This window comes from Oryx dammah, unplaced genomic scaffold (assembly GCF_014754425.2).
Source record: "Oryx dammah isolate SB20612 unplaced genomic scaffold, SCBI_Odam_1.1 HiC_scaffold_17, whole genome shotgun sequence".
NCBI lineage: Eukaryota > Metazoa > Chordata > Mammalia > Artiodactyla > Bovidae > Oryx > Oryx dammah.
This window is the reverse complement of record NW_024070201.1, coordinates 78,795,264-78,854,915: the sequence shown is the minus strand read 5'-3', so window position 1 is coordinate 78,854,915 and position 59,652 is coordinate 78,795,264. Positions and strand designations below refer to the sequence as shown.

The window sequence follows — 59,652 nt, the reverse complement described above, 5'->3', positions numbered from 1 at the left end:
GGGGGGGTTTATGATGATAAAGCTCCTTCGGGATTCTCTGTCTTCAGGCAGATAAGGGAAGCTCAAAAGGAATCTCTTCCAGCATTTGGTATTTTCAAATGCCTTTAGCTCAAACTAAGCAAAACGCCAAAGCCCCCTGTTTGTGCGGACCTGCTCTGCTACTCACCAGCTTATAGCCTTGATTCTAAGCCTGTGGAAAATAGAGGTTTTTGGGTTCCACCAAACAGGAGCTTTTGAAGATGAGTTCTGAGAATCTGTATGTTGACCATGTTCTGAGACCCATACTACCTACGCTTCACAGAGCTTACTCTTTATTGTAACCCACCACTCCATCCTCTCATTAGCATAACTTACTGTTCCAGGAGGTTCTTCCCTAGACAAGAGGCCTAGTTATTCATCACTGAAATCTTCCAAAATATTCCTCAGCTCCTCAAGGATAGCATCACCAGTTTGTGCCCTAAGGTTATGTAATTTCTCTGCCTTCCCTTGCTTCTGCTGCCAGCCTTCGACTGCTGCTTTCTGATCTCTGCTCAATCTGAATCAAGACCACCCCTACCTCCATCCCAGGACTTCCCCAGTGCTCCAGTGGCTAAGACTCTGTGCTCCCAATGCAGAGATCCCGGGTTCCATGCCTGGTCAGGGGACTAGACCCCTCAATCACAGCTAAGAGTTGGCATGCTGCAACTAGCTGGCTAGGTCACATAAGGCCAGGAGTAGACAAATGAATAAATTTTTAAAAGGACCTTCCCCACTCCCCCAGTGAGGGACACGCCTTAAACCAAACTTTCCATTTTCAGTCAATTCTAACCTTGTCCTTCCTCCTCTGAGCAGCTGCCAAATCTCTGTGGAGATGGAGTTCTCCTTGTCCCATCAGGGGGTTGATTTGATAATATTTGGGGAGCTGGCATTCCCTGGTCTCCAGGAGATTCCAGGGCGCAGTTTGATCAGAGAACTACTGGACAAAATCGCGTCCAAACTGCTGAGCCTAAGGTACAAGGTCTCCTGGAGTTTGACTGTTGCCTCACTTATTACACAAACCCACTGCCCACTGACTCTTTTACGAAGCTGTACACCGTCCCTCATTCTTTTGTGTCTTTAGATATTCTGTGTTTTTCTCCATGCTTTTCTCTCTGCTCATCCTTCTATGTCTCAGTGTCTTTTCCACAACTGTTCTTGAAACCAGTCTCCAATGGTCCTTAATTAACCATCTCTCCCAGGATTCGTGCGCCCTGTGAGGCCCCAACCCACAGTGAACCCGGACTGCCACTGTGACTTGCTGTAACTGGTTCAGCGTGGTAGGCATTCAGCTGGGCCATCACTGAGCCTAAATGTAAGACCTAGAAACAAGGAGGCGTGCCGTCCCCAGAGCCCTGAGCCATCTAGCGAGTCTTCTGTGGAGGCCGTGCCGAGCGGGCCAGACCGGGAAACTGTTTGGACAGCTGCAGGGTTGCTCTGCCAGCATCCCGGCTTCGCTCAGCCTTTGCGTCATCTCCGTGCAGACCACGTAGGTGAGCTTCCAGCCAACATCCCCTGGATAGAAAGACTGTCCAGGGACTTCCCTGGGGGCCCAGTGGCTAAGACTCAGGGGGTCGGAGTTGGATCCTGGGTCAGGGAACAAGACCTCGAATGCCTCAGCTAGGACCTGTACAACCAAATTAATTACTTAATTTGTTTTAAAAGCATTCAGCTCAACCCAGAATAGTTAATCATACAGAATTGCTCTCTTACGCCAGCAGTTGTGGGGGTCGTTTGTCACACAGCGGCAGACCACCAAATACACGTTTTTTAGACTTAGCTTGAGAGCCACTCCTTGGTGGAGCTTTTTTGCTCTATCTCACTCCACTGCCTTCCCCTGGCCAGGGTGGAAAGTAGAATCGCCTAGTTCCCTGCTGGGGTGGGAAAAAACACATGCAGCTTCCAGAATGGAAATTTCCAGCTTTTTCTGGCCTCCTCCTGAAGCGCCTTCCATAAATTCAACCTGTTTCATGGCCATTGGGCCTTTTTAGGTGAGACAGCAGTTTAGGAAAAACTCTGCCAAGGATCAGAAAAATTTATGATATACACTACTGCCAGGAGATCATGTCTTGCCTTACAGAAATTAAATCACTTTTCTTTTATTACTTTCAACTGTTTGATTTTACTGTGATTAATATGTCTCCTGGAATATTTAAGAATACAACATGCGCGTGCATGCCAAGTGCTTCAGTCGTGTCCGACTCTGTGACCCCGTGGACTGCAGCCCGCCAGGCTCCTCCGTCCAGGGGATTCTCCAGGCAGGAGCACTGGAGTGGGTAGCCATTCTCTTCTCCAGGGGCTCTTCCCGATGTGTTGTCAGTCTACTTCACTGGTAGGTGGGTTCTTTACCACTAGCGGCATCTGGGAAGCCCGAGAGCTTTTCTGTTAAAATCTTTTTGTCTTTCATTCTTTTGAGCACACAGTGTGCTGTGTGAGGTCTTAGTTCCCAGATCAGGGGTTGAAGTATGGCCCCTGCAGTAGAATCGTGGAAAGGCCAAGTGTTAGTCGCTCAGTCTTTGTGACCCCATGGATTGTATGGATTGCAACCCCCCAGGCTCCTCTGCCCCTGGGTTTCTCCAGGCGAGGATACTGAAATGGGTCGCCATTTCCTTCTGCAGGAGATTTTCCTGACCCAGGGACTGGACTCGGGGTCTCCTGCATCGCAGGCAGATTCTTTACCCTGTGACCCACCAGGGAAGTCAAGATTTGTGGAGTCTTAACCATTGGACTGACAGGGAAGTCCTATCCTGAGAGCTTTAAAAAAATCTAAAAATTTTTATTATTGAAATCTTTTTGTATTGAAGTATATTTGATTTACAATGTGTTAGTTACAGTTGTATAGCAAAGTGATTCAGATTTATATATATGTATATACACACACGCACATATATATAATGTCCATTATATATACTAATTCGTAGAGGAGACGGCAGGCCTTCCCTCATAGCTCAGTTGGTAAAGAATCTGCGTACCACAATGAGGTACCATTTCATGCCAGTCAGAATGGCTGCGATCCAAAAGTCTGCAAGCAATAAATGCTGGAAAGAGTGTGGAGAAAAGGGAACCCTCTTACGCTGTTGGTGGGAATGCAAACTAGTACAGCCACTATGGAGAACAGTGTGGAGATTCCTTAAAAAATGACGTAGAACTGCATTATGACCCAGCAATCCCCCTGCTGGGCATACACACTGAGGAAACCAGAATTGAAAGAGACACCTGTACCCCAGTGTTCATCGCAGCACTGTTTATAATAGTCAGGACATGGAAGCAACCTAGATGTCGATCAGCAGATGAATGGATAAGAAAGCTGTGGTACATATACACAATGGAGTATTACTCAGCCGTTAAACAGAATACATTCGAATCAGTTCTAATGAGGTGGATGAAACTGGAGCCGATTACACAGAGTGAAGCAAGCCAGAAATAAAAACCAATACAGTATACTAACGCATATATATGGAATTTAGAAAGACGGTAACAATAACCCTGTATGTGAGACAGCAAAAGAGACACAGATGTACAGAACAGAATTTTGGACTCTGTGGGAGAGGGAGAGGGTGGGATGATTTGGGAGAATGGTATTGAAACATGTATAATATCATATAAGAAATGAATCGCCAGTCTAGGTTCATGCAGGATACAGGATGCTTGGGGCTGGCGCACTGGGATGACCCAGAGGGATGGTACGGGGAGGGAGGAGGGAGGGGGGTTCAGGACGGGGAACACGTGTATACCTGTGGTGGATTCATGTTGATGTATGGCAAAACCAATACAATATTGTAAAGTAATTAGCCTCCAATTAAAATAAATAAATTTAAATTTAAAAAAAAGAAAGAAAGAACCTGCCTGCGATGCAGGAGACCCAGGTTCAACCCCTGGGTTGGGAAGATTCCCTGAAGAAGGAAATGGCAACCCACTCCAGTATTCTTGCCTGGAGACTCCCATGGACAGAGGAGCCTGGCGGGCTACAGTCCACGGGGTTGCAAGTCAGACACAACTTAGCGACTAAAGAGAGAGGAAAGAGAGATACATAGATATGTCTATACTTTTTAGATTCTTTCCCACTATAAACTTATTGATGGACTCTGCAACCCCATGGACTATAGCACGTCAGGCTCCTCTCCAGGCAAGAAGGCTGGAGTGGGTTGCCATTCCCTTCTCCAGGGCATCTTCCCGACCCAGGGATGGAACCCGCTTCCCCCACATGGCAGGCGGATGCTTTACAATCTGAGCCAAGAGGGAAGCCCCGTAGTTCCCTGTGCTTTACAGAGGTTCCTTGTGGTTTATCTGTTTCATATGTTTGGCCACCTGACACGAAGAGCCAACTCTTGCAGAGACCCTGATGCCAGGAAAGATTGAGGGCAAGAAGGGAAAGGGGCCACAGAGGCTGAGATGGTTGGATGGCATCATCAATTCAGTGGACTTGAGTCTGAGCAAACTCAGGGAGATAGTGAAGGACAGGGAAGTCTGGCGTGCTGCCGTCCATCAGCTTCCAAAGAGCTGGACACAACTTCACCGCTGACCAACAATGAGTGAGAAGAACAAAGTGTGCCTACATATTCATGCCTCTCTCATCCCCATATTAGCGACTCCTAATTTATTCCCCTCTCTTTCCCCTGGAATCTAGCTTTTTATGTTTCAAATCACTCAAGTTACAGTTATCTGATAGAGGCTGGGATAACTTTTGACACGATGTGAACATATGACCACAGGGACAAGTGTAAGGGGGAAAAGTGGAGGATGGCTTTCAGCCCTTTTGGTTTGTGCTGCAGGTTTTTGATGAGATATATTTGCTTTACAACGTTGTGCTGGTTTCTGCTGTACAGCAATACGAATCGGCAGTGAATATACACCCATGCTTCCCTCTCGAGGCCCCCGCCCAGGCCATCACGGAGCACCGAGCAGAGCGCCCTGTGCTGTGCAGCAGCTCCCGGCTAGCTGCCTATCTCGCCCATGATAGTGAACACACGTCAGAGCTACTCTCTCGATTCCCCCAGTTCTCCTTCTCTGAAAGCAAAATGAAAGGGAAATCTCTCAGTCCTGTTTGACTCTTTCTGACCCAGGCCAGAATACTGGAGAGGGTAGCCTTTCCCTTCTCCAGGGGATCTTCCCAACCCAGGGATCGAACCCGGCCGGGTCTACTGTATTGCAGGCGGATTCTTTACCAGTTGACCCCCAGGAGAAGCCCAAAACAATTGTCAAAACCCGGGACAGAACCAGGGACCTTTAGATCTTCAGTCTAACTCTCTCCTAACTGAGCTATTTCAGCTATGTTTTCTCCTTCCCGGCCTGTATTTAAAAGCCCTGACAACGAGGGTAAATGGATCTGCTCAGTTCAGTTCAGGCTCTCATCCATGTTCGACTCTTTTTGACCCCATGGACTGCAGCCAGGCCCCCCTGTCCATCACCAACTCCCGGAGTTTACTCAAATTCATGTCCATCGAGTCAGTGATGCCATCCAACCATCTCACCTTCTGTTGTCCCCTTCTCCTCCTGCCTTCAATGTTTCCCAGCATCAGGGTCTTTTCCAATGAGTTGGTTCTTAGCATCAGGTAGCCAAAGTATTGGTGTTTCAGCGTCAGCATCATTCCTTCCAATGAATAATCAGGACTGATCTCCTTTAGGATGGACTGGTTGGATTTCCTTGCAGTCCAAGGGACTCTCAAGAGTCTTCTCCAACACCACAGTTCAAAAACATCAATTCTTCAGTGCTCAGCCTTCTTCACAGTCCAACTCTCACATCCATACATGATCACTGGAAAAACCATAGCCTTGACTAGACGGATCCTTGTTGACAAAGTAATGTCTCTGCTTTTTAATATGCTGTCTAGGTTGGTCATAACTTTTCTTCCAAGGAGTAAGCGTCTTTTAATTTCAGGGCTGCAGTCACCATCTGCAGAAATTTTGGAGCCCCCCAAAATAGTCTGTCACTGTTTCCACTGTTTATCCATCTATTTCCCATGAAGTGATGGGATTGGATGCCATAATCTTAGTTTTCTGAATGTTGAGTTTCCATGAACAGTATGAGATGGCTCCCCCTGGTGGTATTTTATTCTGAAAGTGGGTAATACCCAGTAGAAGGCAGTGCAGACAGCAGCTGGCAGGCTGTTTTGTGAGCCAGAAAGTCTTTATCCTTTTCCCTCAATTACGGTGAAAAACACGTAGCAGATTTACCGTCTTACCCTTTTCTGATCATGTTGTTTAATAGTGTTAAATATATTCAGTGTTGGGGAACCAGTGTCCAGAACTTTTTCCTCTTGCAAAACTGCAGCTCCACACTCATGTAACACCTTCCACCCCCACTCTGCCTGCTTCAGTCCCTGGGACAGCTCTTTACTTTCCGTCTCTAAGAATTTGATTATACGAGATACTTCCAGAACTATGTTGAATAGTAGCGGTGAAAGTGGGCACCCTTGTCTTATTCCTGACTTTAGGGGAAATGCTTTCAATTTTTCACCATTGAGGATAATGTTTGCTGTGGGTTTGTCATATATAGCTTTTATTATGTTGAGGTATGTTCCTTCTATTCCTGCTTTCTGGAGAGTTTTTATCATAAATGGATGTTGAATTTTGTCAAAGGCCTTCTCTGCATCTATTGAGATAATCATATGGCTTTTAGTTTTCAATTTGTTAATGTGGTGAATTACATTGTTTGATTTGCAGATATTGAAGAATCCTTGCATCCCTGGGATGAAGCCCACTTGGTCATGGTGTATGATCTTTTTAATGTGTTGTTGGATTCTGATTGCTAGAATTTTGTTAAGGATTTTTGCATCTATGTTCATCAGTGATATCGGCCTGTAGTTTTCTTTTTTTGTGGCATCTTTGTCAGGTTTTGGTATTAGGGTGATGGTGGCCTCATAGAATGAGTTTGAAAGTTTACCTTCTCTGCAATTTTCTGGAAGAGTTTGAGTAAGATACGTGTTAGCTCTTCTCTAAATTTTTGGTAGAATTCAACTGTGAAGCCATCTGGACCTGGGCTTTTGTTTGCTCAAAGATTTCTGATTACAGTTTCAATTTCCATGCTTGTGATGGGTCTGTTAAAATTTTCTATTTCTTCCTGGTTCAGTTTTGGAAAGTTGTACTTTTCTAAGAATTTGTCCATTTCTTCCACGTTGTCCATTTTATTGTCTCTTATGATCCTTTGTATTTCTGTGTTGTCTGTTGTGACATATTCATTCTTAAGGGGCTGCTAAGAAGGATGACCCTTGACGAAGTGGGGAAGCTGGAAAACACGGAAGAAGAAAATATAGGAAAGCAATCGCTGTGGCTTGAGTTAGGCAAAGATTTTTAAATATGGTGGCAAGAGGACCATTCATAAAAGTACAAATTAATAAGTTGAACTTTGAAGGAAACCACAAAATTATTTTGAGCTAAAGGTCAGTAAGAAGCAGCAAACACAGAAGCTCCTGCTTTTCTGCCTAAGGGCAGGATTTAAGTTCTACTTTTTCTAAGTCAGACTCTGATCAGCCCAGAGGGCACCAGAGGAATCTGCAGGTAAACTTTACTCCATTAGTTTCCCTTTCAACACACATATATTTACCTTCCCATAGGATGCTCACCTCAGAAGCCTAAGCTTTTGTTCATCCAGTCATTTGTCTACAGATGTATTATTCTTGCTGAAGATGCTACAGAAATTGGAATTTTAATTACTTTTGGTCCAGTTTTCTCCTGAGTAAAGTGCGGTGCATGCTGTAATAAACTACTTAAAAAAAGAAAAAAAAAAAGAGCTTCAGCTGAAAATCTAAGGGGGGCAGAAGTAATGTTTTGCCTTCCCTACAACTTCATCAAAGTTTAAAAACTGGGCTGAGGGGAGATGGACCCACAGCTCTGAAACATAAAACTCATATGAATCTGGGGTCAGCAGACATGGCCCACGGTCTGGGACCTGTTTTCTGTCAATAAAATCTTATCAGAATGTGGCCACACTCATTTGTTTATGTGTCACCGGTAACTGTCGATTTTATAAAGCTGTGGACCCTAACATGTCACCACCTTACAGCTTAAAATTCCCAGTGCTTTCTCTTTGCAGTATTGATACCCTTTAGCCAAAGAGCACTCCGCAATGGCAGAGTTGAACAGTTGCAACAGAAACCTGGTAACACAAAAGTCTAAAATACTTAATCTATAGTCTTTAGGAAATAGTTTGTTGACCCTTCGTATAAAGCACGGAATGTCCAACGGACACCCAGAGCTATTGACCCGATCAGCACTAGAGTGACTGAGGACGGAGGCTGTCAAACACACCATCCTTGTCATGGTCCCCCACTTCCGCCCAGCCCAGAGTGCCTCTCTCCTAGAATCCAGACCCCCTCCGAGTTACCCCAGGGTGTCCGACAACCAGTATCATTTCCGTGGAAACGTTAGGGAAGCATCGATGTGAACAGTGATCACCCTGGCGCATACCAGCTTCCCTTCTCTTCATCTCTGTCTCCAGCTGTGTCCCTCCTCTTGTCCTGGTAACCTTGGCTGAGCATCTACATTATTCCAGGGAAGACACAGCCTGGGCCTTCAAGGAGCCCACCTTCCAGCAGAGCAGAGACATAGACATGGATACCACTGAGCAATGTGCTGAGTCATGCAACAGCTACGGAAAGAGAAAGTGCGGCTGGAGCCTCACAGAGTGACAGAGAGAACCTCTGATGGCTTGTACACAGCGCTGTGTTTTAAGTGGGTGACCAACAAGGGCCTACTGTGCAGCCCAGGGAACTCTGCTCAGTGTGATGTGTCAGCCTGGATGGGAGGGGAATTGGGGAAATAGATGCATGTAGGCATGTGGCTGAGTCCCTCCACTCTTCACCTAAAATTGTCGTGGTGTTGCTAATCAGCTATATCCCCATACCAATTTTTTTTAATTTAATAAAAAAGTATGGCTTTTACTGAAGGCAGGAGGAGAAGGGGAGGACAGAGGATGAGATGGTTGGATGGCATCACCGACGTGATGGACGTGAGTCTGAGTGAACTCCGGGAGTTGGTGATGGACAGGGAGGCCTGGCGTGCTGCGATTCACGGGGTCGCAGAGTCGGACACGACCGAGTGGGTGCACTGAACTGATGGCTTTTGTATTCAAATAGTTCAGTTTGCATCGCCGCTCGGCCAGTTTCCAGCTGCCCCTCGGGTGAGTCGCTTGGCTTTTCTGAACTTCAGTTCTCTCCTCTGTGCAGTAGAAACGACAGCGGCCTCCAGAGTGGTGGGTTTCGAGGGGGTGAGACGAGTCGCTTTGTGCAGAGCGCCCAGTTCAGCGTCAGCGCTCGCTGCTCTCGGCAGGGTGCTCACGGCAGTCGGTAACCGCTGCCGTGGTGACAGTCGGCGATGTGCCCGGGAGGGCGGCGGCGGAGGGGAGAGGAGGGGACTTGGCGCACACACAGAGAGGTTTCCACAAAGAACGCGGTCTGGGACCTGGGTCCTGGAGTGAGACCAGCAGGCAGCCGTGTGGAAAGGGAGGTGAGGGTACAGGTAGGATAAAAGGAATACACTGGAACCCTTCTTGCATGAGGCAGATTTGTCGACGATGGGAAATGCACAACAGGGCGATTTTCTGATGCACCTGAGTCGACTCCAGCAGTTGTGACCATCAGAATGAGAGGGGGGTCTGCGCTCAGACGTGGACAAGGCGACCCTTTCAGGTGCCCTTAGGACGAAGGCAGAAGGACGAACTTGACCCCTGGGGGGTTTAGTTTTCCTCTCCTTCCTTCTCGTCCAGGTCTCTCTTATGGTGACTTTGAAAAGGGTCGCTGATCTAAACCGAGACCCTCATGGTTGAGCCCCAACTTTCCCTTCAGCTTCCTTCCCCCCCCCAGCCCTCGCACCCTGCTTCTGTGCTCCACACTCGACGTGTTTAAAAACCAGGCTTCCTATCTCCTACGTTATCCTTGGTAGCTCAGCCGGTAAAGAATCCGCCCACAATGCAGGAGACCCCGGTTCGATTCCCTGCTTGGGAAGATCCCCTGGAGAAGGGATAGGCTCCCCACTCCATTATTCTTGGGCTTCCCTGGTGGCTCAGCTGGTAAAGAATCCGCCTGCAATGTGGGAGACCTGGGTTCAGTCCCTGGGTTGGGCAGATCCCCTGGAGAAGGGAAAGGCTCCCCACTCCACTGTTCTGGCCTGGAGAGTCCCATGGGCTGCACAGTCCACGGGGTCGCAGAGAGTTCGACACGGCTGAGCGACTTCCCCTTCACTTCCCTTCACGTTCCACGCAGCGTCTGCAGGCACGGATGCTCCGCGTCTCCTGTGTGTTCCTTCTCCTCCTGGTGCTTTGCGGTCTCTCTCTCTTTCTGGGGCTCACTAGCCTTATCACCATCTTCCCGCCCCAAGCCCTCTGAGCTGGTCTTCAGAGACATTCTCTGCGCTCCCTCCCCACTGTCACTTTTAATTCAGGTTTTCCATCATCTGGATTTTTCTGCTTGTTTCTGGTCTTGCCCCCATAGACCCATCTGCGCCTAGTGGTTTGATTGCTTATTTTAAAAATGCAGACCCTAACATGTCACTTTACAGCTGAAAACTTTTCCAATGCTTTCTCTTTGCAGGGTTGCTATTCTTTAGCCAAAGACCACCAGAACGACACCTGGAGTAACCAAAGCTGGGTTTATTGGCTTGTTGCAACAGGCACCTCAAAATGGATGTGTTGGGCGGTGGTGGCTTGAAGCCATAGACCTTGGCCTTGGATTGGTTAGTTTGGGGAAGGATTCGATCAGGGGTTGTGTTCTGGAATCAGAGTCTGTTAGAAAGCAGGGCCGGTTCTGTGACTGATGTCTTGGTCATTTTTATCTGGAAGGAGCCACCCTTGGCTAGCCACATGGAAGTGCTCATCACACACCGACTTCTGTCAGAGTTGGCTGTGGTCAGCAGTGCAGAGAAAGCTCAGCTCCCCGTCCTCACAGAGTCTTATTGTTAGGGATGGAGGAAGAAAGCAGCCCTGGTGTCCAGGGATGTCCAGAATCGACACGATGATCCCCCAGCACCGTGATACTCTTACAGGTCGGTCTGAGGCTCACAGCTAGTGACCCTGCACGTTTCAACAATCGCACAGAGATGAAACCACAGGCAGAGTTATCCTGAGCCCGTGATACACGCCGCAGAGCGAGGTCACTGCGTGGATTTTTCTAATCACACACAGAAGTAAGATTGCTGTGCCATCGACAAAATAACCAGTTCTGGACTTGCCTCACTTTCTTTCCTTCTAAAATATATTTATTTATTTATTTGGCTGCACCTTCTCGCTCACATAGACAGACTTTATTTTTTCCTTAAAACTCTCTTGAAGTTTGGCATTGCAGACACATTTTTCCCTGAGAAGCTAAACAATTACCTTTTTCTCTGGTGGCGTGTGAGGCCTCCCGCCTTCGCTGTGGCGCGAGGACTCCTTAGTTGCGGTGGGTGGGAGCTAGCGCCCTGACCAGACAGGGAGCCCGGGCCCCCTGCGCCGGGAGCTGGGTGGCTTTGCCCCGGACCACCAGGGAAGCCCCAGCTCGCCCCTACCTTGTGAGAGCATCCAGACCAGAGCAAACCTCTGATTCCTTCACCCTCCCCCGAACCCCCCAGCCAAAGCCTGCGTGCTATGCCAGGCTCTCTCCAGCAGTGTCTTGAGGACAGGACGCTCCTTCCTCCTCGGCACCGGCAGGTAACGCTCCCTTTGACGTCGGTGCTTTCCCCGAAGGTCTCCTGGCGGCCGGCTCGGGTCAGTATTCGGGTCTCGGGGGACATAACCAGCTGAGAGAGGCCTTGATGGCTTCCCTCTCAGTAATCCCGCATCACAGCTTCAAGCTTCTATATACATTTCATCACTCCCTTGATCATATTATCACTCTTTAGAGGCCGTCTTTTAACATTTCACCTTTGCCTTTGGCTGTGCTGGACGTTGGTGCATGAGGGCGCTCTCTGCTGACAGTGCGGGCTTCTCACTGTGCTTGCTTCTCTGCTGCAGACTGCAGGCTCAGAGTCAGGCTCAGGAGTTGTGCCCCTGGGCTTATTGACCCTGGGCCTGTGGGATCGTCCCAGACTGGGTAGGGAACCTGTGTTCCCTGAACTGGTGGGCAGATGCGTAACCACTGGACCCACCAGGGAAGCCCCTCAGTCGTATCACTCTGTGCTGCCTGCCTCGTCCCACCAGAGCACCGGGTCTAAGGGAGCAGGGAAGCCTCTAACATTTGCACAAAGAGCCAGACGTACCTTACTGGGAGCAGAGGAGCATCTTTTTAACCAGTTTGTCTCCGGCAGCTCCCACCTCTGATTGCTGTCTGAGTCTGTTTTCTAAAACAAAGGGCAGATACCAGCACTACTCATCTTCACAAACGTTTCCTAGAGTCCTTCTTCAAGGCATCATCCACTTGCTCCTCTTGCCGAACCTCCCACTGGGGCTCTTGGAGAACCCCAAGCTGCAGGCATGGAGAACATTCTGGAACACGCCACATGCCTTCTGGCGGCCAGACCTTGACCAGGGCTGCTGCTTCTATCCGAGATGTTCTTGCCTATACCCTACCCTGCCCGCCCCCCTTCCCTCCGCCCCCGGCTTATATTTTCTCCTGAGGGCAAAATCCTGGTCATTTTTCAAAGCTTGGCTCGCAAAGAGCCTCTTTGAAGCGGCTCTGCACGCTCCCCTCCTCGCGGCCCCTCCAGGCCTCGGTTAGACTCTGGAAGGACTGAGTCTGCAGCCCACTTTCTGTTGTCGTTTCTCAGGAGGACGTGTGTGTTTCCGGGGCAGCGGACCGTCAATGCTTCATGCCTCTGTTTCTCCAGCTGTAACACCGGAACCTCAGCACCTACCTCACCGGGTTCTTGGGAGGTGCCTGCCACTCTGGGTGTGCAAGAGTGAACACATGCAGAGCGACCGCCCAGAGGCTCCCTAAGATGAGGCCGGTCTGATGGAGCAGCTGGGGAGCCCAGTGCAGAGTGCCGGGACCAAACCCGTTCTCCTAGTGCGCAGCTGGGGCAGCGGGTGCGCCTCTGGCTCCCTTGGGCAGTGCATCTTTTGTTTGCTTTTTACTCACTTCTTCTTGGCTGCCCTGGGTCGCCACTGCCGCGTGAGGGTCTCTCCCTAGTTGCCGGCAAGCAGGAGCTACTCTCCATTGCGGTGCAGGCTTCTCATCGCGGTGGGCGGCTCCTCCAGTCGTGGGGCACCAGCTCTAGGGTGCCAGGCCCTCAGGAGGTGTGGGGCATACACTCACTTGATCTGCGGCGTGCGGGATCTCTCTGGACCAGGCATTGGTCCACCCGTGTCCCTGGCATTGCAAGGCAAAGCTATTCTTCACCCCTGGACCACCAGGGAAGTCCTCCTGCACGGTGTTTAATGATGAGATGAAGCTAAATGAAGTGTGAGTTCCCTCCCGTGTGAGGAGGAGGGTGCTGCTCCGTGGCAGGATGACTCCAGGTCTAAATGCGAGCTTTAACGCGTCCTGGGGGTGTCTTGGATCTTCCCTCTAGCTCAAGTGGTAAAGCGTCTGCCTGCAATGCAGGAGACCTGGGTTCGATCCCTGGGTCAGGAAGATCCTCTGGAGGAGAGCATGGCTACCCACTCCAGTATCCTTGCCTGGAGAATCCCATGGACAGAGGAGCCTGGTGGGCTACAGTCCATGCGGTCAGAGCCAGACACGACTGAGTGACTAACACTGTTCCTGGAGGGTGCCTTGGTTTGCATGCTTCCTTGGCTCTTTACCACGCATCTCCAGAACGTGTCTGATGCTTGTAGAAACTGTCTTTTGGATGCAATGGACAGCCTGGTCTCAGCTCTCCAGGGAAGTGGGTGATTTCCTGGAGGCTCTGCATGAAACCACATCGGCCTCTAGTGGCCAAAGGCCCACAGTGCAACAAGCTGGGTGACATCTAGGCTCTGGCCGAACGACCCCTAGGAAGCCGCCTTGACTTATCCCTGAGACACTTGCAGAGCTCTCTTCTCAGCAAGAAGTCTGCCATTAGTCCAAGCTGTTGGAGGCGTTAAGTATACTCGATGTTCGCATGTCACTGACGAATACTTTCAGATATTCAAATGTGTCTGCGCTGTATAAAATCCTGTGAAGTGAGTTGTTATTGCCATTTCAGCTCAGGAGAAACTGACTTGCTCCCAAGTTTGGGAACTTAGTACAGTTTGTTGCAGAGACTGTGTAAAGTCTGTCACTGGCTGTGTGCAAGGAGAGTGAATCACAGGGAGGGAGAATGGATAGTTCAGGCTAGAGCCATCTTGATGCCTAGGGGTCCCACGACAGCCAGGGGTAGTGGGGTGAGCTTTGGAGCCAGAACTCTCCAAACCTCTCATATACCAGAGGAGGGAACTTGGACAAGTTACCATCCATTGGTGTTTGCCCTGGTAGTGAAAGTATTTCAGGGGAGTTGCTGTTCAGTCGCTAAGTCCTGTTCAACTCTTTGTGACCCCACGGACTGCAGCACACCAGGCTCCTCTGTCCCGCTGTCTCCCAGAGTTTGCTCAAATTCGTGTCCATTGAGTCAGTGATGCTGTCGAACCATCTCATCCTCTGCTGCCCCCTTCTCCTTCTGCCTTCGGTCTTTCCCAGCATCAGGGGCTTCAGAAGGCTGAGTCAATGGCGTAAAGCAGCTAGAGGCGTCTAACGTGAGTCAGTGCAGCACCTCCTCTCATATGACTTTGAACATGTGGATAAAAATGCAGAATCTCATAGGCGTGTTTTAATATTTTCCACCGTGGGTTTTCCTCAACTTGGTTTCTGCCTAAGGTTTCTTCTGTTGCATGTAAAGCTGGATAAAAGAAAATCTCTGTCAGCTGCAGGCAAGCTGGTAAATGCAGGCGAAATCTATCTTTTTGAGGCTGCCTGGCCGGCCTTGGGAGCTGTGCCCAGTGGCCTGGCATCACAGAGCTTTACCCAGCATGCTCGAGTGAGCCTGGCCCTGGCCGGAGGGATTACGTTTCATCCCGTGTTGAAATCACTTGAAATTCCCCCTGTTCATCCAGATACAGAAATAAAAGCAGCAACTCGTGGTCTTGCTGAGCCAAAATCTTTATTGTTAGCCATTATCGAATCCCTTATTCTTTCATTTTGGCATCCATCTGCCAAAAATAGACTGTTGTCAAAATAGGGTATTTTAAGAGCCTCATGCGTGCAGATTGTCATACCTCACACCCCACGTGTATTTCATCAAAAGACCAAATTATGCTTTTATCGTTTTTATCTGTAGACCTTAGAGTTCAATAGAAGCTTCTGAATGAAATAATGACTTTCCTTTTTATCATCTTCACTTTTTAAAACCTATTTGTCTGGCTGCGCCAGGGGTTCAGTGCGGCACACGGGGTCCTCGGTCTCCACCGCGGCATGCAGACTCTTTGGTTGCGGCATGTGGGATCTAATTCCAGGACCCGGGGTCAAAGCCAGGCCCCCTGCATTTGGAGCTTGGACTCTCAGCCACGGGACCATCAGGGAAGCCCCTCGTTTTCACTTTTTACATGTACTGCCATCTGAGTGGGTCACTCTTGGGTGTGAGGCTTGAAGCTGAGGCAGGAGGTCAAAGCATCCTTTTATAAATGCCCTGGCTCCAACACTCATACAGACACAGAGATGCATCAGCTGGAGTGACATCCATCTTTCTTTTTCCCCCTTTTTTCTCTTCACCAATCCCTTTCTCATCCGCCTGCTTCCTGCGTTTCTATTTTACCCAAGAGAAAGAGAAGGCGCCCAGCTACATCATGAGCTGAGGGTTCACAGACAGAAATCCTTCTAAACGACTTTTCAGCTGTTCATCGGTCCTGTCCCTCTTTGACTAGCAGTCACGATGAGTCACCCATCGGGCCTGAATCCACAGCCACCTGAAACAACTGTGACTCCCAGGCTGCGACCTCACACTTTCCATTTGTATTAAAACTCTCACTTCCCTCAAACCTGACTGTCTTAATGTCAGTTTTCTTCCAGTGGACTTTCAGTTTGTGCTAATTTTCAAGTCTTTTTCCAAATTACCTTCAGAAATCAATGCATGAAGAATTTGCCAACTCTCTCCCATGCAGTTCCTGGACAGGTTCAGGAGTCTGTCCCCACAGAGAGGCCTTCTCTGGCAGGAGTGTTTATTTCTTTACTTCTGCTGTGCCAGGTCTTCACTGCTGCATGCGGGCTCTTCGTTGCGGGCAGAAGGCTTCTCTGGCTGTGGAACGCAGGCTTAGGTGTCTGGCAGCACGTGGGATCCTAATTCCCTGACCAGGGATCGAACCCATGTCCCCTGCATTGGAAAGTAGATTCTTTACCACCCAACCATCAAGGGAGTCCCAGTTCTCTTTACAAAACACGAGTTAGGGGCTGTGAGCTAAAATTTTGCCTTTTCAGGCCTTATTAAGCCTGGTGCTCTGTGACAACCTAGAGCAGTGGGCTGGGGTGCCAGGTGGGGGGGAGGTTCAAGGAGGGGTCGTCTGCACACCTATGGCTGATTCATGTTGACATATGGCAGAAACCAACTCAACATTGTAGAGCAATTACCCTCCAATTAAAAATAAATTTAAAAGAGGCCTTATTATATGTAGCATTATATATATGTACTGGAGAAGGCAATGGCACCCCACTCCAGTACCCTTGCCTGGAAAATCTCATGGACGGAGGAGCCTGGTGGGCTGCAGTCCATGGGGCCGCTAAGAGTCGGACACGACTGAGCGACTTCACTTTCACTTTTCACTTTCCTGCATTGGAGAAGGAAATGGCAGCCCACTCCAGTGTTCTTGCCTGGAGAATCCCAGGGACGGGGGAGCCTGGTGGGCTGCCGTCTCTGGGGTCGCACAGAGTTGGACATGGCTGAAGCGACTTAGTGGCAGCAGCGGCAGCATATATATGCAGGAAATATTGTCAGCCCCTTACTTAGTCTGCTTCATCCATTTCAGAAAAGCATGAGGCGGTGTCTGCACACTCAGGTCCACGCGTTTATGTCTTTGTTATCATGGACAAGTGCCCATTTCCCCTTTATCCTCTTCTAAGAAGTCTGTCCGTTTCCTGCAGGAGAAAGCGACACACAGCTCCTCGCACGCTGCCGGGGAATGCCCTCAGAAGACACTCTGCTTTTGTGACCTGATCTTTCTACCTCCTCCCATCCAGTAGTTAGTACTTAACACCTTTCCTGGACCTGCTGCCACTTCAAATGTGCATCTAGTAGATAAAAATTCCTCCAGGTGCGACTCAGCAGAGCTGAAGCCAGGCTCCACTGGCATCTGAAACTCCTGCAGATGTCTGCCCCGCCACGTCCGCTCCTGGGCGTCCGGTGGCTAAGACGCCACGCTCCCAATGCAGGGGCCCAGGCTCGCTCCCTGGTCGGGGAACGAGATTCCACAGGCCCCACCTAAAGACCCCGCATGCCACCATGAAGACCAGAGGTCCTGGGCACCGCAAGGGACCCGAAGCCGCCAGAAAAATAAATACGTTTTTAAAATTGCACGGGGACTTCCCTGGCAGTCCAGCCATTAAAACTTCGCCTTCCAGCACAGGGAGTGTGGGTTCCGTCCCTGGCTGGGGAGCTAAGTAAGAGCCCGCATGCCTCCTGGCCAAAAACCCAAAACTTAAAACAGAAGCAATATTGTAACAATTTCAATTAAGGCTTTAAAAACACTCCCCCCCACACACACACAAAATCTTTTTAAAAAAATTGTACCGATTGAGGGACTTAAAGGTGTAATCAGTACTTCTCACTAAGAAATATCAGTCAGAACATTCTTCATTAAACCAAAAGAGCCTAATGTACTGTACAGATAAATCTAAGCATTTCATATCAGTAAGCAAGTGTTTTATCAAAATACTGCTCTTAAGCAGAAGAAACCATTGAAACAAGGAAAAGCTTGAATGAAATGCACCTCTATGCATTCACTGCAAAGTGATACATACCATAACCAGCGTTACAGACACAGCAATAAACTTCTGTGCCTCATCGCCTCATTTTCTTCTGGTAAGGACGTTCCTCCCTGGTTCTTCTCGCGGTTCCTCTGCTCCTCACCCTGCCTCTGAGACACACTGGACCCCGGTCTCCTCCGGAAGCGCTTTCTGCCACCCGGCCGGCCTTCAGCTGCGTGCCCCTTACACGCAGCTCAGACTCCAGTGCAGTCCGGGCCTGCGGCCCATTCCGGCGCGCGCCCCGCCTTCCCTGCGCGCCAGAGCCTGGCCCACTGTGCGCCCTGAGGTCACAGGGCGCCGGGCACAGAGCCACAGGCAGCCAGCCCCTTGGACTCGCGGTCTTTTAAGAAGAAAAGAAGGTGGTCCTTAAAAGAAGAAAAGAAGGCCCAAGTAAGTAAGCCAAATTGATCTGAGCCCCACCCCTGAGCGTGCATCCATTGGCGTTGTGAAGTGAGGACACCCGGGAACTTCTGATGCCCCGCCCGCTCGCTCACAAGCCCGGCTTAAGTGGGCTTTCCTGCCACACCCGCGTTCACGAGTCGGTGCTTTTCAGAGTTCCTCTCAAGAACATTACCCGCAGAGCCGTGCCCTTTGCTGAGATGTAGGAAGGCCATGCTGCGTGGCCTCAGAAGCTCTGCATTCCCACGGGAACACAGTGGGCCTCACGCCCTCCACGTGACTAAGGCCAGAGGGTGGCTGGTGGAGGATTTCGACTTTTTCACCCGAGCAGCGTCCTACCCGCCGTTCAGGGAGGTCTGGGCTATGGGGCTCGTGTCACTCACTGCAGTGCTGATTGCAGCGGACTGAGGCAGCCTGGGGGACGCTGTGCCCAAGGCCACACTCAAAGGCATCAGCGGGTATTTGAAAGCGCACCGCGGGCCTGCACCCCGCCAGCTTCCAGACGCCTGGCGGACCAATCTGAGGGTCTCCGCTCTCTCTTCCTTGCCAAGTACCGGCGGCAAGTGCTGGCACTGCCTCTAACGCCCTCGGGACACGGTTGGGGGCTGCCTCCCCAGCCCCGGGGACAGAGTACACGGACGCCCTTCCCAACAGGCGAAGAGGAGCCGTGACACAGGCCCGTACCCAGGCCTCTAAAGTGAAGGGTGCACAGCCTTTGGGACGCGGGACGTCTGGGTCCAAACTCAGGGTGCTGTCTGCTAGGCGGGTAACCCTGAACAAGCTGTGCCCACTTCTGCGAGCCTGTCTTCTCATCTGCCAAACGGAGATCCCACCGCCTCCCTCAGCGGGCCGTGGGAGATCATGATTCGCATAAAGTCCCTGGCAGGGCGCTTCAGTACAGCAGATACTCAACACGTGCTAATCACGATCTTTATTATCCGAGTTTGAACTGGCAAGAGTCCATGATTTTTAATTCACCATTTCAGTCTTCTCAGAAGAGTCATCCACGACTGGAGTTAAAAAATACATTTATCCTGTGAGGCTGTTACATGCCTGCAGAGGTTGTTGAGTGGGGAGGAAAGATGGGGACTGAGGTGGGGGATGCTGCCTCTGCCGCGTTCCTTTATGGCACACGCGCGCGCACACACACACACGCGCCCCGGAATAAACCTGTGTGCCCACCATTCGTTTATGGCACACGCACGCGTACACGCACACACGCACCCCAGAATAAACCTGTGTGCCCACCATTCGTTTATGGCACACGCACGCACACACGCACCCCAGAATAAACCTGTGTGCCCACCATTCGTTTATGGCACACGCACGCACACACGCACCCCAGAATAAACCTGTGTGCCCACCATTCGTTTATGGCACACGCGCGCGCACATGCACACACGCACCCCGGAATAAACCTGTGTGCCCATCTGTCCGTGTCTCTAACCCTGTGAAAATGGCTGTGGTTTTAAAGGATTTCAAAGCTAAGACTGGGTAACTGAGGCCTCAGAGAACAGCATCTATTTCATCAGGAGAGAAAGCAAGTGAGAGGGGGGGTAGCCACTACAGTTTCCTGTCCTTGGTGGTACAATGGCTCCCACGGGCGGGGACCCCACTTTGTCGAGAGATGGTCCGCAGGTCATGCACAGACCTCACGGTCCACCGAGAAAGCTCTTGCAGCACCTTTAGGCCCCACAGCTTCTTCTCAGAGACCAGCATCCCCACTGAGAAGGGGCGGCCCACCGGCCTCCCTGGGGGGTACCCTCTGCTCCAGCAGCGCCATCAACTCTTCCAGCTGGTACACGAAGGCCGCCACCTGGAGGAGGACGGCGTGTATCGCCTGGTGGAAGTCTTCTTCAGCCGGGGTGAAGTGTGCCCGCTGGTCTTCCAACAGCCGGGCCAACATCCCGTGGAAGGCGCGGTAGGCCTGGAGGTTCTCCTGGAGCCGCTCCGCCTCAGTCAGCTCGCTCCATCTGCTGGAGCTGGCCGTCGGCACACCTTCCAGAGAGTCCAGGCTCACGTTCCCGTTCAGACCCTGATGCTTCATCTGGCCAAGGATACAGAGAAACGTCACCCCTCCTGCAGTCACTCCACCGTTCTCAGGTCACCTCAGGTCCCACACACATGCTACTCACTTCCCTGGTCAAGTGTCCAGATTGTAAAGGAAACAGTCTACAAGAGGAATTCTTCCTTTGGGATCTGTGACTGGCGTTAGGAAGACCCTGTTCTCCCAGAATTTATACACAGCGCTTGGAATACTTGTTCACTTTTCTTGGGAGAATCCGTAGCTTTCGCTAGGTGTCAAAGGCTGAAAGCCACTGCCTGGCCTAGAATAGCTTTTCCTCCCTACTTGACACTCCCTGCTCCCACCTAGAATATTACCATCATACTGGAGTTTAAGTATTTTAAATATACCTAAAGATACTGAGCATATCTAAGCAGCTCTAAAATACAGCCTTGACAGAACTGTTCTAATAGCCCTCTCCACTGTTCACTCTATGGTGAGGACAGTCATTTATTAGAGAAGTCAATAGCTATATATAAATATATATCTATATATATAATTTGTATTTTAAAGTCTGATTTCTGAATGTTGGGGCTTTAGGAAGATAAACCCACCCTCCAAGAACTTATAATTCAGAGCGCTCCACCGGAGCCTGCCGTTCCCCCAGCAGGCCCTAGGTGGAGACTCATGGGAATCTTCCTCTACAGAAAATGTACCCCACGGTTAGCTCCTTAAGAATCGGACACTTCCCCAGTTCCCCAGGGTTTCTTCCAGGAGACTTTTTTTTTATAGGTGACCTTTCTATTTAGACACACAAACACTTCTGATCGTATAGGGTCCTAATACTATAATAGGAAAAATTGGTTGGTTTATACTGCTCTTCACCCAGCTCTATACACCTCACTCAAGACTTTTGTTTACATAGTTTAAAAAGTCAGAACAACGTATATATGAAGAACCCAAACTTGGGAGGGCTCATGGTTCACCTACTCTGGAAGAATTCAGACAGGTATTCAAATTAGCAACAGCCTCCAACACATGCAGACAAACCTACCTAGAACCCCATGTATACTTTCTTATTTAAAGAGCATGTTTCCTAAATAGCATATAGAAAAAAACGTCTTAAAGGACTTTTCTTTAGGGAAAGGGCCATGTCAAACGACAGGTGCCCAGGGTATAAAGCGACCGCTTGATTAGGGCTTTTGTAACTGGTAACAGGGTGGAAATATGACGACGGGCGGGGTCAGAAGAGATGAAGCGAAAATAGACAGCAGCAAGGTCGGCAACTTACGTAGGAGTCCACCAGGGCAGTCAGGTCTGAACGGATCTTCCGTGCCAGCCAGATGGAGCGGCTACAGAGGTCCCGGCGGCGAGGGGCGAGCAGCGAACGCTCCGCCAACGCCATCCCAACTCAACGGCCGGGCCCAGCAGACAAGGGAGCTGGGTCTGTCTGTCTACACTGGTCCCAATCAGAAATGTGCCTCGCGGGCCAAACGCACTGGGCCTCTCTCTCCTAGCGGGACTGTGCACCCCCACCCCCGGCCTGGCTCAGAGGCAGCAGCAAATTCCTGGCTGTGGATTTTTGCGCCTGTGGAATCAAAGGCCCCTCTCAATCAGCTTTTGTCCTGCAGCGTCTGCCTCCATCCCTCTCCTCCTCAGTGCCTCGTGTACTTGTTTTCATGGCATTGTTTTGCTTTTGCACTTAGCAACAAGGTCGCTGTCACACTCTCAGGACGCCCCTGCCTAATGTGACCTATTTCATACACATGTACAATCAGGCCATTTTATTAGCACCCGCCCTGTGCCCCCCAGGTCCTTCTCTCTCTTTGGCCTGGTATACAATAATATTGCTACTATTACTGATACAGCTGCCATTCATTAAGCATCTACCCTGGGCGAGACATGGTTTAAAGCCTTTATTTGATCTTTAGAATAATTCTACAAGATAAAGTTTTCTTCATTTTACATATGAAATGCAGGCTTAAAGAAGTTACTTCATGTGCACAAAATCCAGTACCTGGGCTCAAAATTTAAATATAGGCCTTTGATTCTACAGCTGTTTCTCTCACTGACTTTCCAATTTCATTCTTTGGCTGGTTCTTATTTTGTTCAAGACACAAAGTTTACATGAAAGAGATCCTGTAAACATACAGCACTTTTCCCTACTCTTATCCTTTGGTTCTGTGTTTAAAAATTGAATTTGCACTTGATTACAAGTCAGCTAAGGGAGCATCACCATCATCTCTCGTGCCCGCCCTTGTAGCTTCCAGGATGAGGCAGGGACTGTTCAGGCCTGTTCTCTTCCAAAGGACAGGGAACACCCAACCCTGACTTGGTAACATTTCTGAGGCAGTCTCACTTAAGTGACAACACACTTTTCTTCTTTTTCCTCATCCCAGTCATACCACATTGCTTCTTAACAAAATGAAAATTCTTAACAACATTCCTAACAGAATGAGCGGGACTGTGAAGCGAAAGCAGAGTTTAAGTGCTTAAAGCGTCGCTCTATCACATGTAACCGTAGGTTCCAGGGTGAGGCCAACTGGGTTAACAGTCACATGTTTCATCCCCAAATGAATCACAGACACTACCTGTGAATTGAAACAAATGCCTTCTCAGGGGAAAAGTCCCACAAACAACCATCGAGGGACATAGAGGGAAAGAAATGGCCCGGGGAGCTGCCCCAGCAGGCCTTTAAGGAAGGCAGCAGAGCCTATCTTTTTTTTTTTTAACACTGTACTGTTACAGACACTGAGTTTCGTGAAGGAGCACTGATATTAAATACTATCAGGGTTTTGTCACCATCAGAGTGAAGTTAACCCCATAGCTTCCTTTACTATATTAAATGGCCACCTTTTCCAGATAGTTGAAACATGGAAAGGATTTCCAATTTTGCCGTATGATCAGAATGGGATCTCAGTATTAGAAATCAAGAACTAAACAGAGTCAAAAGCTAACTACCTGATTCGCAGCAAGTGCAAACAACGGTTTCTGCCACATAAACTTGTTCTAAGGGCACTTGGTTTTCTCATTGAGCATATCACTTACTTCACCCCAGCGTAACTATAACTCAGTACAACCAAGGAAGACCAGTAGCTTCCATGAAGACAATTTTTATTTTTCTTCTTTACATTTTATTTTGGATATGCCTTAGCTAGATTAAGAGAAAACAAGGGTTTGAAAAGCAGAGTATCCCTTTTATTATAGTTTCTTTTTACATAAGCTCTTCGACCTAGATTCAGGTCTCTCTCCCGTCAGAGGAGAAGGGTCCTGCACATTACAACAGGCAAAAAAGGCTTTTAGGAAATAAAATATTTTAAATTGATTCATTACAATTTTTCAATTTTCTTGAGTACATTGGAAGGTGGGAAAAAGGCAGGAGGGAAAGATGGTGCTTCAAACAGCCTGACCGTAATAACCTTAGTGAGGTTTAGTACACTCTATATTTTTTCTCCAAACAGGTTCTAAGGAGGTTCAAGTGCTCTATGTGGATGCTTTTCCATACATTAATGTATCTATTTTTCACTCCCAGTCATCCTGGCCAGTGTTGATCTAAATTCTCTGAAACATATTAAGTCTCAATTATGCAAAATAACCCCGGGCAACCACAAACAAGGGGGAAAGCACACCTTGGAGAAACAACACCTGTTTCAAGTACGTTTCCAGAATTCAGAACCGCTGATTAAAGATGAAGAGTATGCTGTGGGAAGAAGGTATTAAAAATGTACCAGAATTTGATTAAGAGTAGGAAACGGAGAATTTTAAGACTGAGTTCCTTAGAAAGATGGTGACGTAAACATCTGAGGAGCAGAAAGTTAAAGGAAGAGAAACTGGTGACAGCTCACTCGAAGCCACTCTCTCCTTTGCTGGCATCCCTTTCTCAAAAGGAAGCAAACTAAGCCCATGAAAAATACCTGAAAATTCACCGCAGCCTGCTACAATAACTCACTGAAGCAAATTACAGGCAAATGGCAGCTGTGAAGAGTGAGAAGGGGAGTTTCAAATCATGAGAACCGATGAGCTGCTCTGGGTGGGGAGGAGTGTGATAAAGGGAAGAAAACATTCTCCCTCTGTCTCCAAGTTCTCTTTTAAAAATGCAGTTTGCCTTTGTGTAGGTGGCTAAAACATTCGATGACTAAGCGCTGCAAATGTAGTTCACGGAGACCAAGGATAAGGTCAATGTGACGATGGCAAGAAGTGGCGGCTACAGACGCCGGCTAGTGAACCAACGGACTTACGCGGGAAAGGGACTTTGCTGTAGACCCGTCCGATTAATCTTATAGTAGTTTCACATCTACTCAACACACCAAAATCAACTCCAAGTCCTCACTGCGGCCAGAAAAGCACATTCCATAGTCCTCCCATCCTTACTCCACTCTCTGCCCGGCCCTGGAGGCGATGGGAAAGCCTCCCCACGGAACACAGACAGCAGCGTCTAAGACGCTCACCGCAGACGCTTCCCTCCCTACCCACTGGCATTCCAACACGCACACCAGTGGGTGTAGAGCAATCTTCTTTCAGAGATGACATTTTGTTACCCTTCTTTTTAGGGGGGAAAAAATCAGAGAGAAAACTGATAAACTTTGTAGTTTTAGTGTTTGTGAAAACAAGCTGTTCCTTATTCTGTTCTCAGCAAAGCTTCATTCTTTCCAACAGCTGTTATAACACCTCTAAAAAACAATGAACAGGGCAAGCCTTTAATTTCAGTTTCTGAGGTATGTAGGATAGAAACTGCCCTTCCGGTTCTCTAAAAATGAGCCAAAATAGGTTTTTAGTCTTCTGGACGTTATGAAGTTGTACAAAACTGTCTCTCTCCCATGGACAGTAGTAAGTGATCCACCCCATGAAAGTCCCTATCTCAAGGGCAATGGTAATTCCTGGAATTTCAGGTGGAAGCCAAAGCATCGTACAGACTATTAACTATGCTGAAGACTTCCTTCTTCTGAAGTGTTCTTACACGGGAAACAGAACAGAACAATTTCCTTTGACTTAAAACCATGTAACTCGGATGATTCCTTTTCTGACGGCAGTGCCCTTCACCAAATGGGAGCTGAGATGAACCCATGATGAAACAAAGCAAAGACAGAGGGGCCACAGCTGGGCTGACAGGGGGGTGTGTACAGAGAAACGATGGGGACAAAGAAGAACTCTCAAGAGAAAACCTTTCATCTGTAGTTCAGACCCTGAATAATCTCCTTCATCCCCTCACAATTCCTGAACCTCGATGCTCTGCAAGCTCAAAGAGTGCTAGTCCCCCCCCACCGTCCTTCCCTGAAGAGGCTTCCAGAAAAAGCACTGTAGTGATTCTGTTGGTGCTGAGGACCAGCTTTTTGCAAAGGCCACTGGAGCGCTATGGTTTCAGAGGCTGGCTGTGCTTCCTCAACCCTCTATCTTGCCTTCTACAAGTACCTCTTATGCAAAGGACCCCACGGCAGAATAACGTAATCTTGCCCAGCCCCACAAAATATAGCAACAAAGACAAAAAAAAAAAAAAAAAATCAGACTTTCCATTAATAAATAAGGAATCTCAGGTTCCACAACACAAAAACACACATGTTCAAAGTGCAAATTTCTGTCATTAGTCTGGGACTTCTCACCGATAGAGCCCTGTCTACGGTCGGAGACCATGGGGCGGGCGGCCCCTCCTTGCCAGGAGCCTGCTTGCGAGCGAGTGAGCACCATTGAGAACCTTATGGAGGGGCTGGGGGGCGCGGCGAGGAAGACGGAGAAGGCCAAGAGGAGGGAGGTGGTCCCCATGCAGCCTGCCTTCCTTCCTTCACCTGGAGAGAGTGGAGGGAGAGGGGGTGAGAGATGAGCGCTGTTTTAACAGCTCACCCTGCTCAGGGGCCCTAAAGTGCCAAGTCAAGCTGCCAGCCTCCGGAGATTAGAAGTATATGATACTTGGAAGATACATGTGCTGCAAGGGTAGAAGCCAGGACCACGGGGCAGCGGGAGAGGAGGAGGAGGGGTCGAGGGGATATCGATATATCATTTAAGAGTTAAAAGCTGATCCAGAGCACGCTGAAGCTAGAGGGTGAAAGGGGGGTCTGCTGATGAGCAGGAAGTCTGCCTGGTTGGAAGTGAGTTTAGAAAGAACCCTTCCTTTAAGAGCTGCTGCAGCGGCTTCTCTGTCAAGCTTCCTGGGAAAGGCAACGTCAATTTTATAAAGGGGGTGACAGAGGAAGAGGGGCTGTGTGTGTGTGTGTGTGTGTGTGTGTGTGTGTGCTGTGACCCAATGGAAAGAGCAGGCCCTTCAGTTATTTCACTAGATTTTAAATGCTTTAAATTTTTTTTTGTCCTTTTTGTCTTTTAAATACAAAGTCTGAGCCGTCCCAGCGCCCGGTCCGCCCCTGGCTATGGCCCTGCCGAGTCCGAGTCTTCGATCAGGACCTCTGCGGTAGCACCGAGGATGTCCGAGTTCATGACCAGCCCATCCGCGCCCGTGCCACCCCCGCCGCCCACGAAGAGCTTGCCGTCGGTCACCAGGCTCACCCGCTCGGGCCCGCCACAGAAGGACTTGGACACGCCCTCAGCTTCCAGCAGCAGGCACTCTCCGGGGGCGGGGTTGCTCAGGGGCTCAGGAAGCAGCGGCAGGCCCTGGCCGCCGGCAGGCGGGCTGAGGGCCTCGGGGCTTGTGCCCAGGATGTCTGTGCTGGTGATGAGCGCGCCGGCGTTGGCGGCCAGGGCCTCGGCAATCAGCACCTCGGGGTGGCTCTTCGCTTTGTGCGCCACCACGCTGTCCTTCTTCTCAAACTTTTTGCCACAGATGTTGCAAGAGAACTGGTAGAAGGAGTCTGCGTCGTGTTTCTTCATGTGCCAGTTAAGGGACGCCTTCTGCCGACAAGTAAATCCACAGATCTCGCATCTGAGAAAGGAAACGGCTCATCAGAGAGAGAGAAGCGCCCTCTCATCCAGGGTCAGGGTCGCACGAACAAACGACTCAGTCATCCAGGCAGGTCCCTAGGCATCACCCCTCAGTCCACGCCCGCTCTCCCACGGGGAAAAGCCACGCGCCACGAGAGGGGCTTCCTCCGGCGGGGCGTGCCCCTGGAGCGAGTACTCACTGGAGCGGCTTCTCGCCGGTGTGGATCATCCGGTGCACCGCCAGGTTGTGGGAGCTCTTGAAGGCTCGGGCACAATATTCACAGATGTAATCTCTCTGGTCTGAGAAAAACAGTGTGATTAGTTACTGTTCCATTTGGAATCCCTCTTAAGTATTTTTTCCTAGCTTACAAAAAGCAAGCAGACAATCAGGCAGGTGAATTCAGAGTAAAAGCAATGTAGAGTATCAGCACCCTGGACAAACGAAACTTAAAAATAGACAGCAGGAGGGGATTCCCCGGCAGTCCAGTGAGTGAGTTTCTTGGCCAAGGGCAGTTCCTGGTGAGGCAACTGAAATCCCACACAGACTACACAGCACACTCAAAAAAGAAAAGTATCATTTTCGTCTTTCTGTTTTTCAGTCTAGCCATTCATTAACATAAGAATGTGTTTACAGTAACAAAAATACAAAACACAGCTAGAGAGAAATATGAGAATGTGAATCCTAATCTCAGTTTTACCAGTAAGTCAGATGCAGGATTAACTGCTTAGCAAGTAAACAATTATATTTCTCACAGCTTTTATTCTTAAAACAGCTTTTTCACAGATTGTGAAAACTGAATGGTTACATACAAAGAAGCTGGCGTTCGACAACAGCATTAAAAAAAGAATTTGACATTACGTAAAGAAAACTGATCCATACTCAAAGTGGTACTCATATCTTCTGTTTCAGGTTTAAAAAAAAAAAGTTACCCAAGATAAATAATTTAAACTTCTCTCAAAAAATCCTACGGGGCAGAGGAGCACTGGACTTATTTTTTATCAGCTGGTTGGGGAGAAAGTGGACCAACAGGTGCCCAGTGTCTACTTGCTGAACAAATGGCCGCTACGCTCTTTGTACGCTGCTCACTTAAAATGACCAGAAGCAGTCGCAGTGAAAACACAAGAGGCAAACAACATCCAATGTAATCCTACCCTCCATCCGAAACAGTTCTAAAAGCGAGTGTGGGAGAAGAGCCACATCTCTCCCACCTGAACGCACGGAGGCGGCACCTGGGGCTCCAGGGGACCAGAGGCGGACTCAGCAGGTCGAGGCGGGGCCTGGGGTGCGCCACCTCTAGCAGGGGCTCAGGACGCCAGGCCTGTCCGTCTGCATTCCTCATGAACAGTAGGGTCTGGAATGCACACTCCCAACCCAGGGACAGAGCTTACCATCTCTCAGGTCTGGGCCACATTCCCAGCTCCACAGGAGCATGACGAACCCATGTGGAGCGTTTCACATACTTAACGAAATTATATTTTCAAAGGAAGCCAATTCACACTCATTTGGAAAAGTAAAACTCTCCAACACTGACATCATAAAATGGTATTAACTACATACAAATATTTGGAAAGGATTTCATTTCTAAAACAGTGTTTGTCACAGTCGGCTTATGAAATCTAGCTAATGTAGTCTAAAATGGCTGTCAGAAATTATTTTCTATGAATGAAACAGTTTAACAGGGAGAAGGAGCAGAGGAAGGGCAGCTCCTTTAGAGAAACAGTGGGGACAGCGTCCTCACTGAAGAGATGCAGCGGGAGGCAAGGGCTGCAGCGGAGCCATGGAAACCTCAGGTCACACCCCAGCGCTGGGCCCACCATGCGCCCGGCTCTGCGCAGTGCCCAGCACCGCACACGGCGCCCCATTTCCTCCTTATAACAACGCAGCGTTGCTGGAATCATCCCTAAGCTTACCCAGCCCAATCTGTTCCTATGAGCTGCACTGCACCCAAACTGTCAAGTGGCTGAAAATGAACGCTGTCTGAACTCCTTTGACAACATGCGTCACGAAGGCATTCAATTCCTCTTTTCCAGTCAACAGCTCCTGTAGGAGGCTGCACGTGTGCGCAGTTGCTCAGCAGCGTCCAACTCCTCACGGCCGCACAGACTGTAGTCTGCCAGGCTCCTCTGTCCGGAAGGTGTTCCAGGCAAGAACACTGGAATGGGTCGCCAACGCCTCCTCCCGGGGATCTTCCTGACCCAGAAACTGAGCCCGTGGCTCCTGTGGCTCCTGCGCTGGCAGGTGGATTCTTGACCCCCGAGCCACTTGGGAAGCCCCACAGGAGGTCACATGTGGAGTCAATAGCTAGCCTTTGTGATTCCAATAGCAGCAAAAGTCTTGGGAGACTTTCAGTAGGCAATATGAACTATAAGCAAGCCTACTTACCATTACGGCTTTCTCTACATACTCCTCATTTTCAGTCCAGGCAGGTACTCCAAGTACCTATCTAACTGAAGCAGAATTGGAAACCACCCCCCAAATTATCACCATCATTTTTTGCTAAAAACTAGCGATGTAACCACTGGCAAGCTCCCTAATGCTGCCCAGCCTCTCATTTATTGGCTGTAAAACAACGAGCACTATCAACAAGCCTGGTGATGGTGGATGGCTGGGTTAGAAAAATACTGTCACCAATCCACACGCTTAACAGGCATTTAGCTCCTTCGTAAGCCTTCTTAAGAAAGTACCTGTATGATGTTTGGCATGTCGGAGAAGTTGCTTCTGGAGCCTGAAGAGTCGTCCACAGGAGGGATGGGGACATACATATTTCTTCTTCAGCAAATGCTGGTATTTAATGTGGTGCTGAAACAGTAAAACAAAGTGAAGAGAGAGAAAAATTACGGCTTCCAGAAAGCTTAGCTCATTCCTTTGCAAAGTCAAAAGTGTTGAAGGAAAACCAAGTCCTCTGTCCGTGCACAGGGAGCACCGCCATAGAGTGCTTCAGCGCCTGGCTCTGTCGCTCGCTCGCGACCGCGGAAGACACACTCCAACACCGCGAGCTCCAGTCCCGACGTGTGCAAGGAGGTGACGACAACTGCGTCGGTGTTGTGGGAACAGAGGTCGGGCACTGCACAGCGCCCAGTGCAGCGCATGGCACGTGGCCAGAGAGTCACGGCCATCATCAGAGCAGAACCAGAAGCAGGGAGCAAGGCCTTGGTCGTATGTTATACTTGCTGCTAAAGACCAAACACTTCTTTAGCTTTAGTAATTAATATTTCCTGTCTTCTGCCAGACCTAAATACAAGCTGTATCCTTATTCATTAAAAAAACTCACTTAAAAACCTCAAACTAAAAATTTATTCAAAATAGTAATCAAGAAATAGTACGTTTTAGTTGTCAGCCTTATTCTTTAATAATAGACACTAAAAACAAAACCTGTTTAACTGTGTCTTGGTGTGTTATCACACAATCATCTATTGTATCAGGCGCAGTTACACCATGAGAAACACTGGAATACCCCAAGGTTCCAAGGAAACATTTACGTTCAGGTTCTTAATCACTTAAAACAACAACAAAAGCCCAACTGAAATCATTTGATGTTTAATAAATGATTGTTGTTGACACTGCACAGTAATGATGAAGCCTGCACCAGTTCACAAACTAGAAAGTCTCAGTGAGCATGGGAACTAGTAAGGGGAAGCGCCCTGCGAGTCCACCTCCTCTGGAACAGCCCCACTGACCTGCAGGTAGCGCGGGTGAGCAAGGACGGTCCCGCAGCCTTCCATCTCACAGCGGACGTACTGGATGGGGGGCTTCTTTCTAGTAACAGCACAGAAGGGAAAAGTGAGCAACAGCAGGGAGGCAGTATGCACACTGGCCTCTCACTCCGACTGCACTACAGGGGATAGCTATTCTATAGTACGAAGAATTAAAATCTCTTTTACTAGCTTATAGCTTGCACAGAATTTACGTTACAAGTAATCAGAAACTACCAAATGTTTAGTTTTTTAAAAAGAGCACAAAATAAACCAGTAACTCCACCAAAGGCAAAGAAGTGTCAAATTTTTTAGAAACTTTAAGATCCTGCAATGGAAGTTAAAGCATAGTAGCTCTGCATCAAGGACACCAATGAAGCTGCTTCCATGAAATTCTTAACTAGTCATTCCCACAGGATAATCCTAAGGGCTTAACGTATGAGTGAAGGGCCCAGTGCCAGCAAGGCGGCACAACCCTACAGAACTATAAATTACTCACCTCCTTTTGGGTAATCGTGGGCTTTTGTCATCTTTTCGCCTTCTTCCTCTCCTGTAATTAAAGAACAGCTTAACTGTCCACAGAGTCCAGACTGAAGCTTATACAGTAAAGATTAACTGAGGACATACACTCAAGATCGAACAACTGGTGGCAAAAACAACAGATAACCCACAACACATAAAGCCAAAGACAAATCCCGCAAAACCAAAGACTTCACTCTGAAGCAACTTTACCTATAAATAAGACCGCACCACAAGTTAACTGAAAAAGTAGAAGAAATTAGTCTATTGTCTAAAAGCCCTAAGAATACAAAGGATACTCTCCTTGTAACAGAGACAAAAGCCTACACACTTAAGAAACAGCTCTCTCTGCAACAGGAACTAACTGCTGGGCACAAGCTTTTACCTGATCAAAGGCATTGCATCGTGTGCCTTATCTGCCATACTTTTGTTTGCTCTCTTTACTCCCCTCTCTGCGTCCCTACAGCCACTGACCTACTATACTCAATGGAACATCTTTAAGTACTGCTGTGAATAAAACTTTTCAAGCTTTTGAGAGAAATCTTGCCAATCACACTGTCAGCTGCTTGAGACAGCAATATGTGCAGGTCAACACTCCTACCCTTTATTCCACTGGTGACCTGAAAATGTGCTAAGCCTCCATTTTCAGGAGTAACTGCCTACTCACTTCCTAGGAGGCTCCTCATCTTCCCTGATTTCATTCTCTTCTTCTTTCACCTCTACCTCGACTTCCACTTTTATTTCCTTCTTCTCTTTCTCTTCTTTCACCTTCCCTGATTTTCTCCGTGGCTTTGGGGTTTCCCTGAAAATATAAACACATTTCAACACTGGCATCGAGCAAAGGACTCTTTCAAGAACATCTGTGATAGAAGGGTAAAGCCTAGAATTATCGCTGATTTATTATAAAATTATGCTCCTTGGGATACGAAACGTGGTATCCAGACACTATTCGTCATAATGATAGTAACCATACATCTATTTAAAGCCAGTGGAAAAAAAATAAAGCCAGTGAGATGAGCCCCACCCCCAATCTAACAAAGGCTTAGAATCAAATCTCACTATAGATGTAAAGAAAAACAAAAGTAAAAAAATTCTAAGTATTCGGCAACTCATGACATCTTAAAACAGGCAGATGTCATAATAATTAGAATACGAGCAAGACAAAGTTCTACAGATGGAAGAGCCCACTATAGTAGGGAGTAATAGGATGATGCTAGGTTTGTAAAACAAGCGCAAAATCACTCCTTTAATAAGTCCATATCCATTAGTCTGACAACAAGGTGAAATAAAAGCAAAAATGATTTCCTAACATTTTTCACCAACAAACCCGAGACATGCCTTTCTAAGTGGGGTTTGTAGGTCTCATCTCTTGGATCATCTTTGAACGGTATTTCTTCTTCACTGATCAACATCTCTTCTTCCTCCTCCTCTTCCTCATCACTGCTAAAAAGAAGCCAACAGAGATTAGAAATCCTAGCTGTCATAAATCATACCTGACTGATTTTATTCAGCAATTTACTTAGATGCAGCCAAAGATTCACAGTATTATCTAGGATTTCCATTCTAATGATCTAGCTGGACTGCAACCTAGCTCCTTTCCCCAAAGAGTAATAACTGGAACTAAAAAGACAAAAATCCTGGACATATTCTCATTTCATTAAATAAAGGCAAGGCAAAGATGGCTCAGTGCCACTAAGAGTTTAAAAACAACTGACTCAATTATTTCAGGTAGAAAACCTCTGAGTCATGGGATCTGACTGACTGGTCTTCATCCCCTTTACGTCCCCAAGGGTTTAAATATGAAATATTGCAAACCTTCTTACCTAATGCCACCTGGAGACCGATGCTCTCCTGCATCTAGAAAAGGTATAAAACAGAACTTTTGGTATGAAGGCACAGATATTTCCTCTCTGCAGCCAAGAGAATCAAACCAAATTAAGTTTAGGGTCATTACACAAATGGAGAATTCTTTGTAAACTATCAAAAAGGATCCTTCCTATAACACCACGCGTGACCCTAACAGTCAGGCTGTTCTGGTAAATGTTCAATATGACATAAAAATCAACAGGCAACTGGTGACTAACTAATCACACTCTCCTGGCACTGTACCATAATCAAGCTGATCTGTGTTTGGCTCTGACTTGCAGATGAGCTGCAGGGAACCAGTCTTGGACCGAGAGCTGCGGGTGTTCTCTGCGTCACGATGCCGAGAGACGGATGTGCGGCTGCTGCCGCGCCAGCCCCGGCTAGGCCGAGCTGCTGCCGCGGGAGGTTCCTGAGCGAGAGGAGACTCCTCCTCCTCTTTCTCTTCCTTGGGATCTAGAGGAAAACATATATCATTCTTTTAGAGTTTACAGTTGACCGATAATCATTTCTGTGTATCTCTGAAGATAACACTCACCCCCCACCACCTGTGGACAGAATTTTACTGATATAATAGAAGCAAGATGAGGGGAAAATCTGATAAAAACTTATCCTTACTGTCATCAGTCTAAAGAAACAGCTTTGTAGGTTGCAAAGCAGCAATTTTATATTTATAGTTTATACATATACTAAAAAATAAAATGCTAAGAGCAATATACCTAACATCTAACCTTTTGTTCTATATTTTAATCGTTAGATCTAAGACAGAAGAGAGTGGTCCCCAAAAGAGGACCAGATCCACAGAAGCATGAGCGAGAAGCAGCACAGTTCTAGGTAATTTAATAATCAAACAATGCTGCACTAGGTCCATCTAGTCAAGGCTATGGTCTTTCCTGTGGTCATGTATGGATGTGAGAGTTGGACTGTGAAGAAGGCTGAGCGCCGAAGGATTGATGCTTTCAAACGACGGTGTTGGAGAAGACTCTTGAGAGTCCCTTGGACTGCAAGGAGATCCAACCAGTCCATTCTGAAGGAGATCAACCCTGGGATTTCTTTGGAAGGAATGATGCTAAAGCTGAAACTCCAGTACTTTGGCCACCTCATGCGAAGAGTTGACTCATTGGAAAAGACTCTGATGCTGGGAGGGACTGGGGGCAGGAGGAGAAGGGGACGACCAAGGATGAGATGGCTGGATGGCATCATGGACTCAATGGACGTGAGTCTGAGTGAACTCCAGGAGATGGTGATGGACAGGGAGGCCTGGCGTGCTGTGATTCATGGGGTCGCAAAGAGTCGGACACGACTGAGCGACTGACCTGAATTGAAGAGTGCAGAAGAGCAATTCCATCAAGAGAAATTCCTTTGCATCTATTCAATTTTACTTAGTGTATTAAAAATGAGCCTATTTTGACCATGGAAGATCCTTTCAATAATCTCAGAATGCAAAAGTCCTTTCTAAGAACAGCACAGGATTTTAGGTCTTAAGACTGATACATCCAACTTTATAAACATAAAAAGTTTTCAGCATGGCAAATTCCACTATAATCAAAGTCTAACGGCCCAATAGAAAGATAGCAACTCAGTAAAAATGGTTTTCAAACGTGTGAACAAACAAAAACAATGACAACAAAGCTCAATCCACTCATAACAAGAGAGACTCCAATGAAACCGACAGTGCCAGAGTAGTGTCCCCTTAGAATACTGGCAACAATCAGAATGTTTGCCGACACACTGTATTGGCAATGTTGTAGGAAAACAGAAACTCTTGATAGAGATTAACATGTGGACATCAGTAAAACCTTTCTATAATGGACAATTTGGCAATATCTATCAAAATTTTAAGTACATATACCTTTCCCATTAAGTTCAACTACTAGGAATTCATCCTACAAAACTAAGATCACACTTATAAAACCCACATCCATATAATGTCTAAATATTATATATGTGTATATATACATAGTATAAATCTACCTATCTACGTATCAATCTATATATATCACAACACTTTTGTACAGATTATAAGAAACATAAATAGTCGCCACCTTCCAGGGAAGATCTAAAAGCACTTCCAGTAATTCCACCTCACAGTATCTGCCCTATGAAGAGAAACTGGCATGTGGAGGCTCACTATAGCATGTTTAAAATAAAAAGCGGAAACAATGTAACTTTCCATATTTACGAAAAATTAGCTTCCTTTACTGCAGAGTAAGGCGGTGACTGGGAGTTGTTTCAGTTTTAAGTACACTGGTTTGAAAGTTTTATGAGACCATATTAAAGTAATGAAATAAAATTCATTTGAAATGCAGAGATGAATAGCAGTGGGAACTTCAACTTTTTCAAGATCACAAAATTATTTAAGTAGGCCTAAAATTAAAAATCCTGTCTTGGGCTAGTAATCAAGGACTTTTACATCTAGGTCACCAATGCTTTTAAGAAAATTTCTTCAAAGGGAGAAACTCAACACCCTTTATAAAGTATTGCAACATTAAATAATAAAGAGAAAATTAAAATTATTTCTTTTACTCAAACTAGCTACACTAATGTGGGCTTGAAACCTATTCCATAACTTCCTATACTCAATAAAGCTCTTCTCTATTTCATGATGAAAGGATGTGCCCACAGCTTCTCAAACTGTGGGTATTATCCACAGGACAAATGATGGTAATCTGATGAGAACTGCTATCTTTACAAATAAAGCACAGCAGCCTGTTTTATTGAATAAACCACACATCACCTAAAACTCTGTAGTTTTTTAAAAGAACATTGTCAGAGTGACGACAGCAAAAATGTCCCTCCTCAGAAAGGCACACACACACCACCTGCACCAGAATCACCTCTGTAAGAACTCTGCAGTACAGTCACAGGTTCACAACCACCAAGTACACCCCGAAGCAAGAAACAAGGTGCACAAGCCACGTAAGGACGTCTGTCAGATCACAAGCTGAGCACAAGCAAACAGCCTCAAGGCAGACCGCAGAAGACAAAGAGCATGCTCAGACGGCTAAAGGGAATCTCACAAAACTGCAGGAGATCAGATGATGGCTCAACAAACAGAAGAAATGCCAACAGACAGACAGCAATTATAAAAAGGAATCAAATTCTGGGGCTAAAAAGCATAGTATCTGAAAAGGAAAAATTCATTAGACGGTTTCATTAAACAGCAGATTGAGAAAGGAGACACATTGGCAAACTTAGGTCAGCTGAGAGCATCCACTCTGAAGAACTGAAAGAAATGAAGAAAAATTAACAGAGACTACGAGATCATGGGGGACCACTAAAACAGATCAACAAAGTCCCAGAAGGAGAGTACAGAATGGAGCAGAAGAATCTGTTCAGTTCAGTCGCTCAATTGTGTCCTACTACTTGCGACCCCATGGACCACAGCACGCCAGGCCTCCCTGTCCATCACCAACTCCCAGAGTTTACCCAAACTCATGTCCATCGAGTTGGTGATGCCATCCAACCATTTCATCCTCTGTCGTCCCCCTCTCCTCTTGCCCTCAATCTTTCCCAGCATCAGGGTCTTTTCAAATGAGTCAGCTCTTCGCATCAGGTGGCCAAAGTACTGGAGTTTCAGCTTCAACATCAGTCCTTCCAATGAACACTCAGGACTGATCTCCTTTAGGATGGACTGGTTGGATCTCCTTGCAGTCCAAGGGCCTCTCAAGAGTCTTCTCCAGCAGCACAATTCAAAAGCATCAATTCTTCAGCACTCAGCTTTCTTTATGGTCCAACTATCACATCCTACATGACTACTGGAAAAACCACAGCTTTTACTAGAAAAACCATAACTTTGACTAGATGAACCTTTGCTGGCAAAATAACGTTTTTGCTTTTTAATATACTGTCTAACTTTTCTTCCAAGGAGTAAGCGTCAAAATTTTAATTTCATGGCTGCAATTACCATCTGCAGTGATTTTGGAGCCCAAGAAAATGAAGTCTGTCACTGTTTCCATTGCTTCCCCATCTTTTAACCAGGAAGCAATGGGACCTGATGTCAAGGTTCTTAGATTTTTAAACACTGAGTTTTAAGCCAGTCTTTTCCCTCTCCTCTCTTAACTTTTCACCAAGGCTCTTTTGTTCCTCTTCCCTTTCTACCTTAAGGGCAGTGTCATCTGCATATCTGAGGTTACTGATATTTCCTGATTATCTTGATTTCCTGCAATCTTGACTCCAGCTTGTGCTTCCTCCAGCCCAGCGTTTCACACACTGTACTCTACAAAGAGCGCTTCCACTGCAGATTAGTGGGATCAATCCCTGGTGGGGGAGTCCTGAAAGATGATGCTGTCAAAGTGCTGCACTCAATACGCCAGCAAATCTGGAAAACTCAGCAGTGGCCACAGGACTGGAAAAGGTCAGTTTTCATTCCAATCCCAAAGAAAGGCAATGCCAAAGAATGCTCAAACTACTGCACAATTGCACTCATCTCACACGCTAGTAAAGTAATGCTCAAAATTCTCCAAGCCAGGCTTCAGCAATACGTGAACCGTGAACTTCCTAATGTTCAAGGTGGTTTTAGAAAAGGCAGAGGATCAAATTGCCAACATCTGCTGGATCATGCAAAAAGTAAAAGAGTTCCAGAAAAACATCTATCTCTGCTTTATTGACTATGCCAAAGCCTTTGACTGTGTGGATCACAATAAACTGTGGAAAATTCTTGAAAAGATGGGAATTCCAGACCACCTGACCTGCCTCTTGAAAAATCTGTATGCAGGTCAGGAAGCAACAGTTAGAACTGGACATGGAACAACCGACTGGTTCCAAAGAGGAAAAGGAGTATGTCAAGGCTGTATATTGTCACCCTGCTTATTTAACTTATATGCAGAGTACATCATGAGAAATGCTGGACTGGAAGAAACACAAGCTGGAATCAAGATTGCTGAGATTCAATAACCTCAGATATGCAGATGACACCACCCTTATGGCAGAAAATGAAGAGGAACTCAAAAGCCTCTTGATGAAAGTGAAAGTGGAGTGAAAAAGTTGGCTTAAAGCTCAACATTCAGAAAACGAAGATCTTGGCATCCGGTCCCATCACTTCATGGGAAATAGACGGGGAAACAGTGGAAACAGTGTCAGACTTTATTTTTTGAGCTCCAAAATCACTGCAGATGGTGACTGCAGCCATGAAATTAAAAGACGCTTACTCCTTGGAAGAAAAGTTATGACCAATCTAGATAGCATATTCAAAAGCAGAGACATTACTTTGCTGACTAAGGTCCGTCTAGTCAAGGCTACTGTTTTTCCAGTAGTCATGTATGGATGTGAGAGTTGGACTATGAAGAAGGCTGAGCACTGAAGAATTGATGCTTTTGAACTGTGGTGTTGGAGAAGACTCTTGAGAGTCCCTTGGACTGCAAGGAGATTCAACCAGTCCATTCTGAAGGAGATCAGCCCTGGGATTTCTTTGGAAGGAATGATGCTAAAGGTGAAACTCCAGTACTTTGGCCACCTCATGCGAAGAGGCGACTCACTGGAAGAGACTCTGATGCTGGGAGGGATTGGGGGCAGGAGGAGAAGGGGATGACAGAGGATGAGATGGCTGGATGGCATCACTGACTCGATGGACGTGAATCTGAGTGAACCCTGGGAGCTGGTGATGGACAGGGAGGCCTGGCGTGCTGCAATTCATGGGGTTGCAAAGAGTCGGACACAACTGAGCGACTGAACTGAACTAAACTCTACATAGAAGTTAAATAAGCAGGGTGACAATATACAGCCTTGAAGTACTCCTTTCCCAATTTGGAACCAGTCCGTTGTTCCATGTCCAGTTTTAACTGTTGCTTCTTGACCTGCATACAGATTTCTCAGGAGGCAGGTAAGGTGGGCTGGAATTCCCATCTCTTTAAGAATTTTCTACAGTTTGTTGTGATCCACACAGTCAGAGGTTTTGGCGTAGTCAATAAAGCAGATGTTTCTCTGGAAGTCTCTTGTTTTTTCTATGATCCAGCAGATGCTGGCAATCTGATCTGTTTCCTCTGTCTTTTCTAAATCCAGCTTGAGCATCTGCAAGTTCTCGGTTCACATACTGCTGAAACCTCGCTTGGAGAATTTTGAGCTTTACTAGCGTGTGAGATGAGTGCAATTGAGCAATAGTTTGAACAGTCTTTGGCACTGCATTGGAATGAAAACTGACCTTTTCCAGTCCTGTGGGCACTGCTGAGGTTTTCCAAATTTTCTGGCATATTGAGTGCAACACTTTAACAGTATCTTTTAGGATTTTAAATAACTTAGCTCGAATACCATCACCTCCACTAGCTTTGTTCAGTGATGCCCACTTGACTTTGAATTCCAGGATGTCTGACTCTAGGTGAGTGATCACACTATCGTGGTTGTCTGGGTCATTAAGAGAAAAGTATGGTTTTTCTGTGTATTCTTGCCACCTCTTCTTAATCTGTTCTGCTTCTGTTAGGTCCATACTATTTTTGTCCTTTATTGTGCTCAGATTTGCATGAAATGTTCCCTTAGTAACTCCAATGTTCTTGAAGAGATCTCCAGTCTTTCCCATTGTGTTGTTTTCCTCTATTCTTTGCATTGGTCACTGAGGAAGGCTTTCTTATCTCTCCTTGCTATTCTCTGGAACTCTGCATTCAGATGGGTGTATCCTTCCTTTTCTTCTTTGCCTTTTGTTTCTCTTTATTATCAGCTATTTGTAAGGCCTCCTCTGACGACCATTTTGCCTTTTCTGGATTTCTTTTTCTTGGGGATGGTCTTTATCACTGCCTCTTGTAATGTCACAAACCTCCATCCATAGTCCTTCAGGCCCTCTATCAGGTCTAGTCCCTTGACTCTGTGTCTTACTTCCACTGTGTAATCATGAGGGATTTGACTTATGTCATACCTAAATGGTCTAGCGGTTTTCCCTACTTTCTTCAATTCAAGTCTGAATTTGGCAGTAAGGAGTTCATCATCTGAGCCATAGTCAGCTCCCAGTCTTGTTTTTGCTGACTATATGGAGGTTCTCCATCTTTAGCTGCGGAGAATAAAATCAATCTGATTTCAATGTTGACCATCTGGTGATGTCCACGTGTAGAATCTTCTTGTGTTGTCAGAAGAGGGTGTTTGCTATGACCAGGGCGTTTTCTTGGCAAAACTGTTAGCCTTTGCCCTGCTTCACTTTATAGTCTAAGGCCAAACTTGCCTGTTACTCCAAGGATCTCTTGACTTTCTACTTTTACATTCCAGTCCCCTATAATGAAAAGGACATCTTTTTTGGGTGTTGGTTCTAGAAGGTCTTGTAGGTCATCATAGAACCATTCAACCTCATCTTCTTCTGCATTACTGATCAGGGCATAGACTTGGATTACTGTGATACTGAATCATTTGCCTTGGAAACGAACAGAGATCATTCTGTGGTTTTTGAGACTGCACCCAAGTATTGCATTTCGGACTCTTTCGTTGTCTATGACGGCTACTCTATTTCTTCAAAGGGATTCCTGCCCACAGTAGTAGATATAACGGTCATCTGAGTTAACTTCCCCCATTCCAGTCCATTTTAGTTCACTGATTCCTAGAATGTCGACGTTTACTCTTGCCACCTCCTGTGGACCACTTCCAGTTTGTCTTGATTCATGGACCTCACATTCCAGGTTCCTATGCAATATCATTCTGTACAACATCAGACTTGACGTCCATCACCAGTCAAATCTACCACTGGGTGTTGTTTTCCCTTTGGCTCCACCTCCTCACTCTTTCTGGAGTTCTTTCTCCACTCTTCTCCATTAGTATATTTGGCACCTACCAACCAGGGGAGTTCATTTTCCAGTGTCGTATTTTTTCCCTTTTCATACTGTTCATGGGGTTCTCAAGGTAGGAATGCTGAAGTGATTTGCCGTTCCCTTCAGCAGTGGGCCATGTTTTGTCAGAACTCTCTACCATAACCCATCCGTGTTAGGTGGCCTTACATGGCATGGCTCATAGTTTCATTGAGTTAGATTGATCATGTGGTCAGTTTGGTTAGTTTTCTGTAACTGTAGCAGAAAGAATACTCAGAGAAATAAAGGGCAAAACACCCCCACCAAGTCTGAGACACGAATCCACGCAAACAAGCAGCTCCATGACCCTGCTTCCAAACAATCTTACATTCACAGGTTCTCAACACCTTTTGAGAGCAAAACAATCCAATCAACAGAAAACAGTTCTACAAGTATCAGACAAAACAGACTTCAAGTCAAAACCTGCTGTGAGAACACAAAGTGAGACAGTGTATATTAGAAGTCAGTCAAAACGATGTAAGAATTATAAATCTATACATATGTAATACATGAAGTAAAAATGACAGATCTGAGGGGGAAAATAGGTATTACTAAAATAAGTGAGAAACTTCAATATCTTACTTTCAGTAATGGATAAAATGACTACTCAGAAATTCAAATAGGAAATAGAGGACCTGCACAACAGTATTTAAAATAATTAAAACAGGGGAAAAAAAAAAAAATTCTAACATATACAAAAACAGCAGAATATACAATTTTCTCAAGTACACTCAGAAGATTATCCAGAAAAGACCATATATTAGGCCAGTTAAGATATTTAAAAAGATTGAGTGAATTCCCTGATGGTCAGTGGTTACAACCCTTAACTTCCATCGCAGGGGGCATGCAACAGCACCCGCCCAACAAAGCCCACAACATATCACAAATCATGGACCACAGCAGAAGCAGCAGTCAGAGTGGCGTGAGTGGCTACATTAGAACACAAGCAAGCAACACATGTCTAGTCAGTAACCTAACTTCACACCAGGTCAGGAGACACAGATAGAACTGGACATGGAGCAACAGACTGGTTCCAAATCGGACAAGGAACATGTCAAGGCTGTACATTGTCACCCTGCTTATTTAACTTATAGGCAGAGTACATCATGAGAAACTCTGGGCTGAAGGAAGCACAAGCTGGAGTCAAGATTGTAGGAAACCAAGATAATCAGGAAATATCAGTAACCTCAGATATGCAGATGACACCACCCTTATGACAGAAAGTGAAGAAGAACTAAAGAACCTCTTGATGAAAGTGGAAGAGGAGAGTGAAAAAGCTGGCTTAAAGCTCGACATTTGGAAAACAAAGATCATGGCATCTGGTCCCATCACTTAGCTCTGGGGTTTTGATAAATGTCCTTTACCAGGCAGAGGAAGTTCCTATTGTGTGTTATCTTGAAAGTTTGTTGATTTTGTTAATGCTTTTAAACCACATCAGTTAGGATTGATTTTTGTGTGCTGAACCACCCTCCTGATCCTGGAATCACTTGGTCATAGTTTTAATGTGCTACACTCTCTCGATATGCCAAAACAGATTGGGAAACAGTGGCTGACTTTATTTTGGGGGGTTCCAAAATCACGGCAGATGGTGACTGCAGCCATGAAATTAAAAGACGCTTACTCCTTGGAAGCAGTTATGACCACCCTAGACAGCATATTAAAAAGCAGAGAGGTTACTTTGTCAACAACAGTCTGTCTAGTCAAGGCTATGGTTTTTCCAGTGGTCATGTATGGATGTGAGAGTTGGACTATAAAGAAAGCTGAGTGCTGAAGAATTGATGCTTTTGAACTGTGGTGTTGGAGAAGACTCGAGAGGCCCTTGGACTGCAAGGAGATCCAACCAGTCCATCCTAAAGGAGATCAGTCCTGAGTTTTCATTGGAAGGACTGATGCTGAAGCTGAAACTCCAACACTTTCGCCACCTGATGCAAAGAGCTGACTCATTTGAAAAGACCCTGATGCTGGGAAAGATTGAAGGCGGGAGGAGAAGGGGACGACAGAGGATGAGATAGTTGGATGGCATCACCAACTCAATGGACATGGGTTTGGGTAAACTCTGGGAGTTGGTGATGGACAGGGAGGCCTGGTGTGCTGCAGTCCATGGGGTAGCAAAGAGTGGGACATGACTGAACAACTGAACTGAACTTTACACCTTAAAGAAAAAAGGGGCGGGGGGAGCAAGCCAAACCCAAAACTAGCAAAACAAAGGAATAAAAAGTGGAGATAATTAAGAAAACAGTAGGACAACAGAGAAAAAGATGAAACCAAGTTAGTTGTTTGAAAAGATCAACAAAATCGACAAGCCTCTAATGAGACCGAGGGGAAAAAAAGGAGGCTTGAACTACCAAAAATCTGAACACACTTAATGGCAAGTGAAGACACTGAGTTGGTAATCAGAAATCTCCCAGTGATAAAAGAAAAAAGCCTAGAAGGAACCTCCCAACTCCCCAACTCATTCCATAAGGACAGCATAACTCTGATATCAAAGCCAGACAAAGATGTAAGAAAACTACGGATCAATATTCCTGCAAACCAAGTTCAGCAGCCTATCGAGACAGTGCAGCACATTAAAACTATGACCAAGTGATCCCAGGATCAGGAGGGTGGTTCAACACACAAAAATCAATCCCAATTGATGTAGTTTAAAAGCATTTGACAAAATCAACAAACTTTCAAGATAAGAACACACAATAGGAACTTCCTCTGCCTGGTAAAGGACATTTATCAAAACCCCAGAGCTAAGATACTTACTGGCAAAAGCTCCTTCCCTAAAATCAGAAACAAAGTAACAATGCCCTTTTCCTCCTCATCTATTTAATACTGTACTAGAAGTTCTAGCCAGAGACTTAGGCGAGAGAAAAAAGGCACACAAAGAGGAGAGAGTAAAGCTAAATCTATCTGCAAATGAAACGACCTTATTTTTAAAGAATCTGCAAAGAAAAACTATTAAAGGTAACAAAAGTTTAGGAGAGCTGAAGAATACAAGATCAACAGGCAAAAATTAACTGTTTAAACTATACCAGCAAGAGCAATCCAAAAAGGAGAATTAAGAAAATGATTCCACTCCACTTACAATTCAATCAAAAAGAAAAACATACTTAAATACTGCTAAAATGGCAATACTCCCCCAAAAGATCTACAGATTAAATAGAATCCCTATCAAAAATTTCAGCTTCCTTTTTTGTAGAAATTGACAATGTGATCCTAAAATTCATATGAAAATGCAAGCAGCCTAGTTTAGTCAAAACAATCTTGAAAGTGAATTTGGAGTACTCTGTCCAATCTCAAAACTTACTACAATGTGTGGGACTGGCAGCAGGGTGGTCATTCACACTGACGGAACCGTGCCGACAGTCCAGATGCACGCCCGCGCTCTCTGTGCGCTCTGCTCTGGCCTGTCTCTCTGTGACCACGTGGACTGTCGCCCACCAGGCTCCTCTGTCCACGCGACTGTCCCAGCAAGGACGCCCGAGTGGGATGCTCCATCCCCTCCAGGGGATCTTCCCAAACAGGGATGGAGCTCACGTGGCTCCCGCACTGCGGGGGATGCTTTACTACCCAACCGCCGGGAAAGCCCCCAAAACCCAAACACCTACGGTCAGATAATTTGACAAGGTTGCTGAGACCGTTTGTGGGGAAAGAATAGCTTTTTCAACAAATGGATATACATGCAACGAATGAAGCCGGACCCTTACCTTGTACCATACACAAAGATTAACTCAAAATGGATCAGAGACCTAAATGTGAAGAGCTAGCACTAAATAACTTAGACGTGAAGAAAGTCTATTATAGAACAGAAGAAAACATTTGCAATTCCTATATCTTATAGGAGTCTAATATCCAGAATATTAAAAAAGTCAATTTAACAACAACAGACGAACCATCCAATTAAAAAATGGGCAAAGGGCTCAAACAGATATTTATCCAAAGACAGACAAATGCTCAAAAATCACACAAAACGATGCTCACTCTAAGTCATCAGTGAAATGTAAATCACAACCACAATGAGACTACTACTTCACACAGACTACAATGCCTACAATCATAGCAATTTTAAAAATGGGAAATAACAAGTATCAGAATGTAGAGAAATTGGAACGCTGTGCACTGCTGGTGGGAATATAAAATGATGCAGCCACTGTGGAAAATATTTCGCAGTTCCTCAAAAAAAAAACAAACAAACATAGAATTACCACTGGTTGTTGTTCAGCTGCTAAGTCATGTCCGACTTTTTGCGACCCCCAAGAACTGTGGCGCGCCAGGCTTTCCCGTCCTTCACCATCTCCCTGCTGCTGCTGCTACTAAGTCGCTTCAGTCGTGTCCGACACTGTGTGAGCCCACAGACAGCAGCCCACCAGGCTCCCCCGTCCCTGGGATTCTCCAGGCAAGAACACTGGAGTGGGTTGCCATTTCCTTCTCCAATGGATGAAAGGGAAAAGTGAAAGTGAAGTCACTCAGTCGTGTCCGACTCTTGACGACCCCATGGACTGCAGCCCACCAGGCTCCTCCGTCCATGGGATTTTCCAGGCAAGAGCACTGGAGTGGGGTGCCATTGCCTTCTCCCATTATCTCCCTAAGATCGCTCAAATTCATGATCACTGACTGAGGTGATGACGCCATCCAACCATCTCATCCTCTGGTGCTCCGTGCTCCTCCTGCCTTCAGTCTTTCCCAGCACCAGGGTCTTTTCTAATGAGTCAGCTCTTCACATCAGGTGGCCAAAGTACCTGTCAACTCCACTCCTACATATATACCCTCAAAGTTGAAAACAGGTATTCAAATACTTGTACGTGGATGTCTGTAACAGTACAATCCACAAATGTGCAAACAACCAAGACATCTGTCAAACACCGAATGGACAAACAAAATGCAGTATTACTCATAAGGAGGAATCAAGTACCTTTGGGACTGACTGATACACACCGTTATATTTAAAATAGATAACTAACAAGGACCTACTGTATAGTACAGGGAACTCTGGTCAGTATTCTGTAACAACCTAAATGCGAATGAAAAGGATACATGTATATGTATAACTGAATCACTTTGCTGTACACATGACATGAACACAATATTGTTAAACAGTACTCCTATATAAAAAATAAAACTAAGTTAGTGTTTTTTAGAGGCTGGAAAGGGGCTGGGTGGGAAATGACTCCCTTTAATGGGTAGAACGCCTCTGCAGATGGAGGTGATGTCAATGTACTAAACGGCACTGAATTCTATGTTTCATGACGGTTAACTCTGTTCCATGAGTAAGGTACCAGGCAGCCACTGTGGGTGCCGTGAATACCACACGGTAGGACGAGGCCGAGTGGACAAACCGAGAGCGGGGGATGCTATGAGCTGAGACAAAAAGATCCTGGCACTCCTGGTAGGCATGCTGCTCCCAATTCTTCTAGGTACCAAAAGATGAAACATAAAGTGAATTTTCTCAATCTGAGAGTAGCCAACAGTCCTTTTCAAACAATCTAACATCAAATCCAAAAGGTGACAGCCATTTCATCACGATAAAACACTTCAAGCTCTAAGTTTTGCCCTAACATGGTCTGGTCCTCCTTCAGCCTGGCTCCTCACTTTTGTAATTGAGGCTGAGAGAAATTAAACCACTTATCCAAGATTACAGAGTTAACACTGATATAGTGAAAAGGGAATGGCTGGTTAACAGGCTGGAACAAACTAGAGTGAAAGTCTCATCTCTAATTAAATATTTACATTTTTGGAGGAAAGCTAACAAACCTTAAATACTTGTTAAGTGCCTAATATTTTCTCCCTTTTTCTAAACTTAGTCCTCATAATCTTGCCAAATAATATTTTTTTAATTGTTGAGGAAAACAAGTAACTGACTTTCGCAAGCTCACCTATTAAATGGTGGAGCTAAGACTGGAACCCAGGTATATCTAAGTCCAAAGTCTATATTCATTCCACTACACCACACCTATCATATAAGAAAGAAATGGGAAAGCGCCAGTCCAAGAGCTTAATGCAGATCTGAGAGCTGGTTCATTTCCACCAAGTCTCAGGTTCAAGTGCCAAAAGAGCGGCTCATTTATGGAAGATACTGACCTAAAAGACCACGAGAAGAATTATTTCAAGAAAGTAAATTCTTAATCTAAACCTGCAGCGAACATTTACAGCATCATTATCCACAGTAGCTATTTTTAAAAAGCAGATCAAGTGATGAACAATCTGCTTAGGTCAACTGGAGTATTTTCACACAGAAGAATGAAAATATTTACACAGGCTACAACATGGAGTAACGTAAAACATTTTGTGCTAATGAAAGAAGTCAGACTCAAAACACCTCCCATATTCTAAGTACAAGTCTGTATACAACATGTCAGAAAAGACGTATCTACATAGAATTACACACTTAAAAATGTGTGTATTTTAAACTATTGATATGTAAACTGTGCCTCAATAAAACCGTGTTAATAAAATAGGCATTGCAGCATTGAGTCATAAAGGCCAGTAACTCAAACTACCCAAACGCCCATCAGTAGTAAATGGATAAACTGTGATATATTCCTACAATGCAACAGTACAGAGCAATGAAGATAAACGTCTATAACAAATGCAACCCAGACAGATGCCACATAGTGGGGAGCACAAGAGGCCCCACACAGAGCTACAACGAACTACTCCACTTGCGTAAAACTCAAACTGGCAAAAGTAATCGGTGCTGTTCAAAGTAACAACAGTGGTTACACTTAGGGATGGCTGACTGTGTTCTGTTTCTTGAGCTGGGTAACGTCTACACGACTGAACTTGCTTTGTGAATATACATGGTGCTGTACACTTCCGTTAAGTGTGCTTTTGCGTATGTATGGTGTGTCTTAATAATTTCTTTAAAAAAAAAAATCACCTGTAATCTGCTCCCCACTCCCCGGGAGTTGGGGGAGAATCTGAGAAATACCAAATGTCCTCCAATCAAGTACTAGTGAAATAAACACAGAGCACCTACGTGGAGCAGTCACAGTTGGAAGCCCATGAAGTAGCTCATCTCTTTCTGCTTCCTTAGAGAATCAATCCCACTGCTAAAAGACACACTGGGATTTGAGTGTAAACTAATGGTTTTCACAGTGTAGTTTGCAAACTCCTATGGGTCCCCAATACTCTTTCAAGAAGTTTTCAAAGTCAAAATTGGTCACAAAAAAACCTGTTGGGATTTTGATTTTGATTATACTGCACTTATAGATCAATATGGGGAGAAATAAAACTTAACAATGAGTCTTCAAACTCACAAACAAGGCACACCACTCTTTACTTAGGTTTTAGTAATAACTTCCCTCAGCAGTGTGCCGTACTTTTCAGTGTATGCTTCCCATCTTCCATCACATTTCTCCCTAAGTAATTCATACTTTTGGTACTATTGTAAGCAATATTTTTACATCCAAATACAACTGATTTTTGTATGCTGATTTTGTTTTCTGTGGGATGACTTCAAGAGGCCTTGCAGCTTTTGGACCATGTCCTGAGACCACATGACATGAAAATGTTTGAACTGGAAAACCACTGATGAGAATGGCCCAACTGAGAAATAACAAACTATTGTCTTTCAAACCACTAAGCTTTTGGAGGCTTCCCTGGTGGCTCAGAGGTTAAAGCATCTATCTGCCTGCAATGCGGGAGCCCCAGCTTCCATCCCTGGGTCGGGAAGATCCCCTGGAGAAGGAAATGGCACCCCACTCCAGTATTCTTGCCTGGAGAATCCCATGGGCGGAGGAGCCTGGTGGGCTACAGTTCATGGGATCGCAAAGAGTCGGACACGACTGAGCGACTTCACTTCACTTCAAGCTTTTGGATGGTTTGTTATACAATATATAACTGACACAAAAGTTTATATATAGAGTCACAGTAAAGAAAATGGGGTTTAGAAATTCTCAAAGAGTTAAAGTTACAAACAGAATCAGTCAATAATAAGGTAGGATATAAGTTGGGAGTCTAGGATCAAACAAGTAAGCCACATTTAAGTAGATATATAAGCAAAAGACAGACCCTCAGGGATTCTCAGTAGGGAATCAACTGTACCGAAGCTAAAGGGAGTGCCGGCCTGGGAATAGAACAGTTAGATCAGCCTGGCTAGTTTTAATTCAGAGGAGCTTGATCCTTCTTGGGACTTAAAAGATCAGGGGTCATTAACTCAGAGCCAATTTCTTTGTGTCAGAGGATCTTGCCCACCCATAATCTCGGTGTAAGGACAGCATTATGTATGTCCACAGGTCAAGATGAGTATCTCTTAGGGGTTTCCGGTTCTTATCTGCTGAGGGGAGGTTTGCCCACTCAGGACCTTGGGCCTCTTCTGCCAGGGTGTTCTGTTGCAACTCTCAACTGGTTGTGGAGGAAAAGGGATCTCAATGTAAAATAATTATTATATATAACAAGATAAACTTACAACTGTGTCAAGACAGTTCTGATATGCTGAATCATAATAGGCAAATTATTACACACCTATCTTCTTTACATGTAAGGGACAGAAAAACTCACTGACCTGATTGATAAAACATCCCATAACCGAAAGGAACTGATAATCAAGGCTTTCTAAGCCCATGTCACAATCCACACTAATCATAGGTGAGGTATGTCTGTACGTCTAGGAAACTAGAACAGAAAGGAAGAACCATTGGAGGTCTGGATATTTGAAGTAGAAAAACAGTTTGAAGGCTCCGGGACATTCCCAACAAGGAACAAGTTGTTGAGCAGATCTTTCCCACCCTGAGAGGAAAAATAATGTGGTTCCTGTCACCTTAAGATAAAGGGATAGGAAGGAAACCAGAGAGATAAAATGACTATCTGGTGTACTGTCAGCCTCTTGAGACATAAGCATTACAATAGTCAGAACTTGAGTCTCAGAAACCTGATCCTGTGACTCTGTGTATTTCTATAATTAGCTCTACTTTGTTTTCCATACATAATTAGTAAAGTCCATTTTGAAATATTAATATTAGCCTATCTCAACATATTTAAAGAAATCAGGGAAAGCAAGTCCTCTGTTTTTTTAAAAAATGAAAACAAAACTAGCATTTAAGCCACCTTTAGAAGAGTTTATCATTGTGAAGACAATGTTTTTTGTACATCCTTTGTGCAAAAACTCAAATGGTAAAAATTAAGAATTTATATACTACCACAGGAAAACAGAAATACTCCAATGAAAACAATCTAAATAAATCCCTAGATCTGATTAACTCATTTGGTGATTCTGTCTAGGCAATCTTTCCCAAACATCATTACAACAGGAAGAGTAACTAAAAACAGCAAAATGATACTAAATAAAGGATGAAGCCCACACTTTAATACAATCAAATTTTTAAACAACCAGGGTTCCAAACTGTTTCCTCCCAGCTCTAATTTCACGAGATATTCTTTAAGAGAAAGGAGGAGGGGCTGCCTTACATGCAGCTTCTGTGCATTTTGGCATCTACATTGCAAACTCCCCAGAAACAAAGTCTGTGAAGTTAACATGAGCAGGTAAAGCAACACTGGGATTATTAATCACTACACTGAAGCAAATCATTCCTTTACCTTCACTGTGTTACACTGTTGGAATTTCTTCACCCCCACACTTATTTACTACACAACCTAGTATCTAGGATGGTGCTGGACACACAGGGAATGCTCAACCATCACTTGCTGAAGGAACTATTCACGAAGCAATTTTCTACTGCATTCTAGACACATCCATCAGGGTTAAATAAACACAGTAGACACAGGGACATAATGCACTTCTTTCCTATTATTTCAGCTTGAAAAATGACCACGGCACTTTGCAATTTAGTAATTTTAAAGCAGCAGCCAGTTCCTTTTCTGAGTGTGCATTATCATTTACTCAAACATGTCCAGAGTTCTCACCTCTAACTGAAAGAGAGCACTTAATTTCCAAGTTGTTTGGAGTAAGAGTAAAAAATAATCCTGAAAACATCTTTTCAATACTAATGAAACAAAGAGATATCTTTAGAAATTCATCTCCATTTCTATACTCAGTGATCTAGTTGTAGAACTATGAGACACATACCTACATATGCAGCTCAGAGTTGAATGATTACTGGAGTAACTAAACTTATACAGAGACTCAGATGGGAGTTGGAGAGGATTTCTTTGAAATTTTGTAAGCTTAACAACAGCTACTTTTTATTGAGTCTTTACTGGATTCAGTTTACTAGGTTATCTGCAAAAGGCAGAACTTGAATTCAACCCCTGAGCTGTAACTCCAGATCCAGAGCATTTAACTAGGGGATTAACGTGGGGCTTAACAGACTGACTGACCCGTGAGGCAGGGGTTCCTCTCTTTAGACTTTAGCGCAGATGACTCGACGCTACCTCAGTGCCAGGCGTACAGCAGAGGGAGGCGGTTCACACCCACACACCGCCCACCGCACTTTCTCAGGTTCCTTTCCGTCATAACTAGATATTGACCGTACTTCCCTGTGCTACACAATAGCTCCTTGTTGGTTATCTATTTTATATATAGTAGTGTGTATCCGTTAATCCCAAACTCCTAATTCATTCCCCCCTCCTTTCCCTTTTGGTAACCATAAATTTAACTTCATTTGTATCTTTTTTTTCCAGATTCCACATATAAGCAATTATGTGTTATTTATATTTGTCTGATTTACTTTACCTAGTATGATAATTCTAGGTCTATTCATGTTGCTGCAAGTCATTATTTCATATGTTTTTATGGATGAGTATTCTAAAGGAGATTAGTCCTGGGTGTTCTTTGGAAGGAATGATGCTGAAGCTGAAACTCCAGTACTTTGGACACCTCATGAGAAGAGTTGACTCACTGGAAAAGACTCTGACGCTGGGAGGGATTGGGGGCAGGAGGAGAAGGGGACGACAGAGGATGAGATGGCTGGATGGCATCACCGACTCGATGGACCTGAGTCTGAGTGACCTCTGGAAGTTGGTGATGGACAGGGAGGCCTGGCGTGCTGCGATTCATGGGGTGGCAAAGAGTCGGACACGGCTGAGCGACTGAAATGAATATTTCAGTGTGTGTGTGTGCCCATGTGTGCACATACACTGAAAAATATACACACACACACAATCACAATTCCCATCTTCTGTACCCACCCATCTGTGGAGGGACACTTGGGCTGCTTCCATCTCTTGGCAACTGTAAATACTGCTGCGTGACGCTGGGCATGCGTATCTTTTTGAATTAAGAGTTTTCATCTTTTTCTGATCATACACCCAGGAGAGGGAGTGCTGGATCATGATAGCTCTATTCTTAGCTTTTTAACAAACATCCATACTGCCCTCCACAGTGGCTGCACTAAGTCACACTCCCACCAGTAGTGTGGAAGGGGCCCCCTTTCTCCACACTCTACCCAGCATTTACTATTATAGACTTTCAGATGACGGTGATTCTGACCAGTATGAGGCAGTACCTGATTACAGCTTTATTTCCATTTCCCGAATAATTAACACTGATGAACATCTTTCCATGTGCTCGTTAAGTCATCTGTACCTCTTTTTCAGATAAACGTCTGTTTAGGTCTTCTGCTCATTTTTTGATTTGTTTTTTTGATATTGAGCTGCATGAGCTGTTGGTATTTTTTTGGAAATTAAACCCTTGTCAGTTGCAGTGTTTGTAAATATTTTCTCCCAGTCCACACTGCTATCATTTACATAAGAGGATGTTTTTTGCCTACCTTCTCTGAGTTTTATGGTGTCATGTCTGATATTTACATTTTAAGCCAATTTGAGTTTATTTTTAAGTCTAGTATGATGAAGTGTTCTAACTTCACTGATATACATGCAGCTGTCCAGCTTTCCCAACCCCACTTGCTGCAGAGACTGTCTTTTCCTCACTGTATATTCTTGCCTCTTTGCTGATGATTAATTGACCATAGGTGAATGTGTTTATTTCTGGGCTCTCTATTCTGCTCTATTGATTCATATCTGTTTTTGTGCCAATATCACTCTGTTTTGACTGCAGCTTTGTAGTAGAGTCGTTCTCCACATTTAAGTCTTTTACCTCCCTGGTCAGGGTTTTTCCTGGGTATTTTATCTTTTTGAGGCAATTTTAAGAGGGTTTTTTTTTTTTTTTTTTTACTTTCTCTTTCTCATATTTCAATGTTAACATACAGAAATCTGTTAGTACAACAGGTTTCTGTATGTTACTCTTGTATCCCACTACCTTTTGCTCAGTTTGTTTATCAACTCTAATAGTTGTTGTGCAGAGTTTATTTGCAGTAAAAGACAGAAATTGAATTCAAATTCTGAGCTCTAACTCTAAATCCAGGGCATTTAACAAGTGGGTTAAAGTGGTACTGACTGAGACTGAACTACCCGAAATGCAGTTTTACTCTCTCCTCAGTGCAGAACTTACATAACATGCCAGCTTCTGGTTTAAGAAATCGACACAAAAGATCAATTAAAAAGTCATCTACAACAGAGTTCTTAATTTCCACCACATTCTGTGAGTTCACTCCAAGGCAACCCAAAATAATTTCTTTTGACAGTCTTTAGACACAGGAGATAATTCTAGCTGACAGATGCAGGCTGTGGTTTTTGTCTTAGTAGAAATTGCTCTGTTATTTGTCACCTGTCACAACATTCCCCCCACATCCTAAAATTTCCAAAATGATCTCTGAATAAGGAACACAAGAGCTTCCATTCTTGGCAGACATATTCTAATTTCCAAGTATCAACAGCAACAAAACCCAAAACCTCCTAAACAAAACAGTCATGCAAAGCTTTCTACACAAAAACCTGCCTAGTATGAAACACTTCTGCCTGGTATACTATGAAATGAAATACTAGCAGCTTCTAAAATTCAGAGGAAAAAAAAACCTGCTCACTGATACCTAATTGCTCACAGAGTAATCAAGTTACTGGTTCCTAACCATACTATCATTCTTCTAAATGGCATAAATTCAGGTTTTACACTTGACCTAGACATGCATATTGCAAAGCATTCTTTAAAAGAGAAAGTCCACATTGAGGATAACATGTACTCATATTACATATATACATAATAAATTAACTGATTAATACTTTAGGACTGGACCAAGATTAGACAAAATAAATGAAATATGCTTAAATGTATCTTTGTTTTGGTTTTAAGAAGGATGCTATGTATTTGAATGCAGTATCAAGGAACAAAGTCAATAACTAGGAAAAAAAATTTAATAAATGAGCAACTGGCTCAACATGATATGGGCAATTTTAATAATCCAATCTGCAAAGCCAGAACAGTCTTTTTAAAAAAGCATTAAAAAAAAAAAAAACTGAACATTAGCTTCCCTTCATAATCCAGATAAGAATACTTTTAATACATGTATCTGGTTTGCTACTTGAAATAACCTAATGGGCCCATTTAATTATTCACCAGGCTGCAATCTTAGAACACTTTTCTTTCTGCATTCTTCAAAATGCATTTATGACTCTCCACAAGAATCTATACTGTACTCTGCATACTGTGTATCATTCCGCTCTGCTACTTCACTGAAAAACCAAGTAACTTTAAAAATTACAATAAAGTGACATCAAATAATCTGATTTCCATTAGGTTTTTAAATAATATTAAAATGTTCCACTTGCCCAAACCTGCCACTCTTATATATGGCCTATGTATTCCAACAATTCATTACCAAATAAGTCACTTTTAAATAGGAGCAATCTGAATGATCAAGTTGAAGCTCATTCTATATTCTATCAGATTATAAAGTAGTCATGTAAGGTTTATGAGTGCTAAGAAGGACCCATCTTACCTTTCTCAGTTGATACTTTTTCTATGCATCTGAAAGAAAAGAGAATCAAATGGTAAATGAATAATCTTGCACATTTCCTTAAAAAAAAACAAACATTTATCCTTTTCAGGTTCATCTCCGGAGTGATACAGAAAGCATCTGGAGCAGCAGTGTCCAGCTGAACTTTCTGCAATGATAAAAACCATTCTACATCTGCACTGTCCAATATGATAGTCTCCTGAGCAACTGAAATAGCTATGTAGTTGAGGAACTCAATTTTCAGTTTTGATTAGTATAATTTAAATAGCCACAAGCAGATATCATATTTGACAGCACAAAGCTAGAGTATCATTCAAAATAGTTGTTTTTAACTGTAAAAAAAATATCGATACAAAGAAACTACTGCTAATTTTGTTGTATTAAATGGTCATAAAAGAAAAATGTCTTTATTTTACACAAATGCAGTAACTAGTGGTGCAATGAAATATTTGAGATATCCTCTAAAATACTTCTGCCAAAAGAAAAACAGAGGGAAGAAGGATAAAGGTAGTAAGAATGGCAAAATCTCAATAACTGTTAAATCCAAGTGATAAATACTGAGGACTTATTATTATCTCTACTTTCGATATACCTGACAATTCACATAATAAAAATTTAACAAACCTAAGAGAAAATCCTAAAGTTATTCATTTGTTAAACTAAGGTCAAAATCTATTTCTAAAATGGCAGCAGACTGGACCTAGAAATAAATGTAACTTGAACTTTACAAATTAGATAGGAAGAGTAAAGAGTCTTATGTGTAATAAACTGGAGGTTAAAAAAAAAGTCATTCACATGTTTTTAATTCAGGGAAATTTCTATCAAATGTTAACTGACTCTCCTCTATAGCCCTTACCCAAATTCAAAGTTGATCTGTCTTGGATCTTTCCCAAGATGCCAAACAGCATCTCTGAGCAGTATAAAGTTTTCTCCTTTTTTTCTTTTTTGAAAATAAACCTAATACAAATGAAGACTCTTATGTTACAAAGAATATCCAAGCAGATACTGAAGCCACAGCATAATACAAATTCTGTTCTCTTTAGAGAGACTAGATATCATTTTCTCATCTCATTCTTTTTTTTTTAAAGCTTGGTATTATAATTTATTATATTTTTAATGTCCCAATTAACAACTGACACAGGAATGCTGCTCATCACCCTAGCTCTACATGAGAAGTTTCATAAATCGCTGTTAGATGCTGACACGCTACGCAGTGAACTTTCTGAAAGCCCATGGCAACGGCTCAGGGCTCACCGCAAAAGGGAGCCTCAGGATCTGGGGCTTATACAGCTGAAGCCTTCTCTAAAGGGCCACAGAATCCAGAAATTTTTCCAATTCAGAGTATTACCAGCCTCTTCATTCTCACTATCATGACCATCACCTTCTCCTTACAAAAAGAAAGTGTGATGCAAAGGCTTACTACCATTTTACTTTCTGTAAGAAAACAAACCCCAAATCGAATTCCATATACTGGAAAACAGTACAGTATTTGTTTCATTTGTAACCCATTTGAACCTGTAGGTTTACCACTAGGAATACTGTTCTAGCCTATATTCCCATATTCCTTATGGTGAGGAAAGAACAGCTTTTCTCAACAGCTAAGTGAGAAATTAAAAAAAAAAAAAGTAAGTATTAAATTCTGAAATACATCAGATAATCTAAAGGACTTATTATCACACAGTAGGAAGAAAATAAGTCTTTTGCCTTTAAAGTAATTTTATTTTAACAATTATAGCGTTTCCCTATTAGTAGAGAATGGATGTTTTAACTTCTAAATCAGAAATAAGCTGTAGTGTGTGTATGTATAAACAGATACCTGTATACACCTGTATGTACCCATACATAGATACCTATAAACACCTGCATTTGAAACATAAGAATCTTAACTCTGGAATTTATTGGCTAAAATACAGGAAATAAAGAGCCTAATTCTTAGTACTAATATATAACCTTTCTTCAAACTTGGTTTATCTTTCCTTACTGTTAGCCTTTAAGCTTTTAATTTAAAATGATTATAGATTTAACTTAATGCCTTTTGCTTAAGCACATTCACTGAAAAATTCTTTTTATTCCCCTTCACAAAGAGCTCCTATTCTTTTCATTAATTCCTGAGTATGTCAATGCAAATAGAAAAACTGTTATAAGATTAGGAAAGTTTATAAAAATAGTAATTGCCATCTAATTGTAAAGCTCATTCCATAAATCATAGATTATCAGCTAAAGATGAAGAAGCATATTCAAGGAGGTTAAGTGACTTGCCCAAAGTCAGTAAGCAGTAAAAAGCAATGCTTTTTTCCTAGTTTGCCTTGTAAGAGGAAGCGATTACAGTCAATCCAAGTCTATTTACTGACACTTGAAGCCACTGTACAAGCAAGTCACTTTGCTGTTTCCTTGATCAAGAAAAACAAAGGTTAAACAGTTGATTACTGGGAAGTTATTGGGAGAAATGTTATTTGGAAAACAGAGCTGAAATCAAGGTCAGAAGGAACTTAACCAGGGTTCAGTGATCACACATTTCAAAACTTGAAATGTCTTAAAGGATAAAGTTTCTCAATTACTGTTTAAAATTTATCACTCTGAAAATCTGTAAACTGTGCATACATTTGACAAACCTCCACTAATCCATGCATCGTCCCCCTTTACTGAAATCCATGTCTCATTTTTCTTTATAAATCCTGGCTCAGCACACTACCAGATCCAATTATTTGCTTAATCAAGGTTTACTCAACTGAAATGCTGTAGCAGTTCTTCGATTTCCAGGGTATGTAGTAAATTGAAAATGTGTAACAAAAAAATTATTAAAGTGAACATTTATCAAACAATCCAATCAAAACTGCATACTTTAAAATATACAGTTAAGAAATAGTTCTGAGGCTAAAAGAACACTATGATCTTTTATGATACTGGATGAGAGAGAGAAGGACTTTTAAGAATTAAGACTTTTCTTTCCTCCCCACAAGGAATACTGCGGAGAAAAAAACTGAAGGGATTTAATTAAGTCGTCCTCGTCCAACTTCAACTGTTGTAACATTTACATTGTGGAAATAAAACTACTCAGCACTTTTTTGACAAGTTAGGGAATATAATAAACTACGAGAGCTGGTAAAACTAACACTTAAGATTTTCTCTGAGTAAACTGATGAGTCAGTGAGAGGGAAAGGTGCTAAGGAGATATAGCCATATATAACTTTCAAATGGGTAGGTGAAAATGGAAGGAAATTTTAAAAGATTAAGTTATTAACCTTCCTGTGTATGGTTACAGAAAAAATTAAAAATCCTATTTGGCAGAATTTACAAGAAAAACTCCCCTACACAGTAGTTATACCTCTACTATATAACTCCAGTAGAAGTTTAACTGCTAGATAACTATAGACAGTAGAAGTATGTAATAGGTGGCATATCACTACTCAAAACACACACTTCGAATATTTCCTACGTATCGTCGTGCTGCACTGAAGTCTCACAAACTCATCTCACTGAGCTTAACATTATTTCCGGTAGATAATAAAACTGAGGCAGAAGCAGGTTAACCTGTCCAAGGAACTTATATCCAAATAAGGCCAATGACATCTTTTCAAATTTATGATAGTAAAACCTGTTTAAATATTTTGTGTCTATGAAACTCACAGCAATTATTAATCGAACCCTAACTGCAGCTCAATCATTTATAAGTACAAATTTTTGCTGTCCACAGAAATTTAATTTACACAATTCTCTAAATTATGTTAATTGGTGAAAGTCGCTCAACTGTCCAACTCTTTGCGACGCCATGGACTATACAGCCCATGGAATTCTCCAGGCCAGAATACAGGAGTGGGTAGCCTTTCCCTTCTCCAGGGGATCTTCCCAACCCAGGGATCGAACCCAGGTCTTCGGCACTGCGGGCGGATTCTTTACCAGCTGAAACAAAGTGGAGTCGCTCAGTCGTGTCCAACTTTTTGCAACCGCACGGACTGTAGCCTACCAGGCTCCTCTGTCCATGGGATTTTCAGGCAAGAATACGGGAGTGGGTTGCCATTTCCTTCTCCACTTTACCAGCTGAGCCACATGTTAATCAAATAACATCCAATAATTTGAAAGCACATCTAAAACACAATATACCTTTGAAAGTTACTTCTTTCTGAGTCTTCCAAGACAAGTATGCCACGGTCACAGACTTCACTCTTAACTGTGGAGCAGGTGTGTTTTAAATTTTAAATTGACCGGGCCTCTGTAAGCGAAATATTGTCAGATCTCTACTGGGGAGGTAGCGTGGCGGCGGCGGCCGGGGGTATTTAAAACTTATTTCTCCCCTCACCTTCCAATTTTTCCTTTTACTTTTCTTTTTTCACTTGAAAGTCAAAAAGACACAAAAGTCTTCAGCAACTAATTCCATGGCTAATGCGCTTCATTTCTACAATTTACAAACACGTGTGCTTCACTACTTTAGGCACAGAAACATTTTAATGAACAACTTAAAAAATATGTAGATTCCTGGTCATCTTGGTTCCTCTACGATCTCTCGGGAAGGAAAGAATTCCTTTCATATTATTCAAAATTTTAAGGACGAAATCCCTATATTAAAACATTTCCAAAAACACACACTTGTGTGCGCCTCAGTTTTATCTATAGGAGATCATGTTAAGCTCAGTGAGATGAGTTTGTGAGACTTCAGGGCAGCACTTAAAAGCATGATACGTAGGAAATATTGAAAGTTTTTGGTTTTGACATTCGTCAAAAAACGAGTGAAAATGTGAAAATTTAGTACGTTTGAAAAAAAACCCAAACAAACTGCATAACGATCCTAGTACAACTGAGACCGATCAGGAGGGAAGGGGGGGGGAACGACCTCACCCTGCGCGCTGAGAGCGAAGCCCCCGCCGCCGGTTTCCCCACGGGGCGGCGCGGTACAGCGGAGGCCGCCGCGCGGGGGAAGGGGCCGGCGGAGCGAGGGCGCGCGGACAGCCCGGGCCGGCGGGGCCGGGCGGCGGAGGCGCGCCCCGCGG

At 44.7% G+C, this 59,652-nt stretch overlaps 2 protein-coding genes and 1 long non-coding RNA gene across 5 annotated transcripts; all 3 read right to left on the bottom strand.

Moving 5' to 3' along the window:
- Positions 1–14,960: 14,960 nt before the first annotated feature.
- On the bottom strand, positions 14,961–17,172 carry LOC120877108. 2 transcript variants are annotated; one of them, XR_005724263.1, is made up of 3 exons: positions 17,061–17,172; positions 15,930–16,185; positions 14,961–15,467 (listed from the first exon to the last, which is right to left on the bottom strand). It is a non-coding gene; the product is annotated as an uncharacterized LOC120877108 (long non-coding RNA). The 2 variants fall into 2 exon arrangements; XR_005724262.1 differs by lacking the exon at positions 17,061–17,172 and having other exon boundaries at positions 15,930–16,336.
- A 1,596-nt stretch (positions 17,173–18,768) lies between these two features.
- On the bottom strand, positions 18,769–21,733 carry CNTF (ciliary neurotrophic factor). The gene is given in 3 exon segments (XM_040259436.1): positions 18,769–19,938; positions 19,940–20,277; positions 21,527–21,733. Coding segments are annotated over 3 exon segments (597 nt in total). The 5' UTR covers positions 21,641–21,733; the 3' UTR covers positions 18,769–19,793.
- A 405-nt stretch (positions 21,734–22,138) lies between these two features.
- Positions 22,139–54,994, bottom strand: ZFP91 (ZFP91 zinc finger protein, atypical E3 ubiquitin ligase). Of its 2 annotated transcripts, none has more exons than XM_040259433.1 (10): positions 54,650–54,994; positions 33,421–33,630; positions 33,135–33,168; positions 32,650–32,754; positions 31,979–32,113; positions 31,292–31,342; positions 30,778–30,856; positions 29,785–29,899; positions 27,300–27,399; positions 22,139–27,100 (listed from the first exon to the last, which is right to left on the bottom strand). In XM_040259433.1, exons 1-10 carry the CDS (start codon positions 54,762–54,764, stop codon positions 26,590–26,592), a joined length of 1,455 nt encoding a protein of 484 aa, XP_040115367.1. In that variant the 5' UTR covers positions 54,765–54,994; the 3' UTR covers positions 22,139–26,589. The 2 variants fall into 2 exon arrangements, with proteins under 2 accessions (XP_040115367.1, XP_040115368.1); XM_040259434.1 differs by having other exon boundaries at positions 32,650–32,751; positions 54,650–54,993.
- Between the last annotated feature and the right edge of the window lie 4,658 nt (positions 54,995–59,652).

Bases quoted from the DNA above. Each gene is read 5' to 3' on its own strand.
- ZFP91 (XM_040259433.1), bottom strand. From the start codon at position 54,764: ATGAACCTGAAAAGGATAAATGTTTGTTTTTTTTTAAGGAAATGTGCA. The intron at 32,114-32,649 runs GCATGTCTCGGG...TTATATTTTCAG, and splicing joins TACAAACCCCACTTAGAAAG to GGAAACCCCAAAGCCACGGA. The intron at 27,400-29,784 runs GTACTTTCTTAA...TGTTTTTCTCAG, and splicing joins ACATGCCAAACATCATACAG to ACCAGAGAGATTACATCTGT.